We start from the raw sequence: 71,922 nt of genomic DNA, 5'->3' as shown, positions 1-71,922 counted from the left end.
AATAACTCAAGATGGTCGACCTAGATTTTGAAATACCTCTGAGAAAATGTTCCATTGGTTGGTTGCCCTGATGTTTTACCTGGCTCAGTGCTGTTCTTTCCTGTAATCATATTCAAACTACCTAAACTACCTTTGGATCTTTTTATGGCACTTCTTTCCATACCTTCGGATGACTTACCATCTACTTCTGTACCAGCAAGGGCTCCCTAGAGACAGCATATATGGTAAACGGTGTTGATACCCCATATACTTAGTAAAGGAAAGTAATATGAGGTAGTAGGGGAGCGGCAACTCACAGAAGCCTCAACATTGCTGTTTGGCGAAGTCATTGCATAAGGGCTGAAAGGGTGTGCTCCCTGTTCAACATTGGCGCATCAAAAGTAGCACAAGTTACATTTGTGAATATAAAGTATTTACAAAAAATAACTGCAGATTAAAATTTGATTAACATACAGGAGGCATAGATGGATATAACCCTCCAGGAGGATACATCACATATGGGGGTGGTGGAGTCCCATATGGTGGCATAAGGTGCTGCAGATAAAGCATTAAGAATGACGGTTTCATGGCAAGGTTGGAAAACATAGATCCACCATAATGAACTTCAATACATAAAAACAACACAGATATTGTAAAATTGTCATTTTATATCACAAAAACATTTTCAACAAATGTGTCCATGTATGATCATTCCTATGTGATTTTCCACAGCTTATATTTTGACCTCCCTATGGATAAGCAAGTACAAGGATTGTGAAGTTGGCATGAGAATTAAGTTCTCACTGCATGACTCACCAAATCACCTGGTTGACAGATGCATTACTACAGTGCAAGGAACTAATAAAATCTATGTATTTTTGTGACTATCCAATGAAAATTCCATCTCAATTCCATCTTATCTTGGCTCCTGCAATAATTCTAATCTATTGTAATGAGTATGTGTTCCTGCCTCACTAAGCTTTCCTTCTGAAATGTCAAAAAACATTCAAAAGAATAATTATTTGACTAGCAAAAAAACATTCAAAATAATCTTTTCAAATATTTGAATAACAAAAAACACCTGAGGTCCCCACATGTAAGGATGGGGCTGAGGACTAGATGCAACAGGAGAATGAAAGAATCCATGTGGTGGAATTGGTGAATATGCCTGTCAGAATAAGTGACAACTCGATGAGCCTCCCCAAGCATAGGCATAATCTACAAGTAACAACCTTCATGACAAAAATGGTGAAAGAGTTAATTCACAGAAATAAGGTATACCACCTGAAAGTTTGACCAGTCTGGATAAACAGTCACAGCAGGGGTGGAGCTAGTAGCAGTGGTTTGCTCCTAACACAAGAAAACTCAAGAAAATTTGGTTTTTTTTTCCAAGAATACAAACTAAAAATACAAAAAAATTAAACTCATGATGACTTAATGGATGATAAGTGGATAGCCGAGTACCTGAGCAACAGATGTCCTTGGAGTCTTTGCAGATGCATCAGCTTCACTGCTGCCCATAATACAATGCCTCTCCAATGTCTAGTGCAAGCTCACCTCCCTACCAATCGCTTCTGGGTCATTCAGTATGGAATAAAAGGATGAGGATAATACAAACTCCACTAATGATGCAAATCCAAAATCCACCGCAAAGATGGCCTCAATAAAAAACGTGGAAGAACTGCATAAACTGAGCTCCGAATAGGAGATGTTTAATTGACAAAAGGCTAAAAATACGTTGGAAAAATAAACCATTTTGATAAATTTAAATACAGGAAACTCTTTCATCTCTCTTGCCACCACTATTGCCCCATCCTAAAGGCCGAACTCCACTGATAAGGCATTCTTGCCAATCGTGTGGGCGGAGCTACTTCCGACCTTGTAGCCATAATCGTAAGACAGAAATCAGAGGGAGGAAGGGGATTTTTTTAATTATTTTAGAGAATTATCTTATGGTCCTATGGATTAACAAGAATTGTTTGGGTGTCCTAGGCATTTTCTCATCATATTCTGTTGATATAACTTGACAGAATGTCAAAAGTGACCATTTACAAAGTTCACTTATGTGGCTGGATTAAACCAGAACATTGGGTGCTAGACTGTAACATAACCATAGTTCATGTATGTTAAACATTTACCCGAAAACCCATTTCTCTTTGTCTCCGGTTGGAGGAAGGATTTTCTTTTACTTTTGATCTTTAAAATAGTTAATTGTTTTCTCTTTCATTCATTTCTCAGCATAAAAAAATCACAGATTCCCTAAACTATTCCTAATCAAGGTCCTTCTTCGCATTTTCTTTCTGATCCAAAGTTGTTAAGCTACACGTACTGGTTTTTGAGTAACAAATCCATCCTTATTTATGAGAAAGATATTATAAGCTACCAAAAATAGTAGTGGAAATCATTGCTATTGCCATTACAAAAGTAGTTAGTAGTTTAGGTTTTTTAAAAAAAAAAATTATAATAGAGAACTATTCATTCATAAAAATTGATAGCACCACTGTATCACTAGTGCTTTCTGGATTATCCTACATGTCCATTCTACGCAGTCATCACTAAGTAATAACAAAAGGTAAAAGGTAAAAGGTAAATAATGCATGCTTCATATCAGTTGCCACTGGTATTTCTGGATATAGCTAAATTAATTCATAAAAATAAACATGGAAAACTAAACATCTCCCTTTACACTCTGATCCGCCAGAAAATAGGAATGATGCAAACATCTCCAGGGGAAACAATTTTCAGTCCTCATTTGTCAAATCGAAGTTCAAGAATAAAAGCTAATGAACAATATGTGAGGAAAGAGTTATGTCTCCAGTGTCTCAGTCTTCTACCTAAATCTCGGTAGACACAAATGGAATATTAATCAAGAGAGGTGCAGATCGAGATATTTAAGAACGGAAGGAGAACAAAATCGAAGGAGTGTACTGAGTGACAAAGGTGTAACCTTCCTGAATTTCTGGTTCAAAATTCAGGAAGTAAGAGACAAATTAGACTTCTTCAGCTCATCCTTCTTCCACCTTGAACTTCGAAGATCCGAGAAGGAGGTGACCAAAGAGATCGAGACAGAGATGGCATACAGAGGAGAAGAGGCGAAGACGAACCTGAGAAAGGGAGGGAGAGCAGAGATAGGGAGGCAGTGGGAGGGAATCCAGAACCGGCCCCGGCTTTGCGTGTGTGGACGCCACGGGAGAAAGAGAAAGGTGAGGAGGACGCAACAGCTAGGGCAATTGCAATGTAACCGATTTGATGCTCACTCACCAGGGCCGCCTAGTAAAACAACTGACTTCGTTTTTTTTTCGGCCGCCCCTAATTTTCTGTATTTTTAAATATTTCAAATGGCACCCTATAAATTTAATTTTTTAATATTTTCTAAATCATGAGCTACTGTTATAAATTATGTGATGTAGGTGTTTAAATAAGTTTATTGTATTTTAAATTTTAACAATTAATTTATCTACAATTGACCTTTTAACTTCTACTACCTATCCATAGTAAAAAAAACGATGATAACTTCCTAAATAGGAGAAATTGTATTTAAAAGGGATTATTCTCTCGGGATTTAATCATTGCTCTCACATGACAATTTACAAGTACTAACTCGATTAAAAGTCGGATATGTTGGTGCAACATCCCTCAGGTCAAGGTTGACCTGGTTGACCAAGCTTGAGTCTTGGTTTGGGTTTCGATGTTTGACAATGCAAGGTTGATTGAAGAAGAGTCAAGTAGGTCAAGGATGACCGGATACTTGACTGGGAAGTCCTAGTGAGTGAAGCTAGGCAGGAGGAAAATCCTGGTGAGTGAAGCCAGGTGAGAGACCTAGTGAGTGAAGCTAGGCAATTGGGAAAGTCCTGGTAAGTGAAGGCAGGTGAAAGACCTAGTGAGTGAAGCTAGGCAATTGGGAAAGTCCTGGTGAGTGAAGCCAGGCAAGAGAAATCCAAATGGGTCAAGGTTGACCAGACATTTGGTGAGAATCCAAGTAGGTCAAAGGGATTGACCAGATACTTGGCACGAGAAAGAAAAGTCCAAGTAGGTCAGAGGGACTGACCGGATACTTGAAGAGAAAAGTCCAAGTGGGTCAAAGGGATTGACCAGACACTTGGTGAGAGAGTCCCAGCTGGTCAAGGGTGACCGGATGCTAGGTCTTATGTACCAACAAGTCATGGTTGACTAGATGTTGGTTTAGGGGCTTTAGACTTGGTTTGGACAAAACCAAGGTTTGGATGATCCGTGGATTGATCCGAAGTTTGGATTGATCGTGGATTGATCCAGAGTTTGGATTGATCCGTGGATCGATCCAGATCTGGATCGATCGGTGGATCGATCAGAAGATCCGGATCGATTCGCCGATCGATCCGGTGAGTCCTCGGAACCCCTCCGGATCGATCCGTGGATCGATCGAGGTCCCAATCGATCGCTGGATAGATTGGGACACCGCCGGCGCGATAAGCGCCGGATCGATCCGTGGATCGATCCGGTGTTTTCCCGTCAGGCTCTCCGGATCGATCCGTGGATCGATCCAAAGCCTCCGATCGATCGGGAGCAATCCAATCGATTGGGATTCGGCCGTTAGCGTCGCTTTAAGCCGTTGGTGTTCATTTCCTTCAGCATTCATTTCAGATCTTCACCAGCTCCTCCACAACTCTTCTCAAGCTCGAGATCGCCAGTTCTTGAAGGTTCTTGGAGACTCTTCTAAGTCAAGAGGCGGATCAAAGCAAGAAGAAGAAACTAGGGTTAGGGTTTGTGCACTCATTGTAAGCTTGTAAGCTTGTATTTCTTTACTACCCTTTCTTCTTCTTGTATTGAGTCTTGTATGGCTTCTCCGCCCTTGGTAGTTACCATAAAGGAGAGTTTCATTAGTGGAGGGTGCGTGCGTTGTGTGGATCCTTGGATTAGTCACCTCCCTTGGAGGTGGATACCAAGTAAAATCCAAGTGTTAGCGTATTTGTATTTATTTCTTTGTATTTCCGCTGTGCATTCTTGAAGAAACAAGCAACGCCGAGCAACGAGCACGCGAAGAGCTATTCACCCTCCCTCTAGCTACTTTTCGGTCCTAACAAGTGATATCAGAGCGAGGCCGCTCTTCACCGGAATCATCGCCGGAAGGGTCAAGCATAACAAGAAGAGCTAGAGGGTGAAGAAGTTGAAGCAAAATTGTCAAAGTCAAAGAAATTCAAAAGCTCAACTTCTACAATGGAATTCCGATATGGGCTCGGATTCGACACGAGGGTGGCTCCACCATACACTTCCATGAGCTTCGATTCTTGGAAATCAAGAATCGAAAATTTTTTTATGATGGAGATAGAGCAATGGTTTGCTCTTATGGAAGGCTTCAAGACTCCAACAAACTCAAAGGGCAAAGTTCTCAAGAGGAGCAAGTGGAGTCAAGAGCAAGTCCAAAGGTGCGAGGCCAATGACAAAGTGACCAAGCTTTTGGTCAATTTATTGCCAAGCACCATCCTTTGCAAAATTGGAGAATTTGAAGATGCAAAGGAATTGTGGAGTAAATTGGCCAAGCTTCATGAAGAGATCCCCTCCACTGTACAAGAGCAAGAAGAATCCAGAGAGGGTGACTCTTTGGAGCAAGACCAAGAGGAGGACTCCAAGGTTGAGAGATGCTCAACCTCCGAAGAAGAAGTCCAAGAAGAAGCTTCATCTTCAAGGGAGTGCAATGAAGAGAACAAGGAGGGAGCATACTCCTTGTTCCATGTACAAGATGATGAAGCCTCCACCTCTAGGATTGAGGGGGAGTTTAGATCAATGAACCCGGAGCAAGAAGAGGCCTCCACATCCGGGTCAAGTGAAGAAGAAGAAGATGGTGCCACCTTCAAAATTCAAGAAATATCAAATGGATGAGCAAGTGTCATCCCTACACAAGAAGGTATGAATGCCTCAATTAAAAATAAAAATCATATAATATGTTTTGAGTGTAGGGAAAGTGGGCACTACAAGAGCAAGTGTCCCAACTTGGCCAAGAAGAAGGGTCAAGTGACACAAAAGGGCAAGGAGAAGCTCAAGGAGACCACCCCCGGGACAAATAAGAGCAAGGAGCACATTGTGTGCTTCTTGTGTCAACAAAAAGGGCATTACCGAAGTCAATGCCCCAAGGGGAAGATGATGGTCAAGGCTCAAGGAGGCACTAGTCAAGGGGGAGCCTCCAAGGTAAAGAAGAAGGTAACATTTATTGAGCCTACCCCTTTACGTTATGGTAAAAAGCATGATAGTTCAAATTTTTATCATTTTAATGCAATTTACCATAAGAATAGAAAGCATGAGGGCATTAAGGAAAAGCATGTGGCCCTACATGCCAAGACTACTCAACCTAAGGTTAGGAAGGTAGATAGACATTTGGGCAAGAACACTAAGGAAAATAGATACAAGCCCAAGAATAAAAATGCTCATGGATCAAATAAAAAATCAAATACTAAGGACTTAGTGAGGGAAAATCAAGTCTTGAGGTCAAGACTTGATAAATTAGAAAAGACCCTAAAAAGATTGGAAAATGTCCTATTAGGGAAAAATGAGCATAACCTAGGTTTAGGGGTACAAAAGTCATCCAATGGCCATAGAGGTTGGGGGTACAAACCCAAAGCTAAAAAGGATGTGCCCAGTTATCATAAGGTTCCATATAGTTATGGAACAAACCCTAGGTCTAGAGGTCAAGTCAAGGATACAAGGGAAGATATCCCTAGAAGTATCTTTGCAACCAAAGTGACTAAGACTTCTAAGAAGTCTAAGAAAGTCACCAACAAGGTCACAAGGGAGGCTATCCCTAGAGTTGACCTAGAAAAGGTGACCAAGGCTTCTAAGAAGCCAAACAAGGTCACTAGGAAGGTATCTAGGGAAGTTATCCCTAGTGAATACCTAGAGTATCCAAGGAGCACCAATAGGTGTTGGGTTCCTAGGAGCATTTTCTCTACCCCATAAATGGGTTAGAGAGTGTCAACTCTAAGTGAAAGGGTAGTTAACCCAATCATGAAGAAATTGACACTCAAGGAGCATTTTCAAGGTTTTTGTTAACCTTTGAAAATAAAATTGAATTATTATTTACTCCTTGAAAGAGTAAAATGTGCCTAATGGTGAAAATTTGATTTTATCTTAAAATGGTATAAATTGAGAAAACCTAGAGAAATACCAAGTTGGGATTTTGGTATTCTCTTAGAAATTTAAGGCAATCCGGGCCTTGATTTATGTGATTATTCTTGAGGAAAAATGGAATATGCCAACATTTGAGGATATGCTTAATTTTTAAGTGGCATAAACAAATCAAGAGAAATAGAAATGTCAATTTAGGTTTTGGCATTTCTTTGAAGCATTTAGGGCAATCTAGGTTTAACGTTTTAAGTTAAAAACAAGTGGGGTTAGCTAAGTGGGTAAGGATACTTAGAAAGATAATTTAGGTATATTTTATTTATGCTAAACCTTGCCATGATTATTTGCCCATCATATGTCATGACATCATGTCTATTTTTGCATTTATGTTTTATTATGAAAAATCCAAAAAAAAAATACCATGTCATGACATTCATACATCAAGTAGTTATAGGATATTTTCTTTTGAAAATTATTTCATCTTGATGTATGCCATAACATAATCATGCATTAAGTTTAAATTCCTTGAAATTAAGGACAAATGGCATTTAACATCACTTATTAACAAGTGATATCCTAGGTGGATGTTTAATATCTTTAAAATGCCTAGATAGATATGCATGATCCCTAGAATAGGGTAAAACCAAAATCTCACATCTCACAAGGACTATAAGGTGACTTGTATGTGTTTAAGTGCACATTAGAAACAAGTGAGATGTTAGGAAGATGAACAAAACTCAAGATGTTGATTTAGTGCATTCTTCTGAGTTTTAGGTTCATCAAAACACATAGTTATGTGTTTTCCCATCATTGGGAAAGCTAATGTACAAGTCATGTGCATTAAGCCCAAGGAACATGGTGGGATATTGGTTTTGAAAATGTTTTTAAAAAATAATTTTGGAAAACCTTGGTGAAGGCTATCTTTTGATAGTAATCACCATTGAATAGTTATACACAAACTTAAAGAAAACACTAAAGTTTTTGCAAGTTCTCAAGTTTGTGTCAATCTTTGAAAATATGATGTATTTTCATAGAAAACTATTTTTCCATGATAAAGTATGCCCTAAATAATGTCTACACGAAATTTCATGATTTTTAGATTTTTGTAGAATTTTCTAGGGGTTTCTGAAGTTGGCTGAATTTGAAATTCAGCAACTATCAGAGCTCCAATCGATCCATGGATCGATTGGAGTGCCTGAATCGATCCGTGGATCGATTCATAAGGCAATTCTCGCTAGCAGAAGCTCGCTGGATCGATCAGCCGATCGATCCACACATCCTGAATCGATCAGTGGATCGATTCAAATAGGTTGAATCGATTGGAACCCAACTCCAATCGATCCAGGATGCTGATTTTGGCTGGGAAGGCCTAATTTCAGCACTCTAAACCTATTTTAGTCTAGGTAACCATTCTAAACCCCTGAAAATACATTTGTATACATAAAAAGGGTGTTTTCATGTGAAAACAAGGATGGATTGGTTAAGGAAGGCTAAGTTGAAGTTTAGGTTGAGGTTTGTTTCAAATTTTGAATATTTGAACCTCAAAACTTCTAAAATTGGGTTTCCTAAAGTTTTGGGGATTCCAAGTCATTATTGGTGCAATGACAGAAGTTACCACCATGTCTTTAGGGGGAGGGACTCTTTAAAGATATGAAAATTATTTTTCATGAACCTTGGAAGGTGGTCAACCTTCCGTTAAGAACATGCTCAAGGTTGAGCGTTTGAACTTTAATGGGGAGTGGATATCCTCATTGTTCAAGTGGCTTCAAGTGGATAATGCTCAAGGATGGGCATTTGCCTACATTGGGGGAGAATGTAGGGTTAAGGTTAATGAAGGGTATGGGACCTTCATTATCGTGTTGGTCACAACGAGTGAAGTTGTGAACAACAATGAGCAACTCTTCAGGGGGAGAGTTTTCAACAATGGGGCATTTGTTGAAGAGTGCCCAAAATTGAGGCATGGGTTGATGTGTGCTCAAAGATGGTTTGATGTGTGCCAATAGGGGGAGAATGAAAGGGAGTAAGTTAGGCTTTCATTACCTAGAGGGAGTTTGCCCTCTTAGGGGGAGAATGAAGGGCTTAACTTATGTATTCATTATCTAGTGGCATGAAGAAGGTTTAGGCTATGGGATTAGCCTAACTTACATGTGGTATTGTAAGTGATAGTGTTGGTATTGTCAAACATCAAAAAGGGGGAGATTGTTGGTGCAACATCCCTCAGGTCAAGGTTGACCTGGTTGACCAAGCTTGAGTCTTGGTTTGGGTTTCGATGTTTGACAATGCAAGGTTGATTGAAGAAGAGTCAAGTAGGTCGAGGATGACCGGATACTTAGCGAGGAAGTAGTGAGTGAAGCTAGGCGGGAGGAAAATTCGGTGAGTGAAGCCGGTGAGAGACCTAGTGAGTGAAGCTAGGCAATTGGGAAAGTCCCGGTGAGTGAAGCCGGTGAAAGACCTAGTGGTGAAGCTAGGCAATTGGGAAAGTCCCGGTGAGTGAAGTCGGGCAAGAGAAATCCAAATGGGTCAAGGTTGACGACATTTGGTGAGTCCAAGTAGGTCGAAGGATTGACTGGGATACTGCACGAGAAAGAAAAGTCCAAGTAGATCGAGGGTTGATCATTTGGAGAAGAAAAGTCCAAGTGGGTCAAGGGATCGACGGACACTTGGTGAGAGAGTCCTAGCCGGTCGAGGGTGACCGGATGCTAGGTCTTATGTACCAACAAGTCATGGTTGACTAGATGTTGGTTTAGGGGCTTTAGACTTGGTTTTGAACAAAAACCAAGGTTTGGATTGATCCGTGGATTGATCCAAAGGTTTGGATGATCCGTGGATTGATCCAGCGAGTTTGGATTGATCCGTGGATTGATCCGGAGGTTTGGATTGATCCGTGGATCGATCCAGGATCTGGATCGATCGGTGGATCGATCTGGAAGATCCGGATCGATCCGCCGATCGATCCGGTGAGTCCTCGCGCAGCCTGGATCGATCCGTGGGTCGATCAGAGGTCCCAATCGATCGATGGATCGATTGGGACGCTGCTTCGCGCGATAAGCGTGGATCGATCCGTGGATCGATCCGAGTCTTCCAGAGGCGCTCCGGATCGATCCGTGGATCGATCCAAGCCTCCCGATCGATCGAGCAATCGATCGATTGGGATTCGACCGTTGGCGTCGTTTATAGCTGTTGGCGTGCGATTCCTTCAGCAACTCTTCACAGATTCATTTCAGATCTTCACCAGCTCCTCCACAACTCTTCTCAAGCTCGAGATCGCCAGTTCTTGAAGGTTCTTGGAGACTCTTCTAAGTCAAGAGGCGGATCAATGCAAGAAGAAGAAACTAGGGTTAGGGTTTGTACACTCATTGTAAGCTTGTAAGCTTGTATTTCTTTACTACCCTTTCTTCTTCTTGTATTGAGTCTTGTAGGGCTTCTCCGCCCTTGGTAGTTACCATAAAGGAGAGTTTCATTAGTGGAGGGTGCGTGCGTTGTGTGGATCCTTGGATTAGTCACCTCCCTTGGAGGTGGATACCAAGTAAAATCCAAGTGTTAGCGTATTTGTATTTGTTTCTTTGTATTTCCGCTGTGCATCCTTGAAGAAACAAGCAACGCCGAGCAACGAGCACGCGAAGAGCTATTCACCCCCCCTCTAGCTACTTTTCGGTCCTAACAGGGTAAAGTAGAGAAAAATCTTTACTCACAATCGTAATTTTATATGGAGTCTCCAATCATAAAAAAAATTATTTTCACTCCCTATATATAAAGTATTATTTATTTCAACTCCTTCATGTAAATATTGTTATCTAAATTACCCCTCAGATTTTTTAAATATAAAAAGTCTTAAAACGAATATAATTCCAGTTAAATTCAGCACTTTACACTAGAATACAGTACTTTATATTAGAATCAACTATAATTTCTATCAAAATTAATATTCATATTTTTTTTTTATATAAATAGTTTAAAAATAAGTATAATTCCTATTAAATTCAACACATTAAACTAGAATTGAGTATATTTTCTATTAAATTGAGTCCGACTTTTTTCATGCTTAATATAATTCCTCATAAATTCAGTATCATTTACCATTTAAAGAAAATTTAATATATTTTTTATCCAATTGAGTATCATTTAAAAAAAATCTAGTATATTTTCCATCCAATTGAGGTAAAAAAAGAATGTATACTGAATTTAAGAAGAATTATACTAATTTTTAAACTTTTTATACCTAAAAGTATCATGGGCAATTAGGTAAATATGGTTGACTAGAGAATGGAAATAAAGATTTTTATGGATGGGGACTGCATGAAAAGATTTGTTTAATAATAGGGGCTGCATGTAAATTTTCTCAAAGTCGGGTAAAGCAGAGAAAAATTCCTAATCACAATCACAACTTTACATGCAGTCCCAACAAAATAAAAATAAAATATTAAAAATAATTTACTTAATATTTAGGTTGAATGGTAGGATTTAAAAAATTCTCATATACAACTACTTAGGGGGTGTTTGGTTGATATATTTGAAAATGAGAAAATAGAATGATACTAAAAGATAGTGTTTGAAGTGTAAATTTAAAAATAATAATTTAAAAATAATTTACAGATTTATAAAAATCAATCAAACTTATATAACTAGATAGATAGATTTTATTCTCAATTCACCAAATTATCAAACTCGTTATTTTAACCATCTATCCAAAAGCCACCTTAATTAGTTAATCGGATAAAAAAATCACCCGTACCATCAGCCTCGTAGGATCGGATATGGGAAATATAGATTGACATGACATGCCTACCATATGCGCGAAAACTGAAACAATATTGATTGCAGAGGGCTATGGAGTGGAATTGCATGATCCTGCGATCAAGGCATCAAGGGAAGGTGATGGAGCCGCCAATCTCCTGTGCTCCTGAAGGAGACTTAAGAGTCACCCACAGAAGTGAAATCGTGATGGCTACAAGACCCGACCAAACGAAGACGACGGTGGGCGTCTTCCCTCTCCTCCCCATCAGCCCCTTGGCAAACGGATGCAGATGAATCATCACCCAAAAGCTAAAGAACAAACCGCCCAAGAACTCGCTCCACTCAGACGAGGAGCTTTGGATAGTTCGGCTGACGCCGATTGCGACGGCGATCAGGTTCAGCGCCATGATGGTGATCGGAGGAACCATCAGCCACGTCCACCGCACCGCGTACAGATGGGCAAACTCCTCGTCGTCGGCGGAGGCGGACGACTTCTTGGCAGTCGGCGAGGGCTCGATCCCGGTGAGGACCCTCAGCGGTCCCTGGAGCAGCGCTCCGAGGTGAGCACTTGTTCCCCCGATCACCCGCATCTGCTCATTGCGCCACCAGTCCACGAATTGCGTGTCCGACCACTTGATCTCGAGCAGGGTGAGGATGCAGAGCGTGACGGTGAGGACGAGGACGTAGGCGAGGAAGGTCGCGGAAATAGATTGCACGATGAACTTCCCCGACAAGAGGCAGAACGCTGGGAGGAAGCAGTAAACCGTGAGGAAGACAGAGGTGAAGGGGTTTGCTGAGTGGTTGAGGTAGGCGAGCCGCTGCAGGGCCCTCATATTGGGGGAGACGAGCAGAGGGTTCCGGTGGGAGAAGAACATCTCCACGGAGCCCGTCGCTCGCCGGAGTATCTGGTTCAGCCGGTCTGCGAGATTGATGGGTGCCGCGGCACTGCGGAAGAAGTCGCGCTCGGTGGGCGCGCAGTAAACGGAGCGCCAACCCTGGTTGTGCATGCGGTAGCCGGTGGCGACGTCCTCCTTTGCGGAGCCGTAAATCCACCCGACGTGCTCGCCCCACTGTGTCTTGTCCTCGTAGCTACAACTGATCACACTCAACGCCTCGGCAACCGACGGCAGAGTAACGGGGCCACGAGGGTCTGCGACGGTCTCCTGCGGCCGGTCGTACACAGGTCGGGTTTGGAACTCGGCAACAGGGATGGAGTCGATTAACGACGTCGAGTTCCCAAATCTCTTGGAATATGTGGAGGGGATCTTTTGATCACTCGGCCCATCATCGGAGGCGTTGAGTTGCTGCGTGCGCTGCAGCGACGCCTCCGGTGGGTCGAAGCCATAGACCGCCATGCGCCGGAAAAGGCAGCGTGAGCCCAAATTGAAAGGGCCTTGGATGCCGTCGAGCGCTCGCATGTTGGCATCGAACAAGGCATTGTTGTGGTTGGCGTAGAGGTCGGAGGGATCGACGCCGTCGAGTCGCAGCGGGTATTGGACGAAGCAGACGCGCTCACTGCCGTCCAACATGTAGCAAATGCCCTCTCGGAAGGCACGAGAGTGGTGGACGTAGTTGTCGTAGTCCAGGTTGAGGAGGAAAGGGCCGTTGGAGATAATAGCGGAGGCGCGCGCCAGAGCATTCAAGGCACCGGCTTTCTTGTGGTCTTCGAATCCAGGGCGCTTCTCACGGGCAATGTAAACCAGCAACGGTAGTCTCATATTGACTCCGGTGAGGTCCATGGATGACACCGACCTACCGTCTTCCTTGTTTCCCGTCAGTATAGTAGACTCATTGCTCGGAGAGTTGAGCATCACTTGAACGACCGGTGGATGGTCGTCGTAGCGATGGCCAGGCAACGGGTTGATCCAAGTCGCCGGCCAATGGCAGCCATCAGCCATCCACGTCGCCGGTGGAGGAGCCTAGGGCAACACCTTTCTCTCTTCAAGAGCATTATACGCATAGGATCGCCTGCGGACGGCTTCTCGCAGAGCATTTATGCGGACCTTGAACTCATCGTACTCCCTCTTCATCTTCCTCCTGTCCTTGACGAAGTCAGGGCGGATCTTGTTCCAGTAAGGATCTTTCTTCAGGTTGAAGTAGCTCTCGGGGCCTCGCGGCTCGACGTCGTGTTTCCGGCAGAAAGGCACCCACAAGGCAGCGAAGCTACTGACCTCCGCCATGGCCTCGAACGTCTGGAGAGAACCGGCGTCATCGGAAATATAGCAAGTCAGCTTCTCAACAGGGTAGTCAGCGGCGAGGACGGAAAGCGCGGTGTTCGCCGTGACCAGAGGAGATTCTTTGTCGGGGTCGGCAGCCGTGATGAAGACGTCGATGGCCGGCAGCTCTGAGTTTGGAGTCTGAGTAAATGGAGCTTCGAACTCGTCTTGAAGGACCCCGAGCTCGGCGACGCGTTTCACCGGGTTAAGCTTGGGGAGCTGCTCCAGAAGCCATGAGCAGCTGAACCAGATCTCGCAGACGACGGAGATTCCCCATAGCCACATCGCGTCTTCGTTCCTGTTCTTGATTCTCCATGCATGATAAAGCCCCAAAACAATTATCCGGAACAAGATCAAGAGCCTGGGCAAGTGCAAATTTGAGAAGGCATCAAAACCAATGGACTTGATCGATCAAAAATCTGTACGTGATTACCTGTACGGAGCAAGGATTGCAGCAGGAACGTTGATTTTGCGAGACATAAGCCTGTTCTGTTTGCCTAAATTGTTTCTTCTCGTCTCTTCTGTTTCTAGTAGAGAAAGAGCTCCGGCCCGGTTGACGACTGCCTTCAATTCGCCTTCTCCAGCAGCTTAAACATCTCCCTGCATCTCGGACAGAGTACGTCCTGTCCAGGAGCGACTTCACCGGAAACGGAGCACTCGGCGCAACTCTCTTCAGAGATGTAATCTTTGCTTGTTTGCCGGTGAAGTTGACCGGAGGACATGATTCTCCAACAAAGTCTGCTGTGAAAATAGTCCTTCGAAATCATTTATACAAATTCCATTTTATGGACCGTGTTTAAAATAATATCTTATAAAATTAAAAATAAAATAAAATATCTTCTAATTAATTTTTTTAAAAAAATAAAATTAAATTCACTGGCATCTAGCGCGGTTTAGTCATCGCGGCCGGGCGGCCGTCCGTCGGCTCTCCACAAAAGGTCGGTTGGCTGTGCGACCCACCCGGAATGAACAAATGATAATCGACCGAGTTTCCTCCAATTGGCTCGTTTATCACAGTACTTACTGGGTATTAAATAATATAGGGATAAAACTTACGTCAAGTGCCTTGTTAAAGATTTAATTAGAGAGTGAGTAGTTTTTATTTTATACAATTCGTATCCCAAATTGTTGCACGGTTTCAATTTGCTTGGCCATCCAAATCTGTTCCACGTGCATGCAGCTGCGGTTCCGAAGACCCGAAATTGACGGCGACGAGAGGATCCTCCGTCACTCAACGCGAAACTCATCGAGGGGTCGATCTCATCTCGCCCTATAAATTGGAGGAGGCCCTCCATCTCCCTCATCATCCATTGATCGATCACACGCTCTCGTATTCAGTTAACTACGTACTCGCCAACATGCGGTGCTTTCTCTTCTTCCTCTCCCTCGCCCTCTTCCTCTCCATGCACTGCGTATCCACCACCAGCCATCCGCCGACCTGCGCCAGCCCCACCAACGTCAAGGACGCCTGCAAGCTCGTCGCCGACAAGCACCCCGCCGTCGGCTACGACTTCTGCGTCAAATCCCTCAAGAAGTCGAGCTCCGGCGACCTCCACGACCTCGCCTTGGTCGCCACGCGGACCGCCATCGCCCACGCCACCAGCGCCGAGGCCGAGATCGAGGAGCTCATGGAGCTGGAAGTCGACTCCGCCGACAAGAACAGCTTCGACAAATGCCTGGACGCGTACGCCGACGACGTCGACCACTTGCGCAACGCGGTGGACAACATCGCCGCCCGCGTGTACAAGAAGGCGGTGCAGCAGCTCGGGGCCGCCAAGTCCGCCGCGAAGAAGTGCGAGGCCACGTTCGCCGGTGGCGACAACAAGGGAGAGGTGCCGGGGGCTGCGGGCAGTGACTGCGCCAAATTAGCGAGCATCGCTCAGGCCATCGTCGCGTCGTTGGAGTGAGGAATAGCCCTGTTTTTTTATTCCTGATCTCTCTGCTTCAATTTGGCCTTTCATTTGTTTTCGTGCTTCGTTTTGATCCATTTCATTTAGCAAACATAAGGATCTCTTGTTGTTCTTAGGCTAGGAAGCATTTCCAATTAATCCGTAAATAATAAAGCCATGTAAACTCTTCCCTTCAGGTGTTTCCAAAGATTTGAAATAATGCACCAGGAAATAAATGTTCGAGTATTTGGGCTTCAACATTAATGATACGTCGATCTTTGTGAGCGATTGATACATTCAAGGTTTTCTTTCTAGGGCCGGAAATGAATTGAAGTGTATGAATTTGGTATTCAATTTGATAAGATCTTATTTTTATTAGTTCAGTACATATAAAATTAATTAAATAAATAAATTTAAATAACTCATTAGGGAAGAGTTTCAAAAGGTTAGTTCATTTTAGATGGAGCTCGACTATTTATTTACTTTATCAACTAAATTTAAACACCATAAAATTTGACTCTACTATTTAATTATAAGCAGGAATTTTCTAGTATTTTTTTAAGGCAACTAACAACATTGAAAGGTCTATTGAAATGAATGTGACATGACGTAAAGTATGACGTTAGCATCAACCGGCCAACGGGGTTTGAACCTCTAAGTTATTTTTTAATGCCTCCCAACGTACGTGGAGTTTGAATCACTGATAGATGTTATATCCAGATTCATTTATACTTTTCAAATTTATTTGATGGCCGATTATAATCGAGTCATCCATCTCTTGAACTAATTGGACTGAAGACCTAAATACCTAGATAAAAAAAAAACATTAACATCAACGGAATTAAAGGAAAAGAAAATTACCAAATAAGAAACTGTACTTTAAATGATATATATCGATCTAGTCTCCTTGGGAGTGTTGGATTGTGTGAGCATCTTAAAAGTATAAAAGAACTTTACTCTTGGTCCCGCATTGTCAATTGAGAGAAAAATATAAACCGGACATTTATATGATTGTCTTACGGTAATTTATCAAAAGACGTACTATAGTTAATGTATTTACTAAAAAGTACATCACGGTTTTATATTTACCAAAAGGCGGAGTTTACCAAAATTAATTCCTAGATTACCCCTCTGGCTAATCTGGCAACCGCCTTTTTCAAACACATTTTTCCAAGCATCCAAACCGAAAGTAGAATAAAAAAATAATTTGTGGTTCGGATACATGTCTTCTCATAGTCTCTCTCCTTTCATCCCCCTGTGTGGTGTTATAAACTTGAAAGAAAAAAAAAAATATGAACCCTGCGCTTGCCATTACTGCTCGTGGTGGTTGGCGATTGCAATAGACCAGTTAGGTTTATGGCATAATTGCGTAAGAGTTACTAGAGGAGACCAAGGACAAATTAAGTTAAGAAGGTCAGCCGAGAAGGACAAACATCTTGCAAGAGGGAAATTAGTAGAAGCACATATTTAAAGATTTAGACATGTATGTATGGATTTTTTTACTGTAAAATAGGGTAGTGAAGGTAAATAAAAAGTACACCATTTGTGTGTGAAGGGTGGCAGCAAAAAGTGGTTTTATGGTTAATTTTGGTTGTGTGGGGAATAATATTCAATAACACCTGAATTATGATGTAATAGAAGACTTAATCGATTTAATTCATGTTAGTTTTTGACGTAGATAGTTAAGTTTGGCTAAAAATTATTTATTTATGGTTTAGGGTTTAGTCAGTGGTGGTCCTAGTTTACAAGAAGTATCTGCTTCAAAAGTGGCCTGATATCTATGATATCAGGCTCACCTTGGGCCTGATATCGATAATGTGTTATGTGGTTAAAACTTTGCTTTTACATCATACCCTTCCTAGTTTGAGCAAAATTACAATTTAATTACAGAAAAAGATTATGTAGTTGCAAATTTACTAAAATAGTTTGTAATTTATTTATCACGGATGATCATATAACTGACGAAATTCTATCTGAGATATGGAATACTCTTGATGCAACTTCTAGCATTGGACATGCAGATAATGTAGGAGAAGTATCCAGAACAAATATTCCATCATCTTCACAGTATAGTTGTGTGCATAACACAAATAGAAATACAAGCAGTAATTTCACATTTGATCTAAATGAAGAAGCTAGTATTCAAGAAGATGAGGTTCTGAACCCGTGTGCAACACTTGTTGATTACTATGAGCCTAGTTGGAGTGAGGAGGAAGGGTATTATAACCGAAATGGAGAGGAAATGCAATGCAATACAGATGTACAAGAATTCTTTGCTGATGATATGCAGATTGAACAATATGAAATATCTCAAGAGCAGTATAGTGACTTAGAGGAGGAGTTCCCAATAGTTGATGATCCATATATTCTAAATTCTCAATTGCTCCAAAGGCCAATTGAAGAGGCAACAGATCAGCATGAATTTTTTGTAGGACAGATATTTCAGTCTCGACAAGAGTTCAAGAATCAACTTGTGAAGCATGCCATGGTTAAACATATGAGATATAACCCAGTTGACACTAGGAAAAATAAAGTAAAAGCTGTCTGCTTCAATCAACCGTGTAAGTGGAGAGTAGTTGCCAGGGGGGATGTCGAGTTCATTGTTACGAAATATATAAAGGAACACCAATGTGGCACCATTAGGGAAAGTGCTGATCATCAAGCATGCTCTTCATCCTTTGTAGCTTCTTTTGTTGAAGAGCAATTTCTTGCTAATGAACAATACAAGCCAAGTATGATTATAGCAGATATAAAAGCCAGGTTCGGAGTGACCATATCCTACAGAAAAGCTTACATAGCTCGAGAGAAAGCGATGAAGAAAATTGTTGGAGATTATGATCAAGCATATAGAGACCTTCCACTATATCTGTGTGAGTTAAGAGTAAGGGATCCTGAAACCTATGTTGCACTACACAGGAATGGGGATAATCAGTTCCAACGATGTTTTTGGGGTTTTGGAGCTTGTAGGAGAGTATTCAGGTCTTATCTGCGTAAATTAATTGGAATTGATGCCACACACCTAAGAGGCAAATATCCGAGTGTGTTGTTGATGGCTACATCAATAGATGCTAATGACAATATCCTCCCAGTAGCCTTTGGAATCGCTGAAGTTGAATGTGGGTCTGCATGGGAGTGGTTTCTGGATCATACGAAGAGATTCTTTAATGTTGATCCAGAGTCAATGAGTATAGTATCAGATAGACATCGTGGCATTATAGCAGCAGTTAGGAAAGTCTACCCTACTGCCCATCATGCTTTTTGTTGCCACCACATGTCTTGCAATATGGTAACAGATACTGGCAGTAGGTCAGGTTTAGGGTTGTTTTGGGCAGTTGCTCGAGCAAACACAACACTACAATATGATCTCATAATGCAGTCCATGCTTGAAAAACATCCAAATGCTCATAAGTGGCTTCAGAACATTGACCCTAAAAGATGGGCTAATGCACACTTTAGTGGGAGAAGGTACACAATGCTAACCACCAATTGTGTAGAGAGTTTAAATGCTTTGTTCAAGGAGACGCGTGAACTTCCGATAAACAGGTTAATTGATAATACCAGAAGAAAGGTAGCTCAATGGTTCTGTAACCGTAAGGAGGAAGCGTCGAAATGGTATGTAGCATTGACACCTCATGCTACCAAAGAAATGCAATCAAGGAGGGAGAAAGCTAGACGATATAAAGTCCACCCCTACTCTCAATCCGAAATGGAAGTAGAGACATGGGGTGCTTCATACATTGTTGATTTGGAGAGGAAATATTTTAACTGTGGGGAGTTTCGAATTTCAGGATTGCCTTGCTCACATGCAAATGCCGTCATAATTCACCGGAACATGGATACACTCCCATATTGTGAGCATTACTTTCATTCACATAATTGGAAAACGATATACATTGATCGTATTTACCCCTGTCGAAGCAAAGAATTTTGGCCTAGGGGTGTCAACAACATTATAGTGCTATGTCCCCGTAGCCTTGTGCAGCCTGGTAGGCGAAAGAAGGCAAGGATCGAGTCAAAACATAATGGAAAGGTAAAAATCAAATGCAGCAGGTGCAAACAACTGGGCCATAATCGGAGGACTTGTAGAATGCCGCCAGCCCCTGGATCTTGACTGAATTGTAAATTGGAGGAGTTGAGGCATATGTTTTGTATGAAGTACATAAATAGGTTTGTAAGACAAACAGTTGTTAAAAGTGATGTTTCTGTTATATACGTTTATGGAGTATTTAGTTTGTGTTACAGTTTTATGGTAGGTATGAGAAGTGTAAACCATCACCTGCAAGGCAGAAATAATACTTCACACCATATCTCCATTGTGTCAAATAAAAATGCGATACATTTCAATTCAACAGGAAGGGGTTCGTAATTTCAAAGTCACATTAATATGTAGTGAAATATAGATGTGTTAAAACATGCACAAAGGGAGTGTAGTAATCCTTGCAAAATAAGATAGGACAACAGTTCTAGGTAATTGAAATGGGGTATAAATATGTTTTGACACCAGATATACCATCTTCCCAGGTAGACTTTCACAGGGAACTTGATTTCATGTAGATCCAAATAGGGGAAGGCCATCAATGGGTTTAGGTCAAAACCCACTGATGGACCTTGACACCTCTGATTGGAACCATTTCAGCTATAGTGGTATTCTGGAGTTGCAAGGACTCCAAATCTGTTGGCAAATCATTATTTATATATCTATAGGTGCTGGGAAAAAACAATATAAAATCAGGCTTCGTTAGGCCTGATATGCTTGGATATCAGGCCCAACGTGGGCCTGATATGACTATCATTTAATAAAGCATTATTCTATCTCCCCCTAATATAAACTCCAAGCATTCTTACAGGGGCCTGATCAAAATAATAAAATTGCATGCCTTTTTTAAGTAACTCTTTCACCCTCTCCTTCAATTGCATGTTCTCCATTGTTAGCTCTTTATTTATGTTTGCTTGAATAATGCAATTACAACAATCCTTATTAATCTGCCTTCCTCCTACACTGACTTCAATTTGTGATGCCTCCATTGCATGTGGACTGTCATCAACGCCAGCAAGGTTCTCAACCAATGATCTTTCATCTTGGTTAGAGATTAGGTCAATCACAACCTGTAAGAATATTAAACCACATGTTAAAACCATACTTTTTAACCAAACTATAGTCAAAGTATTCTAAATTTACCTCTTCAGATGAAACTTGGTTAATCATTTCTCTCACCTTACTAATATGTGAAGGAATATTCCTCCACTTATTTATTCTGGCTCCTTTTATTTTGTATGGTTTTTGGATTGGAACATGCTCCAAAAACCATGCCTGATTCACCATGACAAGGGTTAACTATTTTATAATTGTTCGCAAAATATTAAAAATTTTCACACAAATTAAACACTTACTGCCAAAAGATCAGCAAATCCCTTTAGGTAAGGGAGGTTGGTGTTGTTAGGATGTATACTAAAAGTCTAGCTTTTGGTATAAATATTTATCTAGAAATAAGAATCACATTGGTCAAATGTCTACATTTATGATAAATGTAGTTGTTCAATTAATTTATATTGTAGATAACATGGTGCGTGGTGTCACACACAGAGGATCATGTTATCAGTACCTTATAAATTATAAACAGTAGCTCACGACCAAGATGGAAAGGAACAAACCATTGGAAGGTCGTAGTGTAATTAGGTATTAGTTTATCTTAACTATATAATTACACTAGTACACTTAGAGTGTATTGAGTAGGACCATTAGAGGTCATTTCTTTTATACTGACTTTATAAAGGAACAAAGACCTCGGTTATTATGGAAACGTGTGCTCTTAATCCCAATATAATAACAAGCACATATATTTGATATTTATTTCTTTAATTTATCAATGGGTGAGATTTAGTTCGATAAATCAATAAGCCCGATAAGTTGGGAAATGATATCACTTATAGTGTGTGTTGTTAATTATAGAAGGAAACTGTGTCCTAGTAATCTAGGTTGAGAATGTCCCCAAGAGGAGCTCATAAGGATTGTCATGTTAAACCCTGCAGGTGGACTTAGTCCGACATGACGGTGAGGTTGAGTGGTACTACTCTTGGACTAAGATATTAATTAAATGAGTTGTCAGTAACTCACTTAATTAGTGGACATTCGACATCTTAAACACAGGGAGACTAACACACTCATAATAAGAAGGAGCCCAAAAATGTAATTTGGGATTAGTGCGGTAGTTCAATAATAATTCTTTAGTGGAATGAATTATTATTAATGAAGTTAAGTTGTGTGTTCGGGGCGAACACGGGATGCTTAATTTCATCGGGAGACCGAAACCAATTCCTCCTCTCGGTCCCTATCGTAGCCTCTTGTATATAGAGATTTATACCCACCACATACCCACTTTCTTACCCATCCTATAGGGGTCGGCAAAGCTAGCTTAGAGACCAAGCTAGGGCCGGCCATGGTTTGGTTCATGGGTAAATTCATGTGGCCGGCTCTAGCTTGAACTCAAGCTTAGGTGGCCGGCCCTATTAAAATAAAAAGGAATTTAATTTTAAAATTTTTTTCTTATATGGATAACATGATTTAAAAGAGAGTTTAAAAAAAATTTAAATCTTTCCTTTTATAAGATTCTACAAAAGATTAAGAGAAGAGCTAAATCTCTTTCCTTATTTGTAGATTAAAAGGTTGATTTTAATTTTGGTAAAAACTTTCCTTTTAATCATGTTCATGATTTAAAAGAAAGTTTAAAAATTAAAAATTCTCTTTTATTAGTTTCTACAAAAGATTAAGAAAAGATTTAATATCTTTCCTTATTTGTAGATTGAAAGGAGATTTTAATTTTTAGAGATAACTTTCCTTTTTAGAAATTATCCACATGTTTAAAAGAAAGTTTTTAATTTATAAAATTTCCTTTTTATTAACCAATCATGAAGGGATAAAAATTATTATAAATTTCCGGAAGCAAATAAGGAAGTTTTAATTTGTGTTTAAAATTTTATTTGCTTGGAGATATTAATGTGGCCGGCCATTGAAATTGAGAAAAGAATTTTGATTTTAATTAATTAAAATTTTTCCTTTTCATGGCAAAAGAATTAAGGAAATTTTTATTTAAATTTCCTTATTTGCCAAGACCAAGGATTATAAAAGAGGGGGTAGAGGTGCCTTCATGGTGAACGACTCTATTATTTGCTCCTCTCTTTTTCTCCTTGGGTGTGGTCGGCCCCTCCTCTTTCTTTCTTCTCCATCTTGTGGCCGAACCTCTTCATGCTCTTGGAGTTTTAATTGGTGGCCGGATTCTAGCTTGAAGAAGGAGAGAAAGCTTGCATCCCTTGGAGCTTGGTTGGTGGAAAAAGTTCTTCATCCTTTGGAAGTTTTTGATTGGCCGAAACTTGAAGGAAGAAGAAGAAGGTGCTTTGGTGGTTCTCGTCCCGAAAGATCGTTGCCCACACAACGTCCGGGATTAAAAGAGGAATACGGTAGAAGATCAAGAGATCTTTCTAAAAGGTATAACTAGTATTTTTCCTTTCCGCATCATATTAGTTATTTTTGGAAATAATACCAAATACAAGAGGCATGCGATTCTAGTATTTCGAATTTGTTTTCGATGTTGTGTTCTTTGTTTTTTCTTTTCCTTGTGATTTGATTGTTCTTTTTGGTTAACCTAAAGTTATTTTAGGAAATTAAATATTAGCTTTCCATAAAAGATTTTGTCTAGTCGGTGGTGGTTGCTCCCATATCCAAGAAGGTCGTGTGCCTCGCCACGTCAGTACTGGGAACCAATTATGGAAATTAATATTTAATGGAATTAATAACTTAAGGTGATTTGGGTCGAACGTGTTAAGTTCCGCAGGAGACCCAAGTCAAAACCTAAAAGAACGAATAGATTAAGTTTTGGATCAAACGTGTTAAGTTCCGCAGGCGATCCAAAATTTAATTTAAAAGAACACATGGTAGCTAGGAAAAGGTTCAGACCTTTGTACAAAATTTTTGTACAGTGGAACCTCTAGGTTTTCCGAGTAGCAACCAACAATTGGTATCAGAGCTAGTGTTTTACCTCTGTGTTTTTAGTATTAGTTTAATTATGCACATGTTATACATAATTTAGGCAGGATAATAGTAGGATGTGTTAACTTTGTGGATGCAGGATCCAACTATTATGACTTATAGTTATTATGTGTGTGATTGGACCCTTGGACATGTCAAGGGCATTTTATTGTGTGCATGATTGTATTATAAAATACAGCAGGAGCTGTATTTAGTTTTATTAGGATTTTATTTTTTGATCTAGTTACATGTACATTCCTTTTATGGAATATAGGATCGATGGATGTAAATTTTATTTTATGTTCGATCTAGTTTACATGTACATTTCTTTGAGGAATATAGGATCGAAAAATGTAAAATTCTATTTATGTCGCGAATCGAATCTTGCAAGGCGTGGAACCTTTTGAGGATCAGAGGCGCAGCGGAACAAGGAGCAAGATGGATGCGACAACTAGACCCGGTGGCGGTGGCCAAAGATGGCAGCAGCTAGGGTTGGCGACACACGGAGGACAGCAATAGATAAAAGCCATAATAGTTGAAAATTAGTTTTTCTATTTATTACTTTTTATGCTGTGTGTGCTTGTTAGTATACATGCTAAGTAGGCTAGTATAGTCAAAATTCCTCACTTTAAATAACTAAGTGGGAGAGGGATTTATTTTTAAATAAATTCCTCGGTCTCTATTACTGGTTTATAAGTGATGCAACAAGCTTGCGCGTTGGCTCTGAGTGCCTTCCTCCATATCGGATGAGCTTGTTTGCGGATCACTAGCTTAAACTTCCATTTTGGATGACTATAGGAAGTTAATTAAGAGCGTGTGATCTTCCCCATCGGAAGGGACACAATCTTATTAACGGACTTAGTGTCAAGTAATGGTATACACTTAGGCACGTCTAATAGTATCCTCTCCATCGGAGTCACTGCTATTGATCCGGTGGTAAGAATCCGGAACCCCATAACGAGGGGTCAACGCCACGAGGAGGTCAAAGGGCCCAGTGGCTCACTGGAGAAGGACGAGCCGACCGGATTTGGAAGAAAGGGACATCTGATAGTAAAAAGCACCCTGGTAAGGACCAGGGTTCCGACGCTCAATGAAACAGTACATAATCACCGAGCGGAGGGACGCGCCGCCCGGCCGACGAAGGGAATTAAGGCCGTCCGGACGCCGTTCTTTGCCCGGTCGGCCGGACGGATGTCCTAGCCGGGCGGTGGGTAAAGGAAGGGAACACCCTCTGACAGCCGTCAAGTCGCATGGCTACGTCATACTCCTACTCTGGTAACGGGGTGTCCTGTTGTCCCATCGAAGACATGCTCGGACTGTAGCAGTATGGTGTCAGGTAAGCTCTTTGATAATCGCATACCAAAGTATGGGTTGCTGACACGTCTACACCTCGGTGAACGTGCATTAGTTCTCTCCTTGCTCTATAAATAGAGCCTCTTACTTCGCCGCAGGTACGCGCGAGTCTTCATCTTGCAGCCACCTTCTTCATCTATTTCTTGCCTGACTTGAGCGTCGGAGGGCCGTCGCCGGGACACCCCCCCCGGCTCGGTTTTGTTGCAGGTTCGCCGGAGCACTCGAGGATCCAGCAGGGAGCGCCACATCCCCAGCGTTCGTTGACCCCTGGTTCGGACAGGATTAAATTGGCGCCGTCTGTGGGAATGCTCCTGCATCCGAACGGGAACGATGGACGAGGCTGGACGACAACACACGGTGGCGCTTTCAACAGAAGAACTCGACGCTCTGGTCGAGATGAGGGCCGCCAAACTTGTGGAGCAAAAACAAAAAGCATCAGCAGAGCGGCCGGAGCAACAAGCAACATCTGCGTCGGGTGGCCGAGCGGAAGCACCTCAAGCCACCGTCGCATTCCATCGGGCCTTATTCCGCACCCCTGAAGCCGTACCAGCTCGGAGAGATAGAGGATCTTCTTCTGACGAAATGCCTAGGCGAGACGATAGAAAGGGGAAAGCTCCCCGAGCGGACTCATCTCCCGAGCGGATCAATCGCCAATTTTCGGAGGTTATTCTACGAGACCCTCTGCCCAAGCACTACGTGCCTCCGACGATCGGCGAGTACAATGGAACAACAGACCCGGATGATCATCTGGGTAAGTTCGATAACACAGCTACGCTCCATCAATATACAGATGGAGTAAAGTGCCGAGTCTTTCTTACCACTCTCTCGGGATCGGCTCAACGGTGGTTTCGGAGGCTGCCGGACGGATCCATCACTAGCTTCAAGGACTTCTGAACGGCCTTCCTCCACCACTTCGCCAGCAGTCGGCGTTATCAGAAGACAAGTGTCAGCTTGTTCGCCATTAATCAAGAGCCGAGAGAATCACTTCGAGCTTACATCCAGCGATTCAACCAAGTGGCGATGGATATTCCAACGGCCACATCGGAGACGATGATGAATGCCTTCACGCAAGGCCTTGTGGATGGGGACTTCTTCCGGTCGCTCATCCGAAAGGCGCCCCAAGATTATGATCATATGCTGCACCGGGCCAATGAATATATCAACGTGGAGGAAGCGCAGGCAGCCAGGAAAAAAGAAACACCAACCGAACGGGCTCCTCCTGCCGAGCAGAGATCCTTGGCCGCTCATCAACCGCCGAGAGGACCAAGGGCCGAAGCAATCCGCTCTCCTCGTGTGAGGTCCCAAGTACAAGAGGTAGCTGCCGCTCGGCCCAAGCCAAAGAAGAGATGGAACCCTATGTTCTGCTCCTTCCACCGGACGGATACGCACAACACGAGGGATTGTCGAAGTCTTCCCTTCGTGGCTAATCCCGTTCCCAGAAATGCCGAACGACGGTCTCCTTCCATCGACAGGAGACAAAGGACCCATGAAGCCGACCGGACCCGCACAGAGAGGTGACATCAACAGACGTCCGATCGGCACCGATCTCCAAGACAAGAGAATCGCCGAGCATCCAGAGAACGATCCCGACCGTCCACTCGGGAAGAGGAAAATAAAAGCAATACTTCCCGCGGCGAGATCAATGTTATTGCTGGCGGGCCGACCGGAGGAGACTCCAACCGAGCCAGAAAGGCGAGCGTCCGGCAGCTCCAAATCCACGCAGTCGGTTGCAGCCAAGATCGGGCAAGTGGACCGGAAATCACTTTCGGGCCCGGGGACTTAGAAGGAGTTGAAGTGCCCCACGACGATGCTCTGCTCATTAAAGCGGTAATAGCAAATTACACTATTCACCGCGTATTTGTTGACACAGGGAGCTCGGTCAACATCATATTCAAGAAGGCGTTCGATCAGCTGCAAATTGATCGAGCCGAGCTGCTGTCCATGACGACCTCGCTCTACGGGTTTACGGGCAACGAAGTTCAGCCGGTCGGACAGATCCGGCTGGCTATCTCGCTGGGAGAAGAGCCGCTCAAGAGGACCAGGACAATAAATTTTGTGGTGGTCGACTCTCCCTCATCCTACAACGTCATTTTGGGACGACCGGCGCTCAGCGAATTCCGGGCGGTAGTCTCAACCTTCCATCAGAAGATCAAGTTCCCCGTCGAAGACAAGGTGGGAGAAGTACGGGGAGACCAGTTAGTAGCTCGGCGATGCTACATCGAGATGATCCGAGCAGAATCCAACTCCGCTCGGAAGGCGCCTCGAATCGAGGTAAATGCCATCACTGAAAAGCCACCCTCTCTAATTTATGAAGAAAAGGAGGAAGTGCAGATCCACCCGACCCGAGCGGAGGCTACAAGCTTTATGCCTCTGATCTGGAGGAGAAGCAGAAGGAGGAGCTGATCCAATGCCTCTGAAGGAATCATGATGTCTTCGTCTGGTCGACACATAAGCTGCCTGGAATTTCGCCAAGCATAGCGCAGCATGAGTTGCATGTCCGACCGGACGCTCGGCCGATAAAGCAGAGAAAAAGAGACTTCAGTGCAGAACAGAACTCTATCATCCGGGTGGAAGTAGAGAAACTTCTGGAGGCCGGCCATATACGCGAAGTGCAGTTCCCGAGCTGGCTGGCTAATGTAGTATTAGTCTCCAAGCCGGGCGGCAAGTGGAGAGTCTGTGTCGACTTTCGGGACTTAAACAAAGCATGCCCCAAAGATTTTTATCCCCTGCCCCGGATAGATCAGCTGGTGGACTCTACGGCCGGCTGCGAATTAATTTGTATGCTCGACGCCTACCAAGGCTATCATCAAGTGCCGCTCGCCCGGGAAGATCAAGAAAAAGTAAGCTTCGTAACGGCCAACGGCACATATTGCTATAATGTGATGCCGTTCGGATTGAAGAATGTCGGGGCCACTTATCAGCGCTTGATGAACAAAGTGTTCAGGGAGCAGATCGGGCGGAATCTGGAAGTTTATGTGGACGACATCCTTATCAAGTCCGCCCGAGCGGCCGATCTTTTCAAGGACATGGAAGAAACCTTCCGAACGCTGCGCAAATATGGAGTCAAGCTAAATCCCCAAAAGTGCCTGTTCGGGGCAAAAGGAGGACGTTTCTTGGGGTACATAGTGACCGAGCGAGGAATCGAAGCCAATCCCAGCAAGGTAAAAGCTCTGCAAGACATGCCGCCTCCAAGAAATACAAGGGAAGTGCAGCGGTTGACCGGTCGGATAACTGCTTTGTCCAGATTCATCTCCAAAATCGCCGACCGGAGCCTACCATTCTTCAAAATTTTACGCAAGGACACTAAATTTCACTGGGACGAGGAATGCGACCGAGCATTTGAAGAATTGAAGACATATCTTAATTCTCTGCCTATACTAGCCAAGCCGATCGGGGGTGAGTCACTTTATATTTACCTGTCTTCAACCGAGCATGCTGTAGGCTCGGCACTTGTAAGGTCCAGCGGCGAGGAACAGCCGGTGTATTTTCTGAGCCACATTTTAAAAGATGCCGAATCTCGTTACACTAGGCTCGAGAAGTTAGCCTTTGCTTTGGTTCTAGCAGCTCGGCGCCTCCGACCATATTTCTTGGCTCACACCATCATTGTCCGGACGAATAGTCCACTAGGAAGAGTCCTGTTGAATCAAGAAGCGTCCGGACGGCTCATCAAGTGGACGACAGAACTAAGTGAATTCGATATCCAATACCATCCCCGCTCGGCGATCAAAGCGCAATCCTTGGCTGATTTTGTGACCGAAGTGCAAAGGCCAGAGCCGGAAGCTATGTGGAGAATATATGTGGATGGGTCCTCCACTCGACTCGGAAGTGGGATTGGAATATTGCTGCTCTCACCTCAAGAAGAAAAGATGCACCTATCCGTCCGGCTGGACTACAAAGCCAAACAATGAAGCAGAGTATGAGGCCCTCATAGCCGGATTGCAGGCAGCACGGCATGTGGGAGCCGGTCGGGTGACTCTCTATTCGGATTCACAGTTGGCCGCTCAGCAACTTTCTGGCACCTTTGAAATCAACAGCGTTCGGCTTAAACTCTACGTTGAGGCCTTTGAAAAACTTAAAGCTACTTTCCGAGAGGTTCTTATTCAGAAGATTCCCCGAACGGAGAACCAGGCAGCCGATGAGTTGGCCAAACTAGCAAGTTCTATAACGCCAGTCGCCATTCAGCAACCAATTGAAAAAGTACTGCTTGTGGCGCACGTTGACCGGATGGAAGGCCTCACATTTCCAAGCGATTGGAGGGCACTCATCATAGAATTCCTCCGCTCGGGAGCCTCACCGGCCGATCGTGATGAAGCCCAGCTACTCAGGAGGAGGGCCGGTCGGTTCACACTCATCGGCGATCAGCTCTACAAGAAGGCTTTCTCTCACCCGTTGTTAAAATGCGTGAGCTCGGAAGACTCGGCTTACATCCTCCAAGAAGTACATCAAGGATCGTGCGGGGGACATCCGGGCGGACGATCACTAGCTAAGAAGATCCTGCTAGCTGGATACTTTTGGCCGACCTTGCAAATAGACGCCGCTCGGACAGTATCTACGTGCCTTTCGTGCCAGAAGTATCACAACTTCTCCCACCGACCGGCAGAGGAGATGAAGGCATCAACCGGTTCGTGTCCATTCGATCAATGGGGGATGGATATTGTGGGTCCATTTCCGATGGCGACCGGGCAGAGGAAATTTTTGCTGGTGGCGGTCGATTATTTTTCCAAGTGGGTGGAGGCCGAGCCACTAGCCAGGATCACCGAACAGATGGTCAAAAAATTCATATGGCAACACATCCTCTGCAGGTTCGGTATCCCTCGCCGATTGGTTTCCGACAATGGGCGGCAATTCACAGGGAAAGTGCTAGAAGATTGGTGCAAAAGCTACGGCATCGAGCAACACTTTACATCCGTGGCTTACCCCCAAAGCAACGGTCAAGCTGAAGTAGCCAATCGGGAAATTCTCCGTATTCTGCGCGCTCGGCTCGACCACTTGGGAGGAAGTTGGCCGGATGAAGTACCGGGCGTTTTATGGGCCATCCGAACTACTCCTAAGGAAGGAACGGGCGTCACACCTTTTCATCTGGTATACGGCATCGAAGCGGTCATTCCGGTTGAAGTCGACGTCGAGTCTGTCCGGGTCCAATGTTACGATGAAGGCAACGCCGAGCGGAGGAATATGGAGCTGGATTTGATTGACGAAGAGCGAGCCAAGGCAGCCGTTCGGCTGATGGCGTACCGTCAACGGATGAAGCAAAACTACAACCGGCGCGTCATTCCCCGATCCTTCCAGGTCGGCGACCTCGTCTGGAAGAAAATCAAGCCGGTCGGCGACATTGGCAAGCTTGAAGCTCCGTGGGCAGGTCCCTTCAAAATCATCGAAAAGCTCCTCTCAGGCGCGTATTATTTGGAGGATGAGGACGGTCGGCAGCTAGATAGGCCGTGGAGCGCAAATCACCTCCAGCCTTACCGGGCGGGGTGAAAGGTGTGCCAATGTAAATCAGCCTGTATACTTTTTTCGACTGAATGCTTGAAATGCAGAAACAAAAAATCTAGAGAATAAATATAAGGCATCGTCAAGAAAGAACGAAGGCCCCGCGCCGTTCGGCCGGAGGTAAATTGGTTGAGTCAGGAGCTTGAGAATCGAAGGCCCCGTACCGTTCAGACGAAGGTAAATTATCCGAGCCAAAATGCTCAATGCTGTAGACCCCGTGCCGTTCGGCCGGGCGTACGATACCCAAGCATCGACACAAAAACCGAAGGCCACGTGCGGGAAGCAAAGTGGTGTAATATGGCGCTAATTCTGTATATTTTAAGCTGCGCCGAACGGGAGCGTTAAAATTAGCCTTAACGGCCGTCTAGCCCAGACGTTAAACCGTAGAGCCGCGCCGACCGGCTATAAATATCCGCGCCGTCGAGCTCCGACGTTAAAAATCGAGAGACGAGCCGGCGTCTATAAACGTCCGAGCGGAAGGCCGACGAGTCCCGTCGTTAAAAATCGAGAGTCGTGCCGACCGGCTATAAATATCCGCGCCGTCGAGCTCCGACGTTAAAAATCGAGAGACGAGTCGACGTCTATAAACGTCTGAGCGGAAGGCCGACGAGTCCCGTCGTTAAAAATCGAGAGCTGCGACACCGGCTATAAATATCCGCCGAGCTCCGACGGTAAAAATCGAGACGAGCCGGCGTCTATAAACGTCCGAGCGGAAGGTCGACGAGTCCCGTCGTTAAAAATCGAGAGTCGCGCCGCCCAGCTATAAATATCCGCGCCGTCGAGCTCCGACGTTAAAAATCGAGAGACGAGCCGGCGTCTATAAACGTCCGAGCGGAAGGCCGACGAGTCCCGTCGTTAAAAATCGAGAGCCGCGCCGACCGGCTATAAATATCCGCGCCGTCGAGCTCCGACGTTAAAAATCGAGAGACGAGCCGGCGTCTATAAACGTCCGAGCGGAAGGCCGACGAGTCCCGTCGTTAAAAATCGAGAGCCATGCCGACCGGCTATAAATATCCGCGCCGTCGAGCTCCGACGTTAAAAATCGAGAGACGAGCCGGCGTCTATAAACGTCCGAGCGGCTCGCATGCGAAAATCCAGCAAAAACCCCTTTGAGGTGAGGCGCGAAGCAAAAGATGGTTAATCGGAATGGAAAAGACAAACAAGCGACGTCTGCGTGCTGAGCGGCTGCTCAGTCGCATGATGAAAGACATTAAAGACAGATCATGTCTGGCATAGCGGATTCCGAGCGGAAGAGTTTTAAGGAACACAGTCGTGATGGGGGAATAGTTTCTTGCTAAAATAAAAAGTGAAAGGAACAAAAGATTATTTATTATGCAAGCCAAAAAAGTCATTACAGAGATAAGCCGGGCCGAACGGTGGGAATATAAAAAAGTTTATAAAAACGCGCTTCACACATCAAAATCAAAAAGAGCGTCGGGGATGGTGTCCATCACGCTCGCTAGATCCTCGGAGGGGATGGTCAGCTCGGCAGGCAGGTGACCTTTGGTCTTCAGATAGCCCACCGGCGCCTTGATCGCCTCCTCGAACGTGAGGGATATCTTGTCGGTGAACTTCTCTCCGAAGTCTTCCGAGCGGAGGAACGCCTTCCTCACTTCTGCCGAGCGGGCCAACTCCCCCTCTTTGTATTCCTTGAGCGTGGCGTGAGCGGCGTCACTGGCGGCTTGGAGCTCTTTCAAGTCTCCATCGAATCTTTAGAGATCCGCCGAGCGGCTCTCCTTCTCGGTGGTCAGCAAGGCGTCCAAGTCTTTGATGCGTTGCTCCAGCCCCCTGATCTCCACCTTCATCCGGTCCATATCATCGATGGCCTGGAGCTTCCGGGTGGTTGCCGTCTTGATATCTTTATCTCGTTGCTTGATCATCGCTTCAAGCCGGACGACCTTGCTCGCCAAATCGGTAGCCCTCTTCCGTTCGGCGTCCAGTAGTTTTTTGGCCTTCTCCAGAGCGGCCGTCGACTGCCCGTTGCCCCCCGCAGCTTTTTTCAACTCGTCCTCCAGTTCGGCCAATCGATCGCTAATAGCGATCTACTCCACCCAGTTTTGCCAGCAAATATGCACAGGTTAAAAACATAATTCGAGTAGGCCAACCAAGAAAAGGAGAACATACCCCGGTGGCCTGTTGTAGGTTGCTGTCACCAAGCTGCCCGGGAGTCATCTTGGCTATTCGACGCCGAGCATCTATCCAAGCTTGTGCAAGAGGGCCCGTCAGAGTAATCTGCTGCTCGGGGACCATTGGCCGATCGGCAGCAGCCATGTACGCCTCTGAGGGGAGGCGCAGAACGGTCTTTATTAAATTCTGGCCGCTCGGCTCGCTCTGGGAAGTATCGGCTTTGCCGGTGGACGAAGAAGGAAGCTCGCCCAAACGCCTGATACGGCGCAAAGTTCTTGAAGGGCTGGGGGGCGGCACCTCCGAGCTGGCCCTCGGAGAACCCTGAGGGGTCGGGGCACTCTCGAGGGAAACCGTACCGGACAGCACCGGTACATCCGCGCCCCGCTCGGGTTGTGGCTCGTCAAATGTAGAGGCGGGTGTGGAATCCGGGCGTCGACGTTTCCGAGTGCGTAGCGGCACATCATCGGCCGAGCGGTCCTCCACCACAGCTTCGGTAGGAGGTTCTATGCCGCCCGCGGCCTCATCAGGAGGGGCGGGGACGTCTGAAGCTTTAGGGACAGTTGGTGTCCCAGCACCTTCTTCGCCGGCCGGATCAACCGGATTAATGCCCCGTTCGGCGGCCTCCTTGCTCGTCACCGCCTCAATCTGAGCGGCCTTCAATTTGAGCCTCTCGGTAGCTTTGGCGCGCCACATGACTTCAGCTACAGAAGCAGAAAATAAATCAGTTAGAACATAATAAAGGGGGAGATAAGGGAACTTACTCATGCTACAGGGCAGATCGGCTGGGGTAGAAGACAAGCCGAATATATGCATTACTCCCGGAAGGAGCATCTTGTCAATATGATAGCGCTGACCGACTAGTCGTTCGGCAGCATAGAGATAGTCCGCGTCGCCTCTAAACTTGCCGAGCTCCGGTTGCACGGACATAGCCGTCTACCACTTGGTGCGGAAAGTTGGCCGCTCTGGGAAACGTATATAGAAAAAATGCTCCTTCCAATGTTTGTTGGAGCTCGGCATGTGGTCAAAAAGGACGAAGCCTATCCTAGATTGGAAAACAAAGGTACCCCACTCGGCTTGCTTGGGATAGTAGAAGTAGTGGAAAATTTTTGGAGTTAAGGGGATGCCGTTCAGTTTGAACAAAACTATCACTCCGCTCAGCAGCCTAATAGAGTTAGGAACCACTTGGCCGAGCGGAATGCGAAAATAGTTGCAAATTTCTAAGAAAAACTTAGGGGGTGGAAAACGCAGTCCGGCCAGGAATTGGTCTCGGAAGAAAAGAACAGTGCCAGCCGGTGGCTCATTAGGCCGATCGGCCGGCGTGGCTAGCACTATTTGATGGTCGGTCGGCAGGTCGTAAGTTCGAACGAGACGCAATGCGTCTTCCTCGTCAAAACGGCTCTCCATGGTCGTATACCACAGACCCGGAGCGCCGCCGGCCGACTGCGAGGTGTTGGTCATGATCAAAAGACGAGAATACGGGATAAAAAAGGAGGGTTCAAGCAGAGAATGGAAGGAAACCGACTGAAGGGGACGAATAACAGAAAGAAGAAAACGTCGAGAGTAAGAAAAAGGGTCTTACAAGCGAGGGAGATGGTCATAATAAGCCGTGTGGTTGCCGGAAAGCCTGAGCACAAGGTGGCCGGCGAAAGAAGGAGCAGCAAGGTGTCTAGAAATGAGGAGGGTGAAATGCGGCGAGGGACATGGGTCGGAACTTTATATGGACGGCCGCCATTATTGTCCACCGTCCGATCCAGGTCACGGATACCCAGATCATCATCCAGCCGTTCATTTCGAACGGCGGTTGTCCCATTGGAAGTGACGCCACCGCCATACGCTGACAAGCGCACGATCGCCACGTGTCAACTGCTTACTGGCCGCATTTAATGAGCTCCCCTTATCGTGTGCAGGGCACGTGATAAATAGTGGGGGGGGGAGCATGGGACATGGATTCCGAGAGAAGCACAAGGCACGGGCAAGACACTGCCGAACGGATGAGTATTCTTATGCCTGGCCGAGCGGATCATTTCTCAGTCAGATCGGCAGTCCAGTCAGTCGGACTTCGCCTCTTTCGACTAGACTCGAGGGGGAGGCAAGTGATCCGGTGGTAAGAATCCGGAACCCCATAACGAGGGGTCAACGCCACGAGGAGGTCAAAGGGCCCAGTGGCTCGCTGGAGAAGGACGAGCCGACCGGATTTGGAAGAAAGGGACATCTGATAGTAAAAAGCACCCTGGTAAGGACCAGGGTTCCGACGCTCAATGAAACAGTACATAATCACCGAGCGGAGGGACGCGCCGCCCGGCCGACGAAGGGAATTAAGGCCGTCCGGACGCCGTTCTTTGCCCGGTCGGCCGGACGGATGTCCTAGCCGGGCGGTGGGTAAAGGAAGGGAACACCCTCTGACAGCCGTCAAGTCGCATGGCTACGTCATACTCCTACTCTGATAACGGGGTGTCCTGTTGTCCCATCGAAGACATGCTCGGACTGTAGCAGTATGGTGTCAGGTAAGCTCTTTGACAATCGCATACCAAAGTATGGGTTGCTGACACGTCTACACCTCGGTGAACGTGCATTAGTTCTCTCCTCGCTCTATAAATAGAGCCTCTTACTTCGCCGCAGGTACGCGCGAGTCTTCATCTTGCAGCCACCTTCTTCATCTATTTCTTGCCTGACTTGAGCGTCGGAGGGCCGTCGCCGGGACACCCCCCCCGGCTCGGTTTTGTTGCAGGTTCGCCGGAGCACTCGAGGATCCAGCAGGGAGCGCCACATCCCCAGCGTTCGTTGACCCCTGGTTCAGACAGGATCAGCTATTATTTGTGTGACTGAAGAAAACCAACTATTGATTTGTCAAATAAATAAGTTGACAAGATAATAAAATTAAAAACCCCTCTTATAAATGTTTGATTTTGTATACGTCCATGCTATCGTGGCATACAAAATTCACGGTGTTTGAGGTAATTTTATTTGTCATAAAGATTTATTGACAAGATAATTAATGGGTAAACCCCTCCTCTTACAAATGTTTAAATTTTGTATACGTCCACACTATCGTGGCATGTAAAATTCACGGTGTTTGAGGTGTTGGTGAATTTAAATAATATTGTTTTAGGAATCAATGTTATTTTAAATTCAAAAGTTTTGACCAAATATTTAAAGAAAGATCAACTATTAATTTTATTCGTCATAAAGTAAAGTTGACGAGATAATAAAATTAATGGATAAAATCTCTTCTTTGATTTTGTATAAGTCCACACTATCGTGGCATACAAAATTCATGGGGATTTTAAGGAATTGATCTTGACCAAATATTTTTGTAATTCTTAGGATTTAAAATGTTTGTCAATCCCCTAGTTGTTATACTATAGAAAAGACTTAGTAGTCCCAATTGTAATGATTGGAAATAGGACTTGGACATTAAGGTTGACTGTCTTCTTAGAACTAAGAACAATATAGGTGTATTTAATTCATTAGTTGAAACATGTTTAGTGGTGTTATCTACCAGAACCTGGAGTGTAGATACAGATGTCATTAATCATGTCCGCAATTCATTGCAGGGTTCCAGGAAACCCGACAACTAAATGAAAATAAAAACACCGTCCACATGGGCACTGCTGTAATAGTGGCAGTTGTTGCAGTGGGAGATGTTTATCCTTTGATAAGAATAAAACATGGATTTTGAGTAATTGTCTTTACGTACCAAGTTTAGAAAGAACTAGTTTTCAGTTTCTAAACTATTCAAAGAACTTGATATTCTGCCTCTTTTAATAACAATGTTGTTATTAAGGAAAAGAGGGAAGTTATCTATTCTGGTACTTTGGTTGGCAATTTATAAATCCAATAACTCTCACGATGCAACAAATGGAAATTAGTAACACATCTTCTAACTTTAAGAGAAAGCAACCTTCGGAAATGAACCAATTATATCTTTGGCATCTAAAGCTAGGTTATATTAACTTAAGTAGGATTCATTGGTAGCTAATGAACTTTTGGGTTCATTAGTAGTGGAAATTTTTCCAACCTGCGAGTCTTACTTGGAAGGAAAAATAACCAAGAAGCTTTTAAATCTAAGGGGTATGGAGCCAAAGATATGTTGGAATTAGTTCATTCTGATTTGTGTGATCCTATGACTATCCAGGCAAGAGGTAGTATCGAATATTTCATCTATTTTATAGATAACTATTCAAGATACAAATACATTTACTTAATGTGCCGCAAGACTAAGTACTTTGATTAGTTCAAAGAGTACAAGGCTGATGCGGAGAAACGTCAAAGTAAAAGTATCAAGACAATACAGTGAGATCGTAGTGGCAAGTACCTCTTGAGAGAATTTAGGAGTCACTTATCAAAAGTAGGGATTCGATCCAAACTAACTGCACCTGGTACACCCCTACAGAATGGTGTAGAAAAAGGAAGGTATAGGACTCTTATGGAAATAAGTAGATTGATGATGAGTTATTTGGAAAATTACCAAATTCATTTTAAGGATATACTCTGGAAACAGAAGTGAACATAGTACCTTCCAAAGTCAGAACTCTCTACTCATATAGAATTGCTAAATAGGCATGAGCCTATTTTGAAGCATATTCGGATTCGGGTAGTCCAGCACATATGCTGAAGAGAGACAATGATAAGTTGGACAGTAATTCACTTGTTTGTAAGTTATCCTAGAGAAATGAAAGTAGGTTTATAGTCTTAAAAATCAGAAGGTCATTGTTAGCATCAATGATCAATTTTTAGAAAAGGACTATGTAATAAACCACAAGCCCATAAGTAAATTCGTTCTTAAAGAAATTATAAAGGACATGTCTAATCTAGTACCAACTGTACAAGATGAAATATCACAAGAAACTACAACACGTATCACAATTGATACACAATTATAGACAGTACATCATCGTAGTGGGAGGGTTGTCAAATAACCAAAAGGATTCATGTTTTGGGAAAGTTTTTGGACTTGATCCCAAATGAACATGAGTCTAATCCCGGAAATATGATGAAGCACTCCAAAATAAAGATGCAGCATCTTGGCAAAGAGCAATAAATACAGAATTAGAATATAAGTATTCTAATAAAATCTGGAAGCTTGTAGAACCACCAGATGGTGTAAAAGCCATTGGGTAAAAATATGTCTACAATAGGAAAAGATGGATAGACAGGAAGGTGGAAACTTTCAAAGCAAGGCTTGATGAAAAAGGAAACTTTTTCACTGGTAGCTATGCTTAAGTCTATCTGAATTCTTTTATCTATTTGGCAAGTGGATATCAAGACAGCATTCCTTTATGGAAGTCTTGAAGAAAGCATCTATATAAAGCAACCAGAAGGGTTCATTGCAAAGGGAAAAGAGCATCTTGTGTGCAAGCTCAATCAGTCTATGGACTGAAGCAAAGCTTCAAGGTCTTGAAACATCCGGTTTATCAAAGTAATCCAGACCTTTGGATTTATTTAGTAACCGGATAAGTCTTGTGTATACAAAAAGTGTGATGGAGATGTGGTGGTATTTCTTGTACTATACGTAGATAACATTTTTGGTAGTTGGAAACAATATCAAAGTGTTGTCAGAAGTAAGGGTATGGTTGTCCAAACAATTCGATATGAAGGACTTGGGAGAATATATATATTCTTTGGATCAAAGTAATAAGGGATCGCAAGAAAAGATTTTTTTTACTTATCCCAAGCTTCATATATCGAAAAAAAATCCTTGCTCATTTTAAGCATGCAGAACTCCAAGAAAGGTTTCTTACCTTTTGGACTTGGAGTAGTTTTATCTAAAGAGATGTCTCTGAAGACATCAAAAGAGATAGAGGAAATGAAGGCAGTTCTTTATGCTTCGGCTGTCGGAAGCCTAATGTATGCTATGCACGAGATCAGAAATCTGTTTTGCCAAGGGCATAGTTAGCAGATATCAAAGTAACCCTGGACAAGGACATTGGACTGCAGTAAAGCATATATTGAAGTACCTTAGAGGCACTAGAGATTATATGCTAGCTTACAAGGCAGTTAATTTGGTCCCTGTGGGTTGCACGGATTTTGACTTCCAATCGGATAGGGACAATATTAAGTCAACCTCGGGGTTTTGTGTTTACTTTAGGAGGTAAAGTCATAACTATGGAAGAGTGATAAGCATAGGTGTTTTTCTGGACTCCACCATAGAAGCTGAGTATATGGCAAGCCTCTGAGGTAGGCATAAAAGCTGAATGACTCAATAACCTCAAGATAGACTTAGATATGATTTCTGGTTTGTCCAAAAATTATTACAATTTATTGTAATAATAGTGGTACAGTAGCAAACTCGAAGAAACCATGAGTCTATAAGGCAAGTAAACACAATAGAGCGCAAGTACCACCCAATACGAGAAATCGTATAAATGAGGAGAAGTTGTTGCTGCCTAGATTGCATCAGATGATGACCTATAGATCTTTTCACTAAGACCCTTAAAGGCAAGAGCTTTTGATGGGCATGTTGAAGGGTTGGGATTCAGATGTATGGCAGCAGATATGGCAGCTTAGTCTTTTAGTATAAGTGGGAGATTGTTAGGATGTATACTAAAAGCCTAGCTTTTGGTATAAACATTTATCTAGAAATAAGAATCACATTGGTCAAATGTCTACATTTATGATAAATGTAGTTGTTCAATTAATTTATATTGTAGATAACATGGTGTGTGGTGTCACACACAGAGGATCATGTTATCAGTACCTTATAAATTATAAACAGTAGCTCACGACTAAGATGGAAAGGAACAAACCATTGGAAGGTCGTAGTGTAATTAGGTATTAGTTTATCTTAACTATATAATTACACTAATACACTTAGAGTGTATTGAGTAGGACCATTAGAGGTCATTTCTTTGATACTGACTTTATAAAGGAACAAAGACCTCAGTTATTATGGAAGTGTGTGCTCTTAATCCCAATATAATAACAAGCACATATATTTGATATTTATTTCTTTAATTTATCAATGGGTGAGATTTAGTTCGATAAATCAATAAGCCCGATAAGTTGGGAAATGATATCACTTATAGTGTGTGTTGTTAATTATAGAAGGAAACTGTGTCCTAGTAATCTAGGTTGAGAATGTCCCCAAGAGGAGCTCATAAGGATTGTCATGTTAAACCCTGCAGGTGGACTTAGTCCGACATGACGGTGAGGTTGAGTGGTACTACTCTTGGACTAAGATATTAATTAAATGAGTTGTCAGTAACTCACTTAATTAGTGGACATTCGACATCTTAAACACAGGGAGACTAACACACTCATAATAAGAAGGAGCCCAAAAATGTAATTTGGGATTAGTGCGGTAGTTCAATAATAATTCTTTAGTGGAATGAATTATTATTAATGAAGTTAAGTTGTGTGTTCGGGGCGAACACGGGATGCTTAATTTCATCGGGAGACCGAAACCAATTCCTCCTCTCGGTCCCTATCGTAGCCTCTTGTATATAGAGATTTATACCCACCACATACCCACTTTCTTACCCATCCTATAGGGGTCGGCAAAGCTAGCTTAGAGACCAAGCTAGGGCCGGCCATGGTTTGGTTCATGGGTAAATTCATGTGGCCGGCTCTAGCTTGAACTCAAGCTTAGGTGGCCGGCCCTATTAAAATAATAAGGAATTTAATTTTAAAATTTTTTTCTTATATGGATAACATGATTTAAAAGATAGTTTAAAAAAAATTTAAATCTTTCCTTTTATAAGATTCTACAAAAGATTAAGAGAAGAGCTAAATCTCTTTCCTTATTTGTAGATTAAAAGGTTGATTTTAATTTTGGTAAAAACTTTCCTTTTAATCATGTTCATGATTTAAAAGAAAGTTTAAAAATTAAAAATTCTCTTTTATTAGTTTCTACAAAAGATTAAGAAAAGATTTAATATCTTTCCTTATTTGTAGATTGAAAGGAGATTTTAATTTTTAGAGATAACTTTCCTTTTTAGAAATTATCCACATGTTTAAAAGAAAGTTTTTAATTTATAAAATTTCCTTTTTATTAACCAATCATGAAGGGATAAAAATTATTATAAATTTCCGGAAGCAAATAAGGAAGTTTTAATTTGTGTTTAAAATTTTATTTGCTTGGAGATATTAATGTGACCGACCATTGAAATTGAGAAAAGAATTTTGATTTTAATTAATTAAAATTTTTCCTTTTCATGGCAAAAGAATTAAGGAAATTTTTATTTAAATTTTCTTATTTGCCAAGACCAAGGATTATAAAAGAGGGGATAGAGGTGCCTTCATGGTGAACGACTCTATTATTTTCTCCTCTCTTTTTCTCCTTGGGTGTGGTCGGCCCCTCCTCTTTCTTTCTTCTCCATCTTGTGGCCGAACCTCTTCATGCTCTTGGAGTTTTAATTGGTGGCCGGATTCTAGCTTGAAGAAGGAGAGAAAGCTTGCATCCCTTGGAGCTTGGTTGGTGGAAAAAGTTCTTCATCCTTTGGAAGTTTTTGCTTGGCCGAAACTTGAAGGAAGAAGAAGAAGGTGCTTTGGTGGTTCTCGTCCCGAAAGATCGTTGCCCACACAACGTCCGGGATTAAAAGAGGAATACGGTAGAAGATCAAGAGGTCTTTCTAAAAGGTATAACTAGTATTTTTCCTTTCCGCATCATACTAGTTATTTTTGGAAATAATACCAAATACAAGAGGCATGCGATTCTAGTATTTCGAATTTGTTTTCGATGTTGTGTTCTTTGTTTTTTCTTTTCCTTGTGATTTGATTGTTCTTTTTGGTTAACCTAAAGTTATTTTAGGAAATTAAATATTAGCTTTCCATAAAAGGTTTTGTCTAGTCGGTGGTGGTTGCTCCCATATCCAAGAAGGTCGTGCGCCTCGCCACGTCAGTACTGGGAACCAATTATGGAAATTAATATTTAATGGAATTAATAACTTAAGGTGATTTGGGTCGAACGTGTTAAGTTCCGCAGGAGATCCAAGTCAAAACCTAAAAGAACGAATAGATTAAGTTTTGGATCAAACGTGTTAAGTTCCGCAGGCGATCCAAAATTTAATTTAAAAGAACACATGGTAGCTAGGAAAAGGTTCAGACCTTTGTACAAAATTTTTATACAATGGAACCTCTAGGTTTTCCGAGTAGCAACCAACAGGTGTTAGCATGTTTTGTTTCAGTTGATGAAAATATGTCCCCAATCTTAGGTAATTGTGGAGCCATATATTCATGGATTGCTTCAACCCAGTTGAATTTATCAAGATTCTCAAAATCATCTACTATATTTATAAGACTTAACGGGACCTTATATGTACTAGAAGAAAATAAGACACAAACAAATATATACAAAATATAGAATTTGCAAAATAATAAAACATCATCTTCGCCTTCAACGCGATTGCCATAAAATTTAAGCAACTCCTCAATTCTTGATCTAGTAGCTTCTTTTTTGTTTGAGAAGTAAGTTAGAAAAAGGTCACTGGATGCTTTAGCTAAATCAATCGGAATTGAAGCTCCTCGGTCTGCAATACCGAGCAGCAATGAAACGTCTCCTCTTGTGAAGCAAACCGGAACACCTGACCAAGTTAAATTATTATTAGACTTCTACCAACACATACAAAAGTATTAGGAACACTGTGGACATGATACAATGTCATATCAAACACTGATACTCCATCGTATCAGGCCCACGTTGGGCCTGATACGACATCGTATTAGCCCCACGTTTAGCAAAAACTTAAATTTTACCATACAACTACTTTGTAATTAAAATACAAAATTATAAATTGTACCTGAGAATCTAAAAGTTTGACTACTTGAATCCCAATTTTCAAATATATTTACCAAAATCCCATGGATGTGCTGCATATCTTCTATGTCCAAAAAAATACGAAAGAGTGACTGTTTGATCAACACTATGTGTCGGTCATGTAAAATAACAGAGCCTCCATGCGTTCCTTTCTTCGTGGATGGTTGAAAAAAACTTTTAAAGTGACCGAGGACACTGTTCCAATGCAGTTTCTGTCCAACATCAACTGAACCCTATACTTTATAAAAATAAAAAAATTTAAATCATACTAGTTCAGCTTCTCAATATCACAGAGTTTGTAAAATGATAATCTTTACAGCTAATTGATGTGGAGAGGATGATGATTCACCCGATCGACGTCTTTGCGCCATTATGATACTAGCTGATTAATGTAATGTAAACCGTAGAATCTTTCACTGATGGCTCACGAACACTCCTGGTTTTTAATTAAACTGAAATGCTAGCTAGATGTCGCTTGAGAAAAACTCGAACTGATGGCTCACGAACACTAAACTAGGGTTTCACAAGATCGAGCTGCACTCGCATGTCACGAAGGAGGGAGGTACCCTAATGATCGTTTTTTTTTTAATATCTAAGTTTTTTAAAAATGTGGTTCGGATGCCTGGGAAATGATGACTGATCAGAGGAGTTGGCGGTAGGGTTATATTCGATAATAAACATCACTTATCTGCGCCTTTTGGTAAATACAAAATCATGATGCACTTTTTAGTAAATACATTAACTGTAATACGTCTTTTGATAAATTACCGTTTGTCTTAACATTTTACGTCAGATTTGACCATTCATCAGACTTCTGCAGTATCATGTTATTCCTATAAATTTGATAGATAATGATTTACCACATGTAACCAAATTACTAATATCAAATAAGCTAAATGTGCGTATTCTACTAAATTCAGAATTTAACGAATTTGGATTACGAATGATACCAACTTACACGCCGTGTATACCTAAATGCAACGTTTAAAAGAACTCATCGCAATGGCAAGCTATAAATTGGGGTGGATAAACGGATAAATTTTAATGCCTAAAGCAACCAACTTCTCCAAGTAAATACACACTAAGCTTGAATACAAAATAGGATGGCAAAGCATTTCTCATAATAAGAAAGAGTGGTTCTTCTTACAACATCAAGATCAACCTTTGCTACAATAAAAATAATCAATAATTAGTACTGTGAAAACAGATACAACAAAACAATACACATACATCGGCAGCAGTTTACCTTCAAATCAAAAAAATAATTAAATAGAACCACGAATTACCAGTTGGCAAACCAGGAATAACATGAATAAATTGAAAGGGCGATGAATTGTGAACACAACCAGAGCATTTCACGTATTCTATTTTTATACCAGAAAGCTCTGTCGTGAAATGCCTCGCATCCAACACTATTTACGATTCAGGAGAGTACTGAAGCACCCGGTCTAATAATAAACAGAAGTTGTAATCATCTCTGCGCAATCATTGATCTGGGAGTTTGTCTTTGAGATATTTGAGAATAGCTTTAGTTCCCCGATCTAGGATAGTTCGCCTAATGCTGCAAAACAGAAAAAAAAAAAAAAAAAGATAAAAATAAGAAGGAAGAAATAATCCAACTAATGTAGTCTCAAAAACTAAATCATGGTATATCTATTATAAAAAGAATGACACCTGAAAGATGAAATCTCTCCATTTCACAAGAAAGAAAAAAATATGCAGTTCTAAGATAGATTTGGTCCATTTACGCAAATGAAAACTCTACCCAGATTTCATTATCTTGTAAAAGCAAAAGTGTAAAAGCAAAAGATAGAATGCAGAAGGGGCAGTGGTTGAAGTAGAAAACCAAATCTGAGAACCACAGTTTCTTCTAGGTGGGACAACTTTAATCCAGATAATAAGAATGTTTTGTGATGTTTCTATGTTGTTTGAACTTTGAAGCACCAAATCAGCATAATAATTACTCCAAAACTGAGAAATAGGATGGGGCAATGTTGGCACCTTCTCAGCGGATTGCCATCAAGTTTCAGTACTTGTAAGCTTGGCTCGAGCAGTCCCTGACAGACACAAAAAGAAGATTTTTTTTCATGTGTGCTTCTCATAGCTAGCAGAAAGTTTATAGTTCAAACCAATTAAGTGGATAAACTCCATCTAGATTGACATCCCTTTCTCAAGAATTGAACCTAGAAATGTTTAAGAACAATGATTCTGTAATGCAGTTTCATGTAGTAAAAAGATCTTGATTTTTGTAATTTTCATGTCCCTTTTGTTTCTTAGGTTAGCATTACACTTGGCAGAAGATATGTATGCGACTGTGTACATACATATGCATACACAGAGAGAATTTAGTTCTAAATCCAAGTTAGGATGAATTCGTAAAAGTTTGAGTTTCAAACATTTTTTGGGTGTTTTAATCATTCATTTTATGATAATGTTCTTGTTTTATTCCACAATATTAGAATGTAAGAACAGTCGTTTCATTTAAATTTACCACAACATTTTATTTGGACTGATGCTCACCTTATTATGTCTTATTCATCAACAATATGCCTTTTCTTTTTAAATAATTATGTTCCTATTAGTATATTTTTCCTAGTGATATTCTTGACCGCAGATTTTTGGGATGCTAATCCATAGAGTTGACCAAAATTTGTATCTGTCAATTGTTTATCTTTTATTCTTCCCATTTTTTTTATTTTTTATTTTTGTTTCTTCTGCTCCTATTTCTATATGCTCTCTTGCACCTACCTGTCTACTAAATCCATGAGATAATTGTACAATTCTATTTCGATACACAGAATCCACAACTAAATGACTCTTGGAGATGTTCTCAGGTGTTTTCACTAATACTATTTTACTCCTTCAATCTCTACTGTAAGCTTATCACCCCACTGCTTAAATCAAACAAAAACTAAACCAACATATTATCCACCTGTAGCTTTTCATAAAGATAAATAATAATTACTACCTGTCACATAATTCCTCACTATGCTACCTATGATTTCTTATTTCCTATTCACTTTGCCTTTGTGTCATCCTTTTTTTTCTATAATGGCACCAAAAGTCCTCAATCTTCTGGTTAGAGGCCATATTAGAGATGCTAAATTGGTATTGTATGAGATATAGATTCACTTCCTTGTTACATATAACCTGAAAGCCATATTGATTACTTAAAGCTATACCAACTTAAGGGAGTGCTCGGTGTATATAATTGAGGATTTAGAGGTAAATAGAAGCTAGCACTGCTTTCTAGATGTCATATGACTGGTTTAACTAGAATATATATGTTGGAACAATGTATATTGTTCAATTGTGAATCTGATCCATGAAGCTAACCTTCAATAGATGAAAATTATAACTTATGTTCATTGCTTGCAGAAATGCACAATAATTTATTGATTTCCAATTCTCTGAAAAATAAAGTTCTTCACCACAACGTGGCCTAGCCAATTAAAGTGTAAGGTTTGGACAAAGAAATTTATAAGTAGCTCAAATTACTTAAATTCATGTATTGAAAATCATGCATAAACTAGTAACTAGTAAGAGGTACTCAAAGAAAGCAGCCAGACCATTTCCGGAGGAAGCGCAGTTATGTTGTTGTCAGAAACATCAAGCTCAATAATGGAAATTAAGCCCTTTATTTCCTGTTTCAATCATAACAAGAATACTGAGTTATGTATTTACTGTAGATAACAGCAAAGTTTAAGGAAGAGAACAAAGTGGCATAGCCTAACCAAATCCTATTTAAAGACAGATGATTTCTTTTCTGTATATACATCCAGTCAGTGATTACCTGAGGCACTGAGACAAGATTATTCTGGCTAAGATCGAGAATTTTTAGTCGCTGTAAGGTCAACAGTCCTGGAGGGAGTTCACTCAGTTGCATTCGCCTGAAAATTAGAAAATCATTCATACTGTTGTATTGTGTCTCAGGAATTTGAAACGATTTAACAAGTCAATTAAAACCTTAGGTAAAGTTCCTCCAATTGTGGTACACTGGAGAATGAAAAAGATTCTGGCAAGGATGACTTGTTGCCACTTAAATCCAAAATTCTGATTGTTGTAAGGCACTCAAGGCCATTAGATGGAATCTGTCAGAGATAGATGCAGTAAGCTTTTCTCCTAACATATTCATGAAATAGCTAGTGCTTGTTGTCACTAACAAGTATGGTCTGGCTTATAAAGGCAGAATTTGTAGAACCACACACACACCTATAACATGTGAACACTTACCAGATATGTTAATTGATTAGATCAGGTGTGATGCTTAAAAAGACAATTTAATAAATGCAGTAATCATGTTATGTATGTGGCTAATATACACCTTTTCCAGGTAGCAATACGGAATTATATAACCACTGAGAGGCAATGATAAACCAAATAACAAAGACAAGTAGTTTCCTCCACTCTCCACCTTATGTAAATTCATCACTACTGATTATACCTGTGATAATGGATTGTTGTCCAGTTTCAAACAAGAGAGGTTAGGAAGAGCAGACAGCACTGCACCAGGCCATTCTTTTATCTTGTTTCCAGAAATAATCAAAGTCTGCAGATATAAACTCAAACTAACATATGAGAGAATTAAGAAAATCAATAATATATTAATGATAAAAAGCAAGAATTTTTTTTTATAACTCTCCTCTAGAAATTTAGAGACCTGGTGACCAGGGTTTGGAATTTCATTGTATACCAAAACGAGTGAGATACTAATTACTTGTCGAACAAGGTGACAGTTAACTGTATTTGACCATCATATTCTCATACCTGAAGTGAGGAACAAGTTGATAGTTCACTTGGTAGGACTTCAATTGAATTCCGGGAAATATCAACTTTCACCAGTTCTTCTGTCTCCCATACAGAAGGTGGGACAGTGGTTAATCCTAAACCACTTAATGTTAACTCCTGATCCAGTAGAAGAAACAGTTAACAGTTGATTGTAATGTAAGGGAACATCTAGTTAATTTCGGACTGGAAATTGATATCCATTCAATTCAGAAAGAAGCATTGGAGGTGGGACAAGGATGACATGAATGGCCTAACCATCAGGACTAGGGACATCAAACAAGCTGGGCCACCTGTAGTAGCATGACCAAATTTACATGGGCTGGGCAGGACCAGGCCCTATACATATATGATTTGGACAAAGCTGGGTGTGACCTAGCAGATCCACGTGCTAAACTTGAGATGGTCCATGTGTTAAGCACGTCAAGGGCATGGGCCCAAGATGGTTTCCCCCAAAAAAACACATCCCAACCCCAAAATTATGGTCATTTAGCTGTAAATTTACCAAAATAGGCTCATAATTTTGACAAAGAATCACTTTTCTTTTTCTTCAAATTTTCCTATTAATGCCTTTTCACCCCACCCATCATCGCTCATCAAAACACAATTTTATTCTCATCTCCAACTCACAAAAAGGAAATCTTGAAATTAATTTGGGTAATTGTCCTATTTTAAGTGTGGAAAGTTTAGTATCTTTTGATTTGATAATATAATCTTTATTTTAGTAGGAGTTTAATAATTTTATTGTCTCTCTCAATTAGTGGTTCTTCTTTTCTAGTTTAGTTGCTATTGGGTTTATAAAAGTGTTGTGTCTCTATGTAACATTAAGCTTTTGATTAATAAAATTCTATCTCAATTCTCTATTGAGAATTTTCCTGTATGTGAAGTTCTTTTGTTTTGTGCAGCTGTTACACAGGCATGGACATCATCTCCTCACTAAGATAAACTAAGATATTTTCTTAGTGATTGGAAAGGGCAACCAGAAAGAAAGAACACAAAATTAAATGTAAAAAAGAGGAGGAAAGTGCATCAATTTCTTGCTCCCTGAAAGGGACATCTAAAGGAAAAAAATTAAAGAAACACTGCTAAATAAAGTTGATGAAGCAATTATTCTACATGCATGGAAACGATGACTCAAGAAGAGACGCCAACAATTCACATATAGCTAAGTTCTCAGTAGGTGAGAAAATGATGCACATAAGGAAAAAAAGGTCAATTTTAAATTCTAAATTTGTAATTAATTTTGGTAATTATCCTATTTTTAATGTGAAAAGATTATTATTATCAATTAGTGTTATTTCTTTCCTATTTTAGTTGGTATTTAGTGTATAAGAGTGTCGTGTCTTTATGTAATAAGTAGCTTTTGATTAATAAATTATGTGTATGAAATTTCTCTTACGCGAGGTTTGTTTTTTTATAATATGAGACCCCTTTTACTTTGTCCAGACAATAATATGACTCACCTTTGAATTATTAATAGGCAATTTTGTCAGCAAGGTTAAGAAAAAAATAGCAAATATAATATTTACCTTGGAAGACAGGGACAACCTAGCCGCTCTTGCAATTTGATCATCTTTCATAGTTTTACTAGTTCCCAATCCAGATTCTATACACAATACATGGAACCGTGAACTTCAGTAAAGGAAGAGAGGACAAATAAATTCAGTAAGGGATTTAAAGTTTAAACATAGACATATAAACAAAGATTTAAGAGCTTTAATCATCAAGAAAATGTTCAATTATTACAAATGCAAGAAGACTTATTTTATTTTATTACAAATGTTCAATTTGGATTCATGCCTGGAAGGTCGACAATAGAAGCTATACATCTCCTTCAACAATTAATTGAAAAATATCGAGAGCAAAAACAAGATCTACACATGGTATTCATTGACTTAGAAAAAGCTTATGATAGAGTCCCAAGAAAAATTATATGGAGAATTTTAGAAAAGAGAGGTGTTAGCGTAACATATATTGAACTAATTAAGGATATGTATGAGGATGTAACGACCAGAATAAAGACTTCAGGCGGAGTAACTGAAGCATTTCCAATAAAGATAGGGTTACATCAAGGATCAGCCCTAAGTCCCTATCTTTTTACACTAATTATGGACGAACTCACTGCACACATTCAAGACACAGTACCGTGGTGCATGTTGTTTGCAGATGATATTATTTTGGTAGATGAGACACGTGAAGGAGTAAATGCTAAGCTAGAATCTTGGAGGGAAACACTAGAGGGGAAAGGTTTTAAGCTTAGTAGATTAAAGACAGAATATATGGAATTTAAGTTTAGCAATATTAAAAGTAATGAAACAATTGTTAAGATAGGAGAGGACGAGTTGTCCGGAACCGAGAGATTTAAATATTTAGGATCATTTTTACAAAATGATGGAGAGATTGAGAGAGATGTCTTACATAAAATACAAGCTGGATGGGTGAAATGGAGGGGAGCGTCAGGTGTTTTATGTGACCGTAAAGTACCTCTTAAACTTAAAGGTAAGTTCTATAAAACCGCCGTTAGACCTGCTATGTTATATGGAGCTGAATGTTGAGCTATGACTCGAGCACATGAGCATAAGATGAGAGTTGCAGAGATGAGAATGTTAAGGTGAATGTGTGGACATACGAAGATGGACAAAATAAGGAATGAGAGCATTAGAGAGAAAGTCGGAGTTGCATCTATTGAGGACAAACTCCGAGAGACACATTTAAGATGGTACGGACATGTACTTAGACGACCAATAAATGCTCCAGTTAGACGATGTGAAACTATGATAAACATGCATATCAAATGAGGAAGAGGAAGACCAAAAAAGACTTGGTTAGCAACAATAAAACAAGATAAAATTTATTTAAATATAGATGATGATATAATAGGAGATAGAGCTCAATGGCGTAAAAGGATTCATACAGCCGACCCCACCTAGTGGGAAAAGGCTTGGTTGTTGTTGTTATTGTACCACATAGTGGATACAGATGTCCAACTGTTAGTGAGAAAACAACAATAAAAAAAATACACTTGCCACACAATGACTGCAAAAAACCATAAAATGCTTTTAGCACTTACGGATATACAGTGCTGATGCAAAACAGAAAAAAATATCTTTTTTAAATCATCAAACAACCATTCATTTATAACTTTCACATAACATAACCAAGGTTTAAAATTTCGACCCGTGCCGAGGTTTCGGTCTTGGACCGGAACGATACGGTTTCGGTACCGTATCGTGCTGTGCCGATATAGTTTCGGTATTTTTTTAATATAAAATATATTAATTAAAACTAAAATATTTAAAAAATAAACAAGATAAAAAATAATCTTTTAAAAAAAGAAAAGATATGAAAATAGATAAATAAATAAATAAAAATTTTATTATAATTTTTAAATTTAAATAAATGAAATTAATTAGATAATTTTATTAGAGTTTAATAAAGCCTCTTTAGATTATCTTCACCATAACTAGGAGTTGATTAAAAAAAATAACCTAAGTTTAATTAAAAAAAATCTGAAATCTGACACCACTCGCGAGCCCGCACGACTTTGGTGTTGTCGTAGGGTTGCGTGACCAGCCATGGCCGCGAGGATTGCATGACTCCTTCGGCGCGACCGCGTTGGTCGTGCGACCCCTCAGCAGTGACCGCAGGGTCGTACGATGCCTCCCCGGCGGTAGTGGAAGGGTTATGCGACCTCTCTGCTACTGTTGCAGAGCGACCCCTCTGCTGTGACTACAGGATCGCGCAACACGTCGCACCTGTCGTGGGTCTGGTGCTGGGGTCGTGCCGATGTCGGCCGCTGAGCGGAACGAGACGTTTCATCCGTTTCGACCGTTTCGGCACGGCTCTTTAAACCATGAACATAACCCTTTTTTGCTCGAGAGATCTCCTCCCTTCTTATTTTGTTGTTTCTTTATATGTAGATTAAATTAAAAGTAAGCTAAGTAGCAATCATTTTTCTCATGTAGTATATATTCCATAACAAGGATGGTTGAGAAGGTAAACTAGTTTAGTCTACATTGAGTCAATTGAACGTTTTAGCAAATACAATAAGCAACTACATATGCATATCGGCGTATGTAAGCATACAAGTTGTAGTGAACCAATGCATATGCATGTGGATCTAGGGAACACTTTTGATGACAATTGTAGCAGATAAAAATAAACTTTATATGGGAAAGGGCATTACCTTCATCAGCAGAGAGGCGACTTCGAAGATACTTCAGCAGCATTGGTGTTGGTCCAGATACTAGAGAGCTAATACAAAATGGCTCAATTATTAGAAACATGGAGTCTCCGACCAAAACTTTTAAGACATTTAAATGCAGAAACTAGTGACACCTTCGAAGAGTTCTTATGGGATTCCCAGTCAGTAAAAGCTTTCTCAGAGTAGTCATTGTACCTTGAATTGATATGGAAATTCAAGTGAATGACATTGAAACTAGAAATACAGACAGCTCCAAATGGTTGAACAGATTGCTGTAGATTTTTTTATCTAGGAAAATATGATCAACAAAAAGGACAAACTTAAGGTAATCCATGTTAGCAACAGAGCAAAATAAGAGGGAAAAAAAGATCTCCATCCAGCCTAAATCACACAACAATAAAGTACAGAAAAAATGATGTATCAAGCTGCTCATTTATAATGCTCCAGATCTCATCTTGTTTCTTGTAGCCATTTTTATGACACCAATGATACAGGTTGAAAATATAGCATCAAATTTTTTCAACAATTGTATAATGACAATGAATGTTGAAGAATAGTAGAGAATGAATAAACAAACTTGTAGGGGTCGGAATACATGAGGCCGCAAGTAAATAAAAAGGCAAATCTGTTTCAGAGTTTAAAACTTTGATATACTGGTTTGAATTCATCCTCAAACTAGTTGTTTTTCTTATTTGAACCTAGTGATGGAGCAGGGAAATGCCTGCTATCCCAGTGCAATGGACAAGTTCTGCAGTAATACTATGTGAAGGACATGTCAGAATTGAGTTAGAATGTATAGGAAGTACAGGATGTGTCTCTCCTGCGTTGGTGGGTTTTGTTTAATAGTATTAAATGATTAACAAATACTCCTACTAACATGGTGACATATAGATTTACTTGATTTATCCAAATTTCACTTAAACTAGAGTTAAAACTAACAATTGTTTTAAGGATTAAGAAAATTGTGCAAGTAAACTACATGGATTGAGGCTAGTTTTAAGTGACTGACCTACTCCAATTGGTGCCAATCTGTACCTAGTAAACTGATCTAAAACCATGGCTTTCTGTACTATTATACTTGCCTATTTCATTATCGTTATATATGCAATGCTTATAAGCATTCACATCATAATTACAACAATCTTTCAACACCTTCATTATAGTTCCGAGTAGATAAGGGCCACTTGTAAACATAAAAAAAATCATTCAAGAAAAATCCATTATACTTGAAATAGCAAATCTCCAAAATAATTTTACCCAAGTTAATTAATGTAAATAAATCATCAATAGCAATACCAACATAGATCAAGGGGAATTGGAATACAATAACCTCACCTATCTCAGCTGGCAAGCCAGATAAAGTGTTATTGGATAGATCCAGGGCAGAGAGTTGCAGTCTGCAGGCTTCCACAGGAAACTCCTTTAACTAAAAGAGTAAAAGCATATCAACAACAGAGAGAAACTTAACTTCTACAAAAATTAGTAACTCTAGTCAACCAATTAAAGCCAAGTGATCATATAGTCGTATTGAAAGGAATACAAGCCACATGTTAGAGTTTTCTATCCTAACTGTTACATTTGCCACATTCATGTGAAATTGCCAGTTGCGCCCTCATTCAATGCCACTCTTGAAATTTAAGGCCAAACTAAATTTTATCGTTGTCTTTTCTGAACCAATGCTTCAATCATAAAATATATTAGCCTCAGTCAGAGAAAATCATCTTTCTTGTTTATCCTCCTAGTCCCCTCCTTCATATTGTTGTCTTTTAAACTCTTTATATCATTGACTTCCCAAATTTACTACACTTCTAAAAAAAGCTTCAAAAATTATGTTGGCGTATTCCTCAAGAATATTGCAGTGTATTTTTCATTTAATGCATAATATATATAAAGTGATCATCCTATTTTTACACAAACAATAATTCTTCTTTAAGACTTTAATTGAATTAATTTGCTTTATTTTTATTTAGATAAGAATTGAAAGAGTACTTTTTTAAATTTGATTAGTTATTTACACATTTTAATTTAACTTGAGAAATATTCGAGTTTGTTAAACCAAGTACAGGTGCTCATTACTTCTCAGTTCAAATTCTTGTAAGAGTGGCCATTATACAAAATATTCACCAAAATCATGTGAATCTCTACCTGAAGCTGCTATAAGGCAAATATATAAAAAATAAAATAGGAATTTCATTGCAGAATGAATAGAGAAATCCAAGCATAGAGAATTTATAATACAAGTATTTATAATAAAAGGGGCACAAAATGGGATGGGACATCTAGAGTTTGTCACAGCATAATCCTTGTATTTGTTTTCTATTGAGAAAATAAAAAACATTGGAAGGCAAAATGTTGGGTAACAGCGATCATGTAATGGCAACCCTCAACTTCCAACAATTAATATCAACATTGCATAATGGCAGGCTTGATTTTTCACAACTCAATTAATAATATAGATCCTGTTTTCATCTACCTATGTTCTTTCATCAAGAATTTGAACTTCGTGAAAGTGATCAAACTAGTAATATACTTTGTTCTGCAAAGGTAAGAACAATTTTTTTTAAAAAAAAATGTTACCTGGTTTGCATGAAGATCCAAAGTCCCTAAACGAGAAAGTGCACCAATTTCAGCCGGAAGAGTTGACAGTAAATTAGTCCTGCATTTCAAGACAAACAAACATGTGTCTCTAAATACATGGAAGAATTCTTACGAGGAAGAAACTATAAATCATTCTAAAAACTAATTGAACTCACCCCATATAAAATTCAGCAAGTAAACAACAACCCATAATTGAAGATGGAATTGATGAAATTTCTAGAAAAGATTCAAACGAACACAATCAGAAAGCTCTAAAGAAATGTAGAAAAGTTTTGACTAAAACTATATATATACAAATTGGCTAAACATGCTTACTATTTTGATGAAGATCCAGACGGATAAGTTTTGTGAGGAGACCTATGCTATGTGGAATGCAGGTGAGCTGATTTTTAGCTTTAAAGGGCCAAGAGAAGAAATTTAGCATACTGGTATCCATTCAAGTAGCCTCTAGAATAATGAATTATAAAACAAGGAGATCTCCACTTTAAGCATAAAATCTAACTCACTCTCACATACCAGCATTGAGTTCTGTCAACGAAGTCCATGAAATTAGCATGCTCTCAGTGAATGATGTCAACTTGTTCCCCTTAGATTATACCACTCCGTTAGGATTATCACTACTTAATTTTTTATCATTGCTCAAATGAAAACTAACTTTTGAAGGGCCTTTAAATTAGCAATAATTGTACCTCGACATCCAATTTAATCAACTTTGAGCAGTTGGCAAGTTCATCTGGAAGTTCTGCCAAGCAGTTATTTGATGCCTAACATTATGTGAAGAAAATATATAAATATCAACTTGCAGAACTCTAGTCACATTGAGAATCCCACAATATGTTTCAACATAGTGCTAGTCCATAGTCCTAATCTAGATAAGAATGGCATAGAAATTAATCTAGTAAGCCTAACTGTGAAATACCTTAAGTTCAGATAAGTCTAAGCAACTTCCAAGACTGCAAGGAAGTTTCCTAAGTTGGTTATTTGAACAATCAAGCCTGCATGAAAAAGAAAATATGCATGAATTTATGGTTTACTCACAATATGATGGCCAAGTTAAGTATAATGTACAATGAGAGAGCCTACTTGACCAGAGAAGTTGCGCTGCCAATCTCTTCAGGGATACTAGATATCATGTTAAACGACACATCCAATGCCTTCAACAAAGTAAGCCTGATGAGCAAGAAATCAGAATGCAGGAGCAAATGCTACATGGAATTAAAAACAAAGGAAAAACACAGCAACTTACTCGCCAACGGCTGCTGGTAGTGAACATAGTTTATTGTGACTGACATTTAAGACAGTTAACATATTCAAATTTTTTAGGTCCTCTTTCAATATCTCAAGGTTGTTATGAGCCAAAATAAGCTTTTGCAGATCCACGGCCTGAAAAGAAATGCAGGGCGAGGCAAAACAAAAGAACTTCGACTGTCAAACTTGGTAACTAGCTAAAAGATACTTCTTGGAGAAGCTAAAGAAGGAATTTTTACCTCCCACCACTTATCATCCTCCGCGTTCGATTCCAAGCTTCCGTAAATCTCATCGGGCAACTCCCTGTGAAACGAACAAATGCGGCCAACTCATAAATTTAAGAAACAGAAGAAAATGAATCAGATCATTCGGAACTACAAAATCGTGATGCGAAAGCGTAGCGAGAACGTCGAGAAGACTCCGCGATGCCTATTTTCAGAATCAAATCTGCCAGACAAAAGTTAAATCATTCTCAGAGAACCAATTACTTGAGGGATCGATTGGAGAGATTGAGAGATCCCGACGAGCGTGCTGATTTCAGAAGACGATCCATCGTTGCTGGCCTTTGATTGACTCCCTACTTCGCTTTCGTCTCCATCACGTTCTGCAGCATCGGAAGGATTCTCTGGATCGAATGCCCCTTAGGCAAATAGTTGGGCGGCCTCGATCCCAAACACAGCAAAAGTGATGATAAATGGTGGCCACGTTTTCGTCTGGTGAGCTCTTTGTTGACGAAGGATCTTCACCGTCCAATGTCCAGCGAGTGCGACTCTCCGATTTTCTAAAAACAACCCCAATTTTTACTCGCTTAGATATCGGCAAAGGATCTCCACCGTCTTTTGTTGCGCCAGACGCAGGTCCTCCCTACCCATCCAATGCTGGCACCCACCGTGGGCACGGTACTCCCCGAGCCTCTCCGGCCTGAATCCGTTCACAACATCGCTCCACAGCTCCGGGTCGTGGCGCATGCCCACCCCGTCCGCATGTTAGTCCCCTAGGGGACCACCAAATCCCCGACGCGGACCTCCTCCCTTGCCTGCCGTTGCACGTTCGGTGCCGGCGAGTACAGCCGGAGCACCTTGTTCCATACGTTCCCCATCTGCAATTACTTGCACCATCAAATCTTCTTATTTGCCTTTGTTAACCTGGAGAGCACGTCGGAGTCAAAAGGCCGGCCGACGGAAACTAGCTCGACTTCTTCCCGGAGAATGCTCTGCCACTTCTGGTGCAGGGCCAGCAAGATTAAGGCCCAACAGAGGGCCAGCGCGGTGGTCTCGTGGCCGGTGAAGAAGAAAGTCTTATACTCGTCCATGAAGTCCCTCGCAGCAAACTTCCTCCTTCTCCCGTCTCGATTCTCGGCCTCGAGGAGCTGTCTGAGGAGGTCATGCTGCTGCTCCGCCTCAGAATCACCCTGTTCCCGTCGAGAACTGACGATGTCATGGGGAAGCCTATCGATGTGCTTCCCCAACCTCCACGCTTGGTAGGACTTCTTGGAGCACAGGATCTCGCCGAATGGGACGCCGAAGAGGCGGCCGGACCGGAACAGCATCTGCTGCTTCTTGAACAATCTATTCCCCTTCTCTTCGCTGATGCCGAAGCTGGTCTTGGCGATAATCTCCGCCGAGTTCTTAACGATGCCACTTCTATTACGCATCGGCTCGCCACCGTCTGGTCGGCGAATTCTCGTTCAGCATACCCTGTCGAGCAAATTCAATGATGAATTATAGACATACTAAAGTGAATGATACGGTAGGCAGTGGGAAGATGGTAAGGGGAAGTCAACAGTTCTACTATCGGTGGTGGTTAAAGTCGACAGTAGACGGCTCGCCGAGTTTATGGTGTGGATTGTACCCGACTTCATGTCATTTTCGATCCCGGATCGTCTCCCCCCTCCATGACATTTCTGACTTCGGATCATCTTCGAATCCGTGTTCGAATTCACGTTGTTCCAGACTCCGTGCAATTTTTGTATATGTACCATTTCCGACTCTACAGGTGAGACAAGGTAGCAGAAAGATGTTAGGTGGTCAAAGAAAGTCAATAGTCAAAGTCAATAGAAGTTGATTTCCCGACTTCATATCATTCCTGACTCCATATTATATCCGACTTTAGGCCATTCCTAACTATGGATTGTACCCTGACTTTATGTCATTCTCGATTCCGAATCGTCTCCAACTCCATGTCATTCCTGATTTGGATCACCCTCGAATTTATGTCTGAATCTGTGCTGCTCCTGGTTCCATGTAATTCCCATATCCTTATCATTCCTGACTCCACAGACAAGACGTGGAGCTATTGCTCGTGGAAGATATAGATAATGCAGTTGTTTTCTTAGGGGAACGTGGGAAAATGTAGCTATTTATTTCAGAAAATGTGGGTAACATAAGCGGGAATCTTGGAACTTTTGGAGAATGTGAAGGCACAACTAAAACTCTATAAAAAGTCGTACGTGTACATAGACTGAGATTTCTAAAAATCCTAAATCATTGCTCTTCTTCATTCTCTCTTGTCGGAGACTCACTTGAACGTCGGAGTGACTACGTTGGCAAATCCTCTGACTATCATTTTAACTCTCTATTTCCTATTTTCTCCCATCCAAACTCTGATGAATCTCTCCACCAGCTTTTACTATTCCCGAGTGATCAACGATTTGGTCAACCTCAACACTAACTCATTGATGGTTCGTTCATTAGTGCTCTCAAGTAGGATTAAATTGACATCGTCTGTAGGAATACTGAGTTAAGACCTGAACTAAGTCGTTGAGATGAATGATGCTAGAAGACCCAACGTCATCACCATGGCAACAGATGATTTCAACAAGCTAGTGGCTACCATGGTGCAGGAGATTTCGTAGGAACTGTTGGGATCTAGCGCGCTAAACACGTGAAAGCGCAGCGGAAAAATTACTAGATCCTCTTATCCAGCAGATCCATGTAAAGGGAAGAAATATTTTCTGAAAATAAACTATACTAAGCTACATGATAGAATTATACCTTTGTTGCGTGCCCTTCGTAATCCCGACAGCAACCTTTTCTTTGGATCCAGATCTCAGTGCGTTCAAGCGTCCGCGCCTCTACGGTATCCACACGAACATATCCTTCGTTCGTCGCACAAACAAAGCCTTCGGAGAAGAACCATCTTCTTGTGCTAGCAAGAAACATGGTTCGACCAAGAGCAAATTCGCCCAAGGAGGAAGAAGAGAGAAGTCTAAAAGTCACACCTCTTTCATCTTCTCAAAAAATAAATCCAAAAATCTATTTATATTCATCCCATGAATACCAAGGGTTTTTGTCTCTTTGTATTCCTCTTAATGGGTTGGATTTATTATATTGGATTAACCATTAATCCAATAAATTAATAAGTCTAACCCATTGAGTCTAACCCATTAATCCAATGTGTCTAATTCGGATTGGACTCAATCCAATGAGTGGATTCATTTGAGTCTAACTCAATAAGTAACCTAAAAGGCCTAATCATCTCATGATTGGCTCTTAGGGCTAATTACTAACAGGAACATTCCCAATAGTCGGCACTGCTAATACCTAACCCTCTATCATTCGAGATGTTGCCTCAATCAATCGAAGCGCCGCAAGCACCTGGTCAAAAGTTGACTTAACCAAACGAAATGCCCATGCTGCAATCCCTACTCCGATCGGGACATTAGCTATGCGGACATCATTCTTGGAATCCTCAAGAGAGACCCCATATAAAGGTCCTTCAAGGGGAAAGACTCCCACACCTAGTGGAACGAAGGTCATCCAAGGCTCTCTATTTTCAAAGAATATTCTTCAAAATGAATTATTGTGATACTTCCGAGCGCTACAGATCGGGGAATATAATGGAACAACCGATCCTGAAAACCATATATGCAAATTCGGAAACACATCATTGTTGCTCTAGTATACGAATGATATCAAGTGTCGAGTTTTCTTGACAACTCTCTCAGGCTCAGTACAAAGGTGATTCCATCGTCTTACCACTTCCTCCATTCAGGCCTTGGAAGAGTTCAAGACAGTGTTCATGCATCACTTTGCGACTAGTCGAAGGTATCAAAAATTCCCACTCGATCAGCTCGCTCTCAAGCAAAAGGTCAAAGAACCTTTGAAGGAATACTTGTTATGGTTCAATCCGGTAGCCATGAATGTGTTGGTTGGTCCTAGGAAGATCGTACTGGTTCCCCTGTACAAAAATTTTGTACAAGTCCTGAACCTTTCCTAACAACCTATTGTGTTCTTTAGAAATTAAATTCAGAATTGTAAACGGAATTTAATATTATTGATTCCAAATTTAACTTATCTGTTCTTAGAGGTTTAGACTTGGATCGCAAACGATACTTAACATTATAGATCCAAATCTACCTATGTTACAAATTCAATTAAATATTTATTTCGAAAATCGGCTCCCAGGTCAAACATAGAGAGGCACTTGGCCTTCTTGGGTATAAGAACATCCACCACTGCCTCGACAAAGCCTCTTAACGAAATTTAATATTTGATTTCCTTATAGTAACCCTAGGTTTAACCAAAAAAACAATCGAATCACAAGATCGAAAAAACAAAATAAAAGAAACACAACTTCAAATCTTAAATCCGAAACTCTAAAATCACTAGCCTCTTGTGTTTGGTATTTCAAATCTATATAAAGAAAAACTAGTATGATGCGGAATAGAATTACTAGTTATATCTTTCTTTGTAAACAACAATCTCTTGATCTTCTATTGTATTCCTCTACTTATCTCGGACGTTATGTGGGCAACGATCTACCGAGATGAGAACCACCAAGCCTCCTTCCTTCTTGCAAGTTTCGGCCATCAACTTTCAAGTTCAAAGGGATACTAGAACGAAGCATCCTTTCTCTCCTTCTTCTCCAAGCTAGAACCGGCCACCAATATCCCCTCTAGTGTTGATGTCGCTGGCCACCAAGGAGGAAGAGAAAAGGAGAAAAACAAGAGACAAGGGTCAGCAACCACCAAGGAAGACGAGAGGAAAATAGAAGAGAGTTGTATTAGGTGAGGCACCTCTACCCCCTCTTTTATATTCCTTGGTCTTAGCAAATAAGGAAATTTAATTATTATTAAAATTTCCTTATATTCTTTGCCTTTGGTTAATAAGGAAATTTTAATAAAATTTCCTTTAACCCTTTATATGGCCGACCACCTTCAAGAGCTCCAAATAAGGAAAGTTTTGAACACAAAATTAAACTTCCTTATTTGCTTCCGGAAATTTTTAAAATAAAAATTTCTCTAATAATTTTTTCCTTCATGGTTGGTTATAAAAGAAAATTTTATAAATTAAAATCTCTCTATTAAAACATGTGGATGATTTTCAAAAAGGAAAGTTTTCTTCAAAATTAAAATCTTCCTTTTAACTACAAATAAGGAAAGATATCTAATCTTTCTCTTAATCTTTTGTAGAATCTTATAAAAGGAAATATTTAATTTTTAAACTCTATTTTTAAATCATGACTTCCACATAAGGAAAGATTTTAAATTAAAATCCTTTTAATTTTATTAGGGTCGGCCACAACAAGCTTGGACTCCAAGCAATGGCCGACCCCCTTAACTTGGCTCAATCCTTTAGCTTGGCCGGCCCAAGCTTGGACTCCAAGCTTGCTTGGCCGGCCACCTAAGGATGGGTAGGAAGTGGGTATTTGGTGGATATAATTCTCTATATATAAGAGGCTACGATAGGGATCGAGAGGAGGAATTGGTTTTGGTCTCCCGATGAAATTAAGCTTCCCGTGTTCGCCCCGAACACCCAACTTAACTTCATCAATAATAATTCATACCACTAAAGAATTATTATTGAACTACCGCACCAATTCCAAATTATATTTTTGGGCTCCTTCTTATTATGAGTGTGTTAATCTCCCTGTGTTTAAGATGTCGAATGTCCACTAATTTAAATGAGTTACTGATAACTCACTTAATTAATATCTTAGTCCAAGAGTAGTACCACTCAACCTTATTGTTGTATCGGACTAAGTCCACCTGCAGGGTTTAACATGACAATCCTTATAAGCTCCTCTTGGGGACATTATCAACCTAGATTACTAGGACATAGTTTCATTCTATAATCAACAACACACCATATAAATAATACAATTTTTCAACTTATCGGGCCTATTGATTTATCGAACTAAACCGCACCCTTTGATAAATTAAAGAAATGAATATTAAGTATATGTGCTTGTTATTATATCATGATTAAGAGCACACACTTCCATAATAACAGAGGTATTATTTTTTTATATAGTCAGTATAAAAAGAAACTACCTCAGATGGTCCTGCTCAATACACTCTGAGTGTACTAGTGTAATTTATTAGTCAAGATAAACTAATACCCAATTACACTACGACTATTCCAATGGTTTGTTCCTATCCATCTTAGTCGTGAGCTACTGTTTATAATTTATAAAGAACCGATAACATGATCTTCTGTGTGTGACTCCACACACCATGTTATCTATAATATAAATTAATTAGACAACTACACTCAGCATAAATGTAGACATTTGACCAATGTGATTCTTTATTTTAAAAATAAATATTTACAAAAATCTAGGCTTTTAGTATACACTCTAACAATCTCCCACTTATACTAAAAAACTATGATGTCATAAATGCTTTCATACATCTGATTCACATTCCTTCAACATGTCAATCGAAAGCTTTCGCCGGAAGGGCCTTAGTGAAAGGATCTGCCAGGTTATTTGCTGATGCAATCTTGGCGACAACAACTTCTCCTCGCTTCACAATGTCTCGTATCAGGTGGTACTTGCGCTCTATATGTTTACTCGCCTTATGGGTTCGTGGTTCCTTCGAGTTTGTTACTGCACCGCTATTATCACAATAAATTGTGATGATTTTGGGCAAGCCAGGAATCACATCTAAGTCCATCAAGAAGTGTAACAATCCAAATTTCCTCATTCTAAGTCCTAATAGTAATTAAAAATATTTAGGGACGCTTTAGAAATATTTTAGAGATTTTTAGAAATTTTTAGAGTATTTTTATGTAATTTTTGGAGTTCGTTTGGTATTTTTACAAAAAAAAAAACAAGTTGCAAAAATAAAGAGGTTGAGCCGAGGTTCGAACCGGAGACCTCCGATTAAGCAAAGCCTTAAGTTGTCTCAGATGACCAGGAACCCAGCAGGGCCATGCTGATTAAATATATAGCGAAATAAACTTAAGCAGTAATAGAAAATAGAAAATATTAAGTATAAAAGAGTTTCGGTCGAGGTTCGAACCCGCAACCTCCGACCCGGTCTAAGACTTAAGCGAAGCGCGATGACCAAGCGCCCAAGCGGGCCGTGCTGAGCAAATATCGGGCGAAATTAATTTAAGCAGTAGTAGATAACAGAAATACTAAGTTATAAAGAGGGATAAGTTGAGGCTTTGTTTCCGTGACCTAAACCTCTCCTCTCCTTTTCTCTCTCGCGTGCGACGGCCATTTGGGCGAAAATAGAGAAGAGAAGCTAGGGCTTCTCTCCGGCGAGCGGTTGAGGGTGATTTCCGAGAGGTTTCTTCACCATCACGATCCTCTCGGCGAGGAGAATCCGTAGGCACGAAGAAGAGGCTGGAACTTGCAAATCTCCGAAACCCTAGAAGCCTTGTTTCTTTGGTTGTAAGCTCAAGAACGAGGTAAGTGCTTCCTCACCTGCAGTAGAGTAGTTTCAGATTCATGTTAGCTTCTTGTTTTTGATTTCGAAGCATGTTTTTAAGGAGCTTTGTTTTTAAGTTGCTGCCGTGAATCTCAATTCAGATTGGTTAGATTGGGGAAAAAGAATGAATTGTTAGATTGGCATGTAGATTAGCAGTACAGTCCGTTTAGTTTCGTTGTAAATCTGTTTGTTTTTAGTTTGCATACCTGCAATATTAGATTGGCATGTGGGTTAGCATTTCAGTTTGTGTAGTAATTTCTTTTATACATGTAGTTTAGATTCGGTGTTTCAGTTGCAAATTTCCTGTTAAATCCGAACAAGAACAACCCATAAATTCCATACCAGCTTTAGACCTCTTTGCTGTACAGTTTAGTGCCTTGGAGTTTTCTGTGAAGTTTAATTGGTTTTTGTTGGCAGGCAACAAGTATGAGATGAGTTACAATTTAAGCATGTGATTTTGTTTTCATGGTTACTGCTATTAACTGTAATGGCCTGTATGAATGTAACATCTCAGTATTGGGTTTTCCTTGCTGCCATGTGTGGGTATAATCTTTAATCTAAGTATGCCGTGGGTTTTTAAGCTTTAGCAGGTTGTTAGTTTTGAATGCATGTGTGATTTATTACTTCAAGTGCTATAATCTGAACCACAGGTTTCAGTTTGTGCTTATGGCTTTAGTATTTCAGTTTAGATCTTGTTATTTATTTTCAGGCATACAGATTTGAGTTTCTTTGCCACCTCAATATGCATGAATGGTTTTATTTATAGTATGCAGAATTTTATTAGCAAAGTATGCAGAATTTTGATTAGCATAGTATGCAGTTTTCTTTTGTTAAGCTTTGTATGCAGTTTTGTTTGTTAAAGCTTCGTATGTAGATTTTTGTTTAAGCATTTCAATGGTAGAATTTGTTTAAACATTTCAGTTTTTAAAGAAACATTCTTTTATTAGAAGTATTTGTTGGTGCAATTTCCAGTAGGTCAAGGTTGACCTAGTTGACCAAGCGTAAACATTGGTCATGGTTTCGATGTTTGACAATACATAAAGACATGTAGACATGGACAATGCAGGTACAGTTGTCCATCCGGAGAGATACTGATCAGGGTCTGATCAGGTTGGATGAAGAAGAGTCAAGTAGGTCAAGGTTGACCGGATACTTGACTGGGAAGTCCTAACTGGGATGTTAGGCAGTTCGGAAAGTCCTGGTGAGTGAAACCAGGCAGTTCGGAAAGTCCTGGTGAGTGAAGCCAGGCAGTTCGGAAAGTCCTGGTGAGTGAAGCCAGGCAGTCGGGAAATCCTGGTGAGTGAAGCCAGGTGAAAATCCTAGTGAGTGAAGCTAGGTGAAAGTGAAAGTCCTGGTGAGTGAAGCCAGGCAACGGAAAAGTCCAAGCAGGGAGCTTGGCACGGGAAAAGCCCAAGTATGGAGACTTGGCACGGGGAAAAGTCCAAGTATGGAAACTTGGCACGGAAAAGTCCAAGCAGGGAGCTTGGCACGGGAAAAGTCCAAGTATGGAAGCTTGGCATGCGAAGTCGGAGAGGGCTCGGTAGCTCGTTCTCCGGACTAGGTTGGAGAGGGCTCAGTAGCTCGTTCTCTGGACCGGACGAAGTCGGAGAGGGCTCGGTAGCTCGTTCTCCGGATGAGGTAGGGTTTAGGGCTGGGAGCTCTAAACCTGGATCGGTCTGGTAACCGATCCAGTGATACGCTGGGTTATCTGATCGGTCTGGTGAACGATCAGTAACCAAACAGAAGCATTCTGTTGCTTATCTGATCGGTCAGCAGACCGATCAGTGATCGATCAGTAGCATACAGTGAAATTCCTGATCGGTTTGCAGACCGATCAGGAGACGATCAGAAGGAGATCACCTTCGGGAGGGAAAAGGGCCTGATCGGTCATGGGACCGATCAGGGAAGGACCTGATCGGTCCATGACCGATCAGGGAAGGGCCTGATCGGTCTTGTGACCGATCAGGACCCTTGTGGATCGATCAGGATGAAGCCTGATCGGTCCACATCCTAGCCGTTGCTTTCTTCTGTGTCTTCTTCGCAGGTTATAAAAGGGATTGAGGAGCTACTGTTCTGATTCTACTTCTTCTTCCTCTTCTTTCTACTGAGCTGCTGGTGTGCTCTTGAGCTTTGCTGAGTCCTGAAGCTTCGTGTGAGCTTCTTCGACTGGGTTCCTGCTGTTGTAGGCGTCTCGTGAAGTTGCTGCTTCAACCAGTCGACAAGAAGGCAAGCTAGGGTTATTACATTTGTGTATTGTACTTAGTTTCTTGCTGTATTCTTGTACTCCTGTTCATCTTGCTGTTGCAAGACATTGTGGCGAGTTTTCTCCACCCAGAAGGAGTGATTATTAGCCGGGTTTCCGGGGACTCATCCACCGACGGATTGATAGGCTTCGTCCACCTTACGGACACGTCGAGGAGTAGGAGTTTCATCTCCGAACCTCGTTACGTCGACGTGTATTGAGGTTTGATTTCTTGTCTTTGTTTCGTTGTTTTATTTCCGCTGCGCTAACCTTGATTTGTAGAACGAAAAGAACGAATTTGGGGTCGGCTATTCACACCCCCCCTCTCTAGCCGCGACCATCGATCCTAACAGTATTAACAAGTATAAGTATTTTACTTGAGAAGGCTAGTACCCGACTTCCGAGGTTGTCGTTAAACAAATCCAGGTGACTGTTTCCGAGGTCTCGGTCGTGGTAAGATCGAGGTCTTTACCCTTGTAGAACTGGTGGCTCGCTACCTCAGTTTTACTAGGGAGCGCGCAATGGTACTACGCCTGGGCCCAAGAAAGAAAAGATTATTATTTTAAAGTATAAAAGTATAAGATTTTAAACAAGTGAAATAAGCTTCACATGAGTTTAAAGTTCAACAAGTTTAGTTTCTGATACGCTAGCATGTTGTTTAGATTTTCATACTGTTGTTAGATGAGCATGAGCATCTTTACATGTTTAGCATTTCAGTATGTTTGATTCCTCTATTATCAGATGAGCATGTGTAGTATTTCCTTTAAAGCATTCAGTTTTAGATTTATTCTTATTCACATGCATATTCGAGTTTTATGAGTTAGATAGCGCTTACTAAGTAATTTTGCTTATAGTTGCATTTCCTTTTACTGCAGATAAAGGAAAGGAAAAGCTATAGCGAAGGAAGGCGACAAGGAGGTGCAGATGGATGTGTGATGTTTGGACTATAGAAGCCTTGGGACTTAGTTTAGAAATTTATTAAGATTTTGTATTCAGAATGTTAGAATTATTTTTCCTTTGATGTTAGATTTGCTTATGGAATAATTATGTTTTAGAATTCTTTTATGATGCACATTAGTTCTATTTATTTGAGTTGTAGTATTTTTGCATATATGTTCAGATTAATAGATATGTGTTTAGCATGTTCAGATTGATACGTAGTGTTGGTTGTGAACATATGCTTGTGAATATGATAGGATGAGTTGTTTAAGTTTTCCGCTGTCACTAATTGCATGTTTAGAGAGTTTTATGTATTGATATTTACATGTGAACAACTCTAATTATGTTAAGTTAGTAGTCCAGTAGCGCTCCACCCTCTCAGACTAGTAGGGAGGAGGGTAGGGTGTTACAAGAAGTTCCTGAGCCGCACAGCTTCTTTGGCTGCCTCAGAGGCTATCACATACTCAGCTTCCATGGTTGAGTCTAAAACACATTTCTGCTTAACACTCCTCCATGCAATGGCTCCACTTCCTAAAGTAAACACATAGCCTGATGTAAACTTACTATTGTCCATATCTGATTGGAAGTTTGAATCCGTGTAACCCATAGGGAGCAAATCATCTGCTTGGTAAACTAGCATATAATCCCTAGTCCTTCTCAAGTACTTTAATATATGCTTTACAGCACTCCAATGTCCTTGTCCAGGGTTACTTTGATATCTGCTAACCATACCCACGGCAAAGCAGATATCAGGTCTCGTACACAGTATTTCATACATTAGGCTTCCGACAGCCGAAGCATAAGGAACTGTCTTCATGTCCTCTATCTCCTTTGATGTTTTCGGGGGCATCTCTTTAGATAAAGCTACTTCATGCCTAAAAGGTAGAAAACCTTTCTTGGAGTCTTGCATGCTAAAACGAGCAAGGATTGTATTGATATATGAAGCTTGGGACAAGCACAACATCCTTTTCTTGCGATCCCTTATAACTTTGATCCCAAGAATATGTGTGCATTCTCCTAAGTCCTTCATATCGAATTGTTTGGACAACCATACCCTTACTTCCGACAATGCCTTAATATTATTTCCAACTAACAAAATGTCATCTACGTAAAGTACAAGAAATACCACAACGTTTCCATCACATTTCTTGTATACACAAGACTCATCCGGACACTGAATAAATCCATACGACTGGATTACTTCATTAAACTGGATGTTCTAAGACCTTGAAGCTTGCTTCAGTCCATAAATGGACCGGTTGAGCTTACACATTAGATGCTCTTTGCCTTTTTCAATGAATCCCTTTGGTTGCTTCATATAAATATTTTCTTCAAGACTTCCATTAAGGAAAGGTGTCTTGACATCCATTTTCCATACCTCATAATCCATATGAGCAGCAATGGATAAAAGTATCCGGATACACTTAAGCATAGCTACTGGCGAAAAAGTTTCCTCATAATCGATTCCCTCTTTCTGAGTATACCTTTTCGCAACAAGCCTTGCTTTGAAGGTTTCTAACTTCCCATCTGTTCTTCTTTTCCTTTTGTAGATCCATTTACATCCAATAGCTTTTACACTATTTAATGGTTCTATAAGCTCCCAGACTTTATTAGAATACATAGATTCTATTTCAGATTTCATCGCTCTTTCCCAAGATACTGCATCTTTATCTTGAAGTGCTTCGTCATATGTCCGGGGATCAGGTTCATGCTTACCAGGGATCAAGTCCGAAGACTCTCCCAAAAACATGAATCTCTCAAGTTGCCTCACAACCCTCCCACTACGACGAGACACTGTCTGTGGTTGTGTATCATTTGTGATACGTGTTGCAGCTTCTTGTGATATTTAATCTTGTACTGTTGGTATTAAAGTAGACGTGTCCTCTCTAATTTCTTCTAGAACAATTTCACTCATGGGCTTATGGTTCATTACATAATTTTCTTCTAAAAATCGAGCATTGGTGCTAATAATGATCTTCTGATTTTTAGGATTATAAAACAAACTGCCTTTTATTCCCTTAGGATATCCCACAAACAGACAAACTTCTGTATGTGATTCCAACTTGTTAGTATCTCCTTTCAGCACATATGCTGGACTACCCCATATCCGGGTATGACTCAGACTAGGCTTACGCACATTCCACAATTCCATGGGAGTAGAGGGTACTGTTTTAGAAGGTACAATATTCAGAATGTACACTGCTGTTTTTAGAGCAAATCCCCAAAATGAATTTGGTAATTCTGAATAACTCATCATCGATCTAACCATTTCCATAAGAGCATATTCCTTTGTTCTGCCACACCATTCTATTGGGGTGTACCGGGTGCAGACAATTAGGATTGGATCTCTGCCTCTGATAAGTAACTCCTAAACTCTCCAAAGAGGTATTCGCCACCACAATCAAACTGTAGTGTCTTGATACTTTTACCATGACGTTTCTCCACATCAGCCCTGTACTCTTTGAACTTATCAAAACACTCAGACTTGCGATGCATTAAGTAAATGTATCGATATCTTGAATAATCATCTATAAAAGAGATAAAATATTCGAAACCACCTCTTGCCTGGATAGACACAGGACCACACAAATCAGAATGAACAGTTCTAACACATCTTTGGCTCTATACCCCTTGGCCTTAAAATGTCTCTTGGTCATTTTACCTTCCAAGCAGGATTCACAAGTTGGAAAATTTTCCAACACTAACAAACCCAAGAGTCCATCAGCTATTAGCCTTTAAATCTTACTCAAGTTAATATGTCCAAGCCTTAAATGACAAAGATATGTTTGGTTCATTTTCGAAAGTTCCTTTCTCTGATAATTAGAAGATGTGTTATTAATTTCCATTCGTTGCTTTGCTGGAGAAATTGGATTTAAAGTATATAAATTGCCAACCAATATACCAGAACAGATAATAACCCTATTTCTCTTGATAACCACATTGTTATTAAAAGAAACAGAATATCCATCCAAATACAGTTTAGAAACTGAAATTAAATTCTTTCTGAAACTGAATACATAAAGACAATTTCTTAAAACCAAACTTCTATTCCTATCAAATGATAAGTAGATGTCTCCCACTGCAACAACCGCTACCTTAGTAGCATTGCCCATGTAGACGGTTATCTCTCCTTCAAATAGTTGTCGGGTTTCCTGGAATTCCTGCAAAGAATTGCAGACATGATCAGTGACTCCTGTATCTACACACCAGGTACTGGTAGATAACACCGCTAAACATGTTTCAACTACAAGAGAATAAGATATACCTTTATTGTTCTCTCTCCTACGAGGATAGTCCGCCTTCCAATGTTTAGACTGCTTGCAGATGAAGCACTTGCCCTTTGGCTTCTTCATACCAGCTTTTGGTCTTGTTCCTTGAGGTCTATTCACCTTCTTTGCTGAGCCAGCCTGTTTCTTCTTCTTCTTGCCTTTCGACTTAGAAGTAGAATCATTCTCAGCAAAGTGAATTTGAGAATTTTGATGAAATAACCCTTCTGCTGCCTGAAGTTCTATCAGCAGTTCCGCTAATGAATACATCCTTTTATTCATATTATAGTTCTGGCGAAAATGCTTAAAACTTCTGGGTAGCATTTGGAGAATAATATCGATCTGGGTTTCCCCATCGATTTCTCCTCCAAGAATTTATATTTCGTTTAAATAAGCCATCATTTTTAGGATATGATCCCTTACGGGTGTCCCTTCTGACATGGTGGTTGTCATTAATTTTCTCATAGCTTCTTGCCTAGCACCCCGATCCTGGTGTCCGAAGAGATCCTTGAGATTGTTCACTATATCATAAGCAGTTGGTAGATCCTGATGCTGATGTTGCAGCACATTTGACATTGAAGCCAAAATGTAGCATCACACCATCTCATCTGATTTTACTCATTTCTTATGATACTCAATCTCCTCTTCACTAGAAATCTAGAATCACTATTAGGCACATTAGGGCAAACCTCTGACAGTACAAACTTATAGCCTTCTGCAGTTAGGACAATGTCCAGGTTTCTTTTCCAATCTATAGAGTTGGGACCAGTAAGTTTGTTTTTTTTCAGTATAATAGCCAGTGGGTTGAAAAACATCCTAAAAATCACAAAATAAACTTTGGTCAAGACTCTAAATTTAGAATAATATTGATTCCTCAAACAATACTATTTAAATTTACCAACACCTCAAAACACCGTGAATTTTGCATGTTACGTTAATGTGGACGTATACAAATTCAACATTTGTAAGAGGAGGGTCTTACCCATTAATTTTATTATCTTGTCATCATAACTTTATGACAAATAAAATTAATAGTTATTTTTCTTTTGGTCACGCAAAATAATAGTAGTGACTCCGTTGGAGAGGATACTATTGAATGCGTCTAAGTGTATACCATTACTTGATACTTAGTCCATTAAATAGGATTGTGCCCCTTCAGTTGGAGAAGATCACACGCTCCTAAATAATTTCCTATAACCATCTATAAAGGAAGTTTGATCTAGTGATCCGCAACAAACCCATCCGTTGTAGAGGGAGGCACTCAGAGCCAACACGCAAGATTATTGCATCACTTACAAACCAGTAATGAAGACCGTGGAATTTATTTAAAAATCTCTCTCTCACTTAGTTTTTTAAGATGAGGAATTTTAGCTATGCAAGCACATGCACACACACACATCACAGTAAATAAAGGCAATAAACATGGAAATTAATTTTTCAACTATTATGGCTTTTTCCATCACTGCCCTTCATGTGCTACCAACCCTAGCTGCTGTCATCTTTAGCCACCGCAATTGGGTCCAGTTGTCGCATCCATCATGCTTCCTTTTCCGCTGTGCCTCTGGTCCTTTAATAGCACCACGCCTCGCAAGGATACGATCCGCGACAAAAATAAAATAAAATTTTACATACATCGATCCTATATTCCACAAGGGAATGTACATCAAGTCTAAATCGAACATAAATGTAAAATCCTAGGGCTAATACAGCTCCTGCTGTATTAGTTAAATACAATCATGCACACACAATAAAATTCCCTTGACATGTCCAAGGGTCTAATCACACACAATAACCATAAGTCATAATAGTTGGAGCCTGTAACTATAGAGTTAGCATATCCTACTATTATCCTACCTAAATTATGTATGACATGTGCACAATTAAATTGAAAACCAAACACACAGAGGCAAACCCTAGCTCTGATAATAATTGTTGGTTGATCCTAGGAAGATCGTACTGGTTCCCCTGTACAGAAATTTTATACAAGTCCTGAACCTTTCCTAACAGTTTATTGTGTTCTTTAGAAATTAAATTCGGAATCACAAACAGAACTTAACATTATTGATTCCAAATTTAACTTATTTGTTCTTAGAGGTTTAGACTTGGATCGCAAATGATACTTAACATTATAGATCTAAATCTACCTATATTACAAATTCAATTAAATATTTATTTCGGAAATCGGCTCCTAGGTCAAACATGGTGAGACACTTGGCCTTCTTGGGTATGGGAACATCTACCACTGCCTCGACAAAGCCTCTTAACGAAATTTAATATTTAATTTCCTTATAGTAACCCTAGGTTTAACCAAAAAGAACAATCG

General features: G+C 40.8%; 4 protein-coding genes and 1 pseudogene across 16 annotated transcripts in view; 1 reads left to right on the top strand and 4 right to left on the bottom strand.

Moving 5' to 3' along the window:
* The window catches only part of LOC122012492 (bZIP transcription factor 1-B-like), a 7,734-nt gene extending 4,494 nt beyond the window's left edge, over window positions 1–3,240 (bottom strand). For 3 of the 11 annotated variants that reach the window (XR_006120233.1, XR_006120234.1, XM_042569055.1), the window contains exons 1-7: window positions 3,084–3,240; window positions 1,444–1,553; window positions 1,264–1,329; window positions 1,061–1,147; window positions 454–534; window positions 297–356; window positions 37–206 (exon numbers count right to left, since the gene is read on the bottom strand). Coding sequence is in view for 9 of the 11 variants with exons in the window: in XM_042569055.1 (XP_042424989.1) it covers window positions 37–206; window positions 297–356; window positions 454–534; window positions 1,061–1,147; window positions 1,264–1,329; window positions 1,444–1,500 (521 nt within the window). In the remaining 2 variants the exon portion in view is untranslated. The other 8 variants (XM_042569059.1, XM_042569060.1, XM_042569058.1 and 5 more) reach the window with 8 other exon arrangements.
* An 8,548-nt stretch (window positions 3,241–11,788) lies between these two features.
* LOC122010521 lies at window positions 11,789–14,743 on the bottom strand (annotated as a pseudogene).
* A 636-nt stretch (window positions 14,744–15,379) lies between these two features.
* LOC122010520 (putative invertase inhibitor) lies at window positions 15,380–15,928 on the top strand. The gene has a single exon (XM_042567053.1). The coding sequence runs from the start codon at window positions 15,380–15,382 to the stop codon at window positions 15,926–15,928; it is 549 nt and encodes a 182-aa protein (XP_042422987.1).
* Window positions 15,929–43,820: 27,892 nt separating this feature from the next.
* On the bottom strand, window positions 43,821–56,191 carry LOC122012491 (plant intracellular Ras-group-related LRR protein 6-like). 3 transcript variants are annotated; one of them, XM_042569052.1, is made up of 21 exons: window positions 55,981–56,191; window positions 55,732–55,795; window positions 55,491–55,627; window positions 55,328–55,414; window positions 55,164–55,239; window positions 54,934–55,008; window positions 54,761–54,830; window positions 54,560–54,637; window positions 54,400–54,460; window positions 54,224–54,302; window positions 52,982–53,072; window positions 51,781–51,841; window positions 51,629–51,696; window positions 48,972–49,048; window positions 47,425–47,562; window positions 47,102–47,206; window positions 46,624–46,748; window positions 46,451–46,547; window positions 46,227–46,301; window positions 44,659–44,714; window positions 43,821–44,218 (listed from the first exon to the last, which is right to left on the bottom strand). In XM_042569052.1, exons 1-21 carry the CDS (start codon window positions 56,043–56,045, stop codon window positions 44,143–44,145), a joined length of 1,761 nt encoding a protein of 586 aa, XP_042424986.1. In that variant the 5' UTR covers window positions 56,046–56,191; the 3' UTR covers window positions 43,821–44,142. The 3 variants fall into 3 exon arrangements, with proteins under 3 accessions (XP_042424986.1, XP_042424987.1, XP_042424988.1); XM_042569053.1 differs by lacking the exon at window positions 44,659–44,714; XM_042569054.1 differs by lacking the exon at window positions 55,981–56,191 and having other exon boundaries at window positions 55,328–55,398.
* A 418-nt stretch (window positions 56,192–56,609) lies between these two features.
* Window positions 56,610–57,146, bottom strand: LOC122010519 (cytochrome P450 709B1-like). The gene has a single exon (XM_042567052.1). The coding sequence runs from the start codon at window positions 57,144–57,146 to the stop codon at window positions 56,610–56,612; it is 537 nt and encodes a 178-aa protein (XP_042422986.1).
* Window positions 57,147–71,922: the final 14,776 nt, after the last annotated feature.

This window comes from Zingiber officinale, chromosome 8A, assembly GCF_018446385.1.
Source record: "Zingiber officinale cultivar Zhangliang chromosome 8A, Zo_v1.1, whole genome shotgun sequence".
In the NCBI taxonomy this organism is placed as follows: domain Eukaryota; kingdom Viridiplantae; phylum Streptophyta; class Magnoliopsida; order Zingiberales; family Zingiberaceae; genus Zingiber; species Zingiber officinale.
Note: the sequence above shows the minus strand (reverse complement) of the source record. Positions and strands in the feature narration are given on the sequence as shown.

Coding starts and splice junctions, on each gene's coding strand:
- LOC122010520 (XM_042567053.1), top strand. CDS start 15,380: ATGCGGTGCTTTCTCTTCTTCCTCTCCCTCGCCCTCTTCCTCTCCATG.
- LOC122012491 (XM_042569052.1), bottom strand. CDS start 56,045: ATGGATCGTCTTCTGAAATCAGCACGCTCGTCGGGATCTCTCAATCTC. Junction 47,563..48,971: donor GGTTGTCCCTGTCTTCCAAG/GTAAATATTATA, acceptor CTACTGGATCAG/GAGTTAACATTAAGTGGTTT. Junction 44,715..46,226: donor CTGCGCTTCCTCCGGAAATG/GTCTGGCTGCTT, acceptor TGTGTCTGTCAG/GGACTGCTCGAGCCAAGCTT.
- LOC122010519 (XM_042567052.1), bottom strand. CDS start 57,146: ATGCGTAATAGAAGTGGCATCGTTAAGAACTCGGCGGAGATTATCGCC.